Source organism: Phyllobates terribilis, unplaced genomic scaffold (assembly GCF_046119375.1).
Source record: "Phyllobates terribilis strain yellow unplaced genomic scaffold, ASM4611937v1 Scaffold_27__1_contigs__length_16484149, whole genome shotgun sequence".
Lineage (NCBI taxonomy): Eukaryota > Metazoa > Chordata > Amphibia > Anura > Dendrobatidae > Phyllobates > Phyllobates terribilis.
In genome coordinates, this window is record NW_027362787.1 from 15,420,832 (window position 1) to 15,492,920 (window position 72,089).

General features: G+C 47.2%; 1 long non-coding RNA gene across 1 annotated transcript; it reads left to right on the forward strand.

Annotated features, from left to right (window-relative positions):
* Positions 1 to 15,635: 15,635 nt before the first annotated feature.
* LOC141176494 (uncharacterized) lies at positions 15,636 to 56,983 on the forward strand. The gene is made up of 5 exons (XR_012253175.1): positions 15,636 to 15,970; positions 18,362 to 18,448; positions 48,106 to 48,181; positions 52,139 to 52,211; positions 56,494 to 56,983. It is a non-coding gene; the product is annotated as an uncharacterized lncRNA (long non-coding RNA).
* The last annotated feature ends 15,106 nt before the right edge of the window (positions 56,984 to 72,089 follow it).

The following is a 72,089-nucleotide window of genomic DNA, read 5'->3' on the forward strand; positions in this document are numbered from 1 at the left end:
ATACTGTATGGAGGACTATGAGATGGCACATTATATTGTATGGAGGACTATGTGGGGCCATTATTCTGCATGGAGGACTATGTGGGGCCCATTATATTGAATAGAGGACTATTTGGTGCCATTATTATGTATGGAGGACTATGAGGGGCCCATTATTCTGAGTGGATGACTATCTGGGGCCCATTATTCTTTACAGAGGACTATGTGGGGCCCATTATTCTGTATGGAGGACTATGTGGGGCCTATTATTCTGTATGGAGGAAGATGCGGGGCCAATTATTCTGTATGGAGGACTATGTGGGGCCCATTATACTGTATGGATGACTATGTGAGGCCCATTATACTGTGTAGAGGACTATGTGGGGCCCATTATACTGTATGGGTGACTATGTGAGGACCATTATACTGCATGGCGGATTATGAGGGGCCCATTATACTGTATGGAGGATTATGAGGGGCTCATTATACTGTATGGAGCACTATGTGGGCCCATTATTCAGTATGGAGGACTATGTGGGGCCTATTATTCTGTATGGAGGGCTATGTGGGGTCCATTATACTGTATGGAGGAAGTTGTGGGATCCATTATTCTGTATGGAGGACTATGTGAGGCGCATTATACTGTATGAAGGACTATGAGGTGGCACATTATATTGTATGGAGTACTATGTGGGGCCATTATTCTCTATGGAGGACTATGTGGAGCCCATTATATTTTATCCATTATACTGTATGGAGGAAGTTGTGGGATCCATTATTCTGTATGGAGGACTATGTGAGGCGCATTATACTGTATGGAGGACTATGAGGTGGCACATTATATTGTATGGAGTACTATTTGGGGCCATTATTCTGTATGGAGGACTATGAGGGGCTCATTATTCTGGGTGGATGACTATGTTTGGCCCATTATACTGTATGAAGGACAATAAGTTGGCTTGTTATTCTGTATGGTGGACTATGTGGTGCCCATTATTCTGTACGGAGGACCATGTGGTGCCCATTATTCTGTACGGAGGACTATGTGAGGCCTATTATACTGTATGGAGGACTATGAGGTGGCACATTATATTGTATGGAGGATTATGAGGGGCCCATTATACTGTATGGAGCACTATGTGGGCCCATTATTCAGTATGAAGGACTATGTGGAGACTATTATTCTGTATCTAGGACTATGTGGGGCCCATTATACTGCATGGAGGACTATGAGGTGGCATATTATACTGTATGGAACACTATGTGGGCCCATTATTCTGTATGGAGGACTATGTGGTGCCCATTATTCTGGATGGAGGACTATGTGGGGCCCATTATTCTGTATGGATGACTGTGAGGCCCATTATACTGTATGGAGAACTATGAGGTGGCACATTACATTGTATGGATAACTATGTGGGGCCATTATTCTGTATGGAGGACGATGTGGGGCCATTATTCTGTATGGAGGACTATGTGGGGCCCATTATTCTGTATGGAAGAGTATGTGGGGCCATTATTCTGTATGGAGGACTATCTAGTGCCCATTATTCTGTATGGAGGAATATGTGGTGCCCATTATTCTGTATGGAGGACTATGTGGGGCCCATTATTCTGTATGGATGACTGTGAGGCCCATTATACTGTATGGATGACTATGAGGTGGCACATTACATTGTATGGATAACTATGTGGGGCCATTATTCTGTATGGAGGATGATGTGGGGCCATTATTCTGTATGGAGGACTATGTGGGACCCATTATTCTGTATGGAGGACTTTGTGGGGCCATTATTCTGTATGGAAGAATATGTGGTGCCCATTATTCTGTATCTAGGACTATGTGGGGCCTATTATACTGTATAGAGGACTATGAGGTGACACATTACATTGTATGGATAACTATGTGGGGCCATTATTCTGTATGGAGGAATATGTGGGGCCCATTATTCTGTATGGAGGACTATCTAGGGCCCATTATTCTGTATGGAGGAAGATGTGGGGGCCATTATTCTGTATGGAGGACAATGAGTTGGCCCATTATTCTGTATGGAGGACTATGTGGGGCACATTATACTGTATGGAGCACTATGTGGGCCCATTATTCAGTAGGGAGGACTATGTGGGGCCTATTATTCTGTGTGGAGGAAGATGTGGGGCCCATTATTCTATATGGAGGACTATGTGGGGCCCGTTATACTGTATGGATGACTATGTGAGGCCCATTATACTGTTTGTTGGACTATGTGGGGCCCATTATACTGTATGGGTGACTATGTGAGGCCCATTATACTTTATGGAGGATTATGAGGGGCCCATTATACTGTATGGAGGATTATGAGGGGCTCATTATACTGTAGGGAGCACTATGTGGGCCCATTATTCAGTATGGGGGACTATGTGGGGCTTTATCGAGATCTATGGGTTGCATTATATTATATGTACTGTATGTTTGGCTGCATTATACTATAGGGAGGCTGCATTATACTCTATTAAGGACTGAGGAGAAAGCATTATACTATATGAAGGACTATGGGGAGTGCATTATACACTATGAAGGACTATGGAGAGTGCATTATACTATAGGGAGGGCTATGGGGAGTGTATTATACTATAGGGAGGATTATAGGGAGTATATTATACTATATGGAGGACTATGAGGTGCATTCCATTATATGGAGGACTATGGGGAGTATATTATACTATATGGAGGGCTATGGTGAGTGCATTATACTATATGGAGGACAATGAGGTGCATTATACTATATGGAGGACAATGAGGTGCATTATACTATATGGAGGGCTATGGGGAGTGTATTATACTATATGGAGGGCTATGGGGAGTATATTATACTATATGGTGGGCTATGGGGAGTGTATTATACTATATGGAGGACTATGAGGTGCATTATACTAATATGGAGGGCTATGGGGAGTGCATTACACTATATGGAGGGCTATGAGGTGCATTATACCATATGGAGGGCTATGGGGAGTGTATTATACTATATGGAGGAATATGCGGTGCATTATACTATATGGAGGACTCTGGGTAGTATATTATACTATGTGGAGGGCTATGGGGAGTGTGTTATACTATTTGGAGGAATATGGGCCACATTATACAATATTGAGCGCAGTGGGGCACATTATACAGTATGGAGGACTATGGGGAGTACATTATATTATAGGGAGGGCTATAGGGAGTGCATTATACTATATGGAGGGCTATGGGAAGTGTATTATACTATATGGAGGACTATGGGGAAAGTATTATTCTATATTGAGGAATATGGGTCACATTATACCATTTGGAGGGTTGTGGGGCACATTATACTATATGGAGGACTATTGGGAGTGCATTATACTATATGGAGGACTATGGGGAGTATATTATACTATATGGAGGACTTTGGGGAGTGCATTATACTATTTAGAGGGCTATGGGGAGTGTATTATACTATATGGAGGACTATGAAGTGGATTATACTATATGGAGGGCTATGGAGAGTGTATTATACTATATGGAGGGCTATGGGGAGTGTATTATACTATATGGAGGGCTATGGGTAGTGTACTATACTATATGGAGGACTATGAGGTGCATTATACTATATGGAGGGCTATGGGGAGTGTATTATAGTATATGGAGGACTATGAGGTGCATTATACTAATATGGAGTGCTATGGGGAGTGCATAACACTAAATGGAGGGCTATGAGGTGCATTATACTATATGGAGGACTATGGGGAGTGTATTATACTATATGGAGTAATATGAGGTGCATTATACTATATGGAGGACTATGGGTAGTATATTATACTATGTGGAGGGCTATGGGGAGTGTATTATACTATTTGGAGGAATATGGGCCACATTATACAATATTGAGCGTTGTGGGGCACATTATACAATATGGAGGACTATGGGGAGTACATTATATTATAGGGAGGGCTATAGGGAGTGCATTATACTATATGGAGGGCTATGGGAAGTGTATTATACTATATGGAGGACTATGGGGAATGTATTATACTATATTGAGGAATATGGGTCACATTATACAATATGGAGGGCTGTGGGGCACATTATACTATATGGAGGACTATTGGGAGTGCATTATACTATTTAGAAGGCTATGGGGAGAGTATTATACTATATGGAGGACTATGAAGTGCATTATACTATATGGAGGGCTATGGGGAGTGTATTATACTATGTGGAGGGCTACGGGGAGTGTATTATACTATTTGGAGGAATATGGGTCACATTATACAATATGGAGCTCTGTGGGGCACATTATACAATATTGAAGATTTTGGGGAGTGCATTATACTATAGGGAGTGTATTATACTATATGGAGGGCTATGGGGAGTGCATTATACTATATGGAGGGCTATTGGGAGTGTATTATACTATATGGAGGACTATGGGGTGCATTATACTATATGGAGGACTATGAGGAGCTTTATACTATATGGAGAACTATGAGATGCATTATACTATATAGAGAGCTATGGGGAGTGTATTATACTATTTGGAGGAATATGGGCCACATTATACAATATGGAGGGCTGTGGGGCACATTATACAATATGAAAGCCTATGGGGAGTGCATTATACTATATGAAGGACTATGGAGAGTATATTATACTATATGGAGGGCTATGAGGTGACTTATACTATATAGAGGTCTATGAGGTGCATTATACTATATGGAGAACTATGAGGTGCATTATACTATATAGAGAGCTATGGGGAGTGTATTATACTATTTGGAGGAATATGGGCCACATTATACAATATGGAGGGCTGTGGGGCACATTATACAATATGGAGGACTATGGGGAGTATATTATACTATATAGAGGGTTATGGGGAATGCATTATACTATATGGAGGGCTATGAGGTGCATTATACTATATGGAGAACTATGAGGTGCATTATACTATATGGAGGGCTATGAGGTGCGTTATACTATATGGAGGACTATGAGGTGCATTATACTATATGGAGAACTATGAGGTGCATTATACTATATAGAGAGCTATGGGGAGTGCATTATACTATTTGGAGGAATATGGGCCACATTATACAATATGGAGGGCTGTATGGAGGACTATGGGGAGTATATTATACTATATAGAGGGTTATGGGGAGTGCATTATACTATATGGAGGGCTATCGGGAGTGTATTATACTATATGGAGGACTATGGGCCTCATTATACAATATGGGGGGCTGTGGGGCACATTATAAAATATGGAGGACTATGGCATGTATTATACTAAACAAGCAAAATGCTGCCTATTCATCGAGTAATTGGATTGTTTATGCCAGAACAAAAATCCTTGTTCTCAGCAGCACATCGGCCGGTGTAACCTGCAGATGTGCTGCTGATAACATGATGCTGTATGGGGACAGATTGATCTATTAGTGATTGTTCTGTATCCATCATTCTTCCTCAGCTGGTGTAAAGAGGTCGGGAAACAAGCGTCGAACGGCTTCAGTATTGTGGATTGCGCTCGTTTAGCGGCCTGATCTCAGCGCATGTACATACAAGCTAAATGTTTGTGTGGTGCTGTATGTCAGCATTTGGGACCCCACTTTAAACTTTTCCCCAGGGCCCCACTTTATCTAAAATCGGCCCTGCACCCATTTAAATGGTTCCCGTCCGCTGCACAGACTGGGAGAGAGAGGGGAGACTATTTGTGGCTTATGTAGTGGCGCTCAGTTTTGTGGACATCGGAGGGAAAGTTTTCTTTTAATTTATGAAATTCAATTCATGTGATAAATTTAAAAAAATATTAGGAACAATTCAACTTTATTTTAATCCTTAGGTTATGGCTGAGGATCTTTTGGCAGAAAGAACAGAGGAAGGACAAATGGACACAAAAACCACTCAGACATTGGCCTCTTACATAATGGCGTCTGACGCCGAGTTCAGAGTCAAATGGTTTCAGAAAGCGACCACTTTCCTAATGAGCAGCGAGTAAAGATGGTCAGCTCTCCGCCATCACTGACTGTCTGCAGACTGGAGCTCGTCCATCTCTAATCATTCCTGCTCAATGGGGGCCACAATATTTTGACTTCACAGTAATCACTGACATCTTTTCGGAGTATATTGTATACATAGTGATCTTTATACGGCTGGAGCACTTACAGTAGCCAATCAGATGGCATGCAGGTAGCGTTGTGCGAGATCCAGTATGCCGTCCTGCTTCTATCATTAGAGGGTCCTGCTAGAGAACAGCGGCCACACTATTATACTGTGTCCAGAGTTACAGGAGTCGGTCAGATGTGGACTGCTACGTTCCAAAAAATGCTTAATAAGTTATTTTTTTTCAAACTGGATTGATATGGAAAATATTTTTAATAAAATCATTTTCTTATACTTGCAGGGTTTCTGTTTATTCAGTAATGTTGTAGCTGTTTTCTCTCACGCTGTGGATGATTGTAAATGAATACAGTTTCCTACATAATCATTGCAGCGGATCAGTTAAAAACGGGTGCCGTATGTGTTGTACCCAGGGCCGGCATCACCACCCGGGCAAGTGCCTGGGCCCTGAGCGAGCAGGGGGCCCACTCACCCTCTGGGACACCAGCGCGCTATGGGGCCCATGAGTCAGCGGGGCCTGATGCCAGCGAATGGGCACGTGCACTGGGCCTTCCCCAGTGCTTTAAACTGTTTGCAATACTTACCTCTCCCTGTTCCTCTTCTGCTCCTCTGTCTTCTGCGTCTTCTTACTCTGTGACATCTCAGGGCAGAGGGCGTGATGACGTCACTACAGAGCACCCTCTGCTAAGCAGTCCCAGTGCAGAGAGTCGGAAGACCCTGATGAGACAGGCCTGCTTCCAGCAAGGAGCGGTGAGTATTTGATTTTTTTTTTTTAATGTAATGAGTATTATATGGGGCTCATTATCTATTGAACAATATATGGGGCTCATTATCTATTGAACAATATATGGGGCCCGTTATGTATGGAGTATTATATAGGGCTCATTATCTATTGAACAATATATGGGGCTCATTATGTATGGAGTAATATATGGGGATCATTATCTATTGGACAATATATGGGGCTCATGTATGGAGTATTATATGGGGCTCATTATCTATGGAACATTATATGGGGCTCATTATGTATGGAGTATTATATGGGGCTCATTATCTATTGAACAATATATGGGGCCCATTATGCATGGAGTATTATATGGGGCTTATTATCTATTGAACAATATATGGGGCTCATTATGTATGGAGTATTATATGGGGCTTATTATCTATTAAACAATATATGGGGCTCATTATGTATGGAGTATTATATGGGGCTCATTATCTATTGAACAATATATGGGGCCCATTATGTATGGAGTAATATATGGGGATCATTATCTATTGAACAATATATGGGGCTCATTATGTATGGAGTATTACAGTCATATGAAAAAGTTTGGGCACCCCTATTAATCTTAAGCTTAATGTTTTATAAAAATTGGTGTTTTTGCAACAGCTATTTCAGTTTGATATATGTAATAACTGTTGGACACAGTAATGTTTCTGCCTTGAAATGAGGTTTATTGTACTAACAGAAAATGTGCAATCTGCATTCAAACAAAATTTGACAGGTGCATAAGTATGGGCACCTCACCAGAAAAGTGACATTATTTAGTAGATCCTCCTTTTACAAAAATAACAGCCTCTAGTCGATTCCTGTAGCTTTTAATGAGTTCCTGGATCCTGGATGAAGGTATTTTTGACCATTCCTCTTTACAAAACAATTCCAGTTCAGTTAAGTTTGATGGTCGCCGAGCATGGACAGCCCTCTTCAAATGATCCCACAGATGTTCAATGATATTCAGGTCTGGGGACTGGGATGGCCATTCCAGAACATTGTAATTGTTCCTCTGCATGAATGCCTGAGTAGATTTGGAGCGGTGTTTTGGATCATTGTCTTGCTGAAAGATCCATCCCCTGCGTAACTTCAACTTTATCACTGATTCTTGAACATTATTGTCAAGAATCTGCTGATACTGAGTGGAATCCATGCGTCCCTCAACTTTAACAAGATTCCCAGTGCCGTCATTGGCCACACAGCCCCAAAGCATGATGGAACCTCCACCAAATTTTACTGTGGGTAGCAAGTGTTTTTCTTGGAATGCTGTGTTTTTTTGCCACCATGCATAACGCCTTTTTGTATGACCAAACAACTCAATCTTGGTTTCATCAGTCCACAGGACCTTCTTCCAAAGAGAAATTGGCTTCTCCAAATGTGCTTTTGCATACCTCAGCCAACTCTGTTTGTGGCGTGCTTGCAGAAACAGCTTCTTTCGCATCACTCTCCCATACAGCTTCTCCTTGTGCAAAGTGCGTTGTATAGTTGACCGATGCACAGTGACACCATCTGCAGCAAATTGATGCTGCAGCTGTCTGGAGGTGGTCTGAGGATTGTCCTTGACTGATCTCACCATTCTTCTTCTCTGCCTTTCTGATGTTTTTCTTGGCCTGACACTTCTGGCCTTAACAAGAACTGTCCATGTGTTCTTCCATTTCCTTACTATGTTCCTCACAGTGGAAACTGACAGGTTAAATCTCTGAGACAGCTTTTTGTATCCTTCCCCTGAACAACTATGTTGAATAATCTTTGTTTTCAGATCATTTGACAGTTGTTTTGTGGAGCCCATGATGCCACTCTTCAGAGGAGATTCAAACAGGAGAACAACTTGCAAGTGGCCACTTTAAGTAGCTTTTCTCATGATTGCATACACCTGGCTATGAAGTTCAAAGCTCAATGAGGTTACAAAACCAAAAAAAGTGCTTTAGTAAGTCAGTAAAAAGTAGGTAGGAGTATTTAAAACAGGAAAATGATAAGGGTGCCCATACTTATGCACCTGTCAAATTTTGTTTGAATGCAGATTGCACATTTTCTATTAGTACAATAAGCCTCATTTCAAGGCAGAAACATTACTGTGTCCAACAGTTATTACATATATCAAACTGAAATAGCTGTTGCAAAAGCACAAATTTTTATAAAACATTAAGCTTAAGATTAATAGGGGTGCCCAAACTTTTTCATATGACTGTATATGGGGCTTATTATCTACTGAACAATATATGGGGCTCATTATGTATGGAGTATTATATGGGGCTCATTATCTATTGAACAATATATGGGACTCATTATGTATGGAGTATTATATGGGGCTCATTATCTATTGAACAATATATGGGGCCCATTATGTATGGAGTATTATATAGGGCCCATTATCTATGGAGCATTATATGGGGCCTATTCTTTATGGAGCAATATATTGGGCCCACTATTTATGGAGCAATATATAGGGCCCATACTGTATGGAGCAATATATGGGGCCCATACTGTATGGAGCAATATTTGGGCTCCATTATTCTGTATGGAGCATTATATGGTACCCATTATGTATGGAGCAATATATAGGGCTCATTTTACTTTATGGAGTAATATATGGGGTCCATTATACTGAATGGAGCAATATATGGGGATCATACTGTATGGAGCATTATATGCGGTCCATTATTCTGTATGGAGCAATATATGGTGCCCATAGTACTGGATGCAGGACCATGTGCTGCCCATAATACTGTATTGAGGACCATGTGGTGTCCATAATACTGTATGGAGGACCATGTGGTGTCCATAATACTGTATGGAGGACCATGTGGTGTCCATAATACTGTATGGAGGACCATGTGGTGCCCATAATACTGTATGGAGGACCATGTGGTGTCCATAATACTGTATGGAGGACCATGTGGTGCCCATAATACTGTATAGAGGACCATGTGGTGCCCATAATACTGTGTGGAGGACCATGTGATGCCCATAATACTGTATATGGAGGACCATGTGGTGCCCATAATACTGTATATGGAGGACCACGTGGTGCCCATAATACTGTATATGGAGGACCACGTGGTGCCCATAATACTGTATATGGAGGACCACGTGGTGCCCATAATACTGTATGGAGGACCACGTGGTGCCCATAATACTGTATAGAGGACCACGTGGTGCCCATAATACTGTATAGAGGACCATGTGGTGCCCATAATACTGTATGGAGGACCATGTGGTGCCCATAATACTGTATATGGAGGACCATGTGGTGCCCATAATACTGTATATGGAGGACCACGTGGTGCCCATAATACTGTATATGGAGGACTATGTGGGGCCCATAATACTGTATATGGAGGACCACGTGGGGCCCATAATACTGTATATGGAGGACCACGTGGTGCCCATAATACTGTATATGGAGGACCACGTGGGGCCCATAATACTGTATATGGAGGACCACGTGGGGCCCATAATACTGTATATGGAGGACTACGTGGTGCCCATAATACTGTATATGGAGGACCACGTGGGGCCCATAATACTGTATATGGAGGACCACGTGGGGCCCATAATACTGTATATGGAGGACCACGTGGTGCCCATAATACTGTATATGGAGGACCACGTGGGGCCCATAATACTGTATATGGAGGACCACGTGGGGCCCATAATACTGTATATGGAGGACTACGTGGGGCCCATAATACTGTATAGAGGACTATATTGTCTGGTCTGAACTGTGCGCTGGGAGGATTCGCCGGTTTCTGAGCTGTTGTAGACTTTACAATAGATATCACTCATGTAATGTGAGAAGTAAGTGAGATCTTTAGCATTGTACTATATCTATATTTCTGTGCATCATGAATCGTGGTAGGTGTGAAAGGAGCCCACTGAGACTTTTGCCCGGGGCCCATGAAATCCTGGAGCCGGCCCTGGTTGTGGCATCTATTTCTTTTTGTACTGGATGCATGAGTTTTAATGGCGAATTTCTTTCAAAAAACAGTGGGATAAACAGTGATCTGAACTTGTCCCTTAACTTACATTGGTCTGTGAGGTGATCTGAAAGCAGAAAATCCAATGCTGACTTCTAGAACATTTGGGGTAACTTTCCCGCATTGGTCTCTACATGATCTGTGAATTCAGGGAACTGCTAGATCTGCAGCAGATAAAAGAGGGATTATATCAAAATGCCATCATGCAGACCAGCAAGTGACACATCGCTGGGATAAGGTCCTCTGCCCCGACTTGTTGCTTTTAGATTACATAGCAAAAACCTGATGACCGTTTTCCTGTAATAAAATCCCAGAGCTTCTCCCATGGGAGATACAGCGGGTGGCAGATACTGGCCTGGAATCCTGCAGATACACAGCACTGCCATCACCTATACACTGCATTGTGAAAGGATTTGGCCCCCTTGAACTTTTCTACCTTTTGCCACATTTCTGGCTTTAAACATAAAGATATAAAATTCTATTTTTTGGGGGAAGAATCAACAACAAGTGGGGCACAATCGTGACGTGGAATGAAATTTATTTGCTATTTTAAACTTTTTTAACAAATTAAAAACTGAAAAGTGGGGCGTGCAATATTATTCGGCCCCCTTGAGTTAATACTTTGTAGTGGTAGGGGTATGCCTCTATCAGTTTTGCACATCGAGTGGCTGAAATTCTTGCCCATACTTCCTTGCAAAACAGCTCGAGCTCATTGAGGTTGGATGGAGGGCGTTTGTGAACAGCAGTTTTCAGCTCTTTCCACAGATTCTCGTTTGGATTCAGGTCTGGACTTTGACTTGGCCATTCTAACACCTGGATATGTTTATTTTTGAACCATTCCATTGTAGATTTTGCTTTATGTTTGGGATCATTGTCTTGTTGGAAGATAAATCTCCGTCCCAGTCTCAGGTCTTTTGCAGACTCCAACAGGTTTTCTTCCAGAATGGTCCTGTATTTGGCTCCATCCATCTTCCCATCAATTTTAACCATCTTCTCTGTCCCTACTGAAGAAAAGCAGGCCCAAACCATGATGCTGCCACCACCATGTTCGACAGTGGGGATGGTGTTTTGAGGGTGATGAGCTGTGTTGCTTTTACGCCAAACATATCGTTTTGCATTGTGGCCAAAAAGTTTGATTTTGGTTTCATCTGACCAGAGCACCTTATTCCACATGTTTAGTGTGTCTCCCAGATGGCTTGTGGCAAACTTCAAACGAGACTTTTTATAGATATCTTTGAGAAATGGCTTTCTTCTTGCCATTCTTCCATAAAGCCCAGATTTGTGCAGTGTATAACTGATTTTTGTCCTATGGACAGACTAACCCACCTCAGCTCTAGATCTCTGCAGTTCATCCAGAGTGATCATGGGCCTTTTGGCGGCATCTCTGATCAGTCTTCTCCTTGTTCGAGATGAAAGTTTAGAGCAGTGTTTCCCATACTCCAGTCCTCACAGACCCCACAGGTCATGTTTTCAGGATTTCCATAGTATTGCACAGGTGAGAAAATTCCTGATGCCTTGATGATACTTCCATCACCTATGCAATACTAAGGAAATCCTGAAAACATGACCTGTGGTGGTCCGTGAGGACTGGAGTTTGGGAAACACTGGTTTAGAGGGACGGCCGGGTCTTGGTAGATTAGCATTGGTCTGATACTCCTTCCATTTCAATATGATCGCTTGCACAGTGCTCCTTGAGATGTTTAAAACTTGGGAAATCTTTTTGTATCCAAATCCGGCTTTGAACTTCGCCACAACAGTATCTCGGACCTGCCTGGTGTGTTCCTTGGTCTTCATGGTGCTCTCTGCACTTGAAACAGAACCCTGAGACTATCACAGAGCAGGTGCATTTATACAGAGACTTGATTACACACAGGTGGATTCTAGTTATCGTTACCAGTCATTTAGGACAACATTGGATCAGTGGATTCTAGTTATCGTTACCAGTCATTTAGGACAACATTGGATCATTCAGAGATCCTCACTGAACTTCTGGAGTGAGTTTGCTGCACTGAAAGTAAAGGGGCCGAATAATATTGCACGCCCCACTTTTCATTTTTTATTTTTAAGTTTAAAATATCCAATAAATTTCATTCCCACTTGTTGATTCTTCCCAAAAAAATTTGAATTTTATATCTTTATGTTTGAAGCCAGAAATGTGGCAAAAGGTGGAAAAGTTCAAGGGGGCCAAATCCTTTCACAATGCAGTGTATCTACCACTCGCTGACCTCCCTCTGTGAGAAGCTGATGGTTATTAATGATGGAATACAATGTTTTATTATAGCGGTGAGTGCTGCATTCACTTCTTACACTCATTAATGTGGATTTGTCTGATTAGTGACCTGCACCAGCTTATATCATGGGGCTGCTCAAAGTATAAAAATTTACCAAAAAGGTGTGGTCTGTTTATTTTCTTTTGGTTTCCATTTTGTTTTACTTTTTTTTTTTCTTTACGTGGATCTTTCTGTAAAAAATAAATAAATAAAATATAGTCAACCTCTGGTATGCTCTACTACCATGAGATCCCCATAATAAAGGCAGAATTTAATAAAGGGTTACACATTTATCCAAGACATTGAAAGTTATGGCTAAAAAGGTAAAAAGACTTTTCTTTTTTTGCAGCAAAATTGGCTACAATTGCCCAGACAGGTTATATTTGCCCACAGCGTCGGACTGGGGAGACTGGGGCCCACCCTACAGCTAGATGCAGATACCTGTTAGCCTTTATCCCCGTTATAGTGGGACCTCGACTGTAAAACACAGGCGGCTCCTGCACATCTACTGTGCGCACAGCACAACTGGGATGGACAATTACGGTAGTTTGCATTAAAGGGCTTCTTTGGTGAAAACAAGTTATCACCGATCCATGGGCTCCTCAGGATTGGTGATAACTTAATGATCGTTTGGGTCCGACCATAGGAAACCGCACTGATCAGAATTGGGAAGTTTTATCCCTGACAGGACACTTTTATCCCCATTTTAAAATGCAGCGGCAGGTGGGATGTCTGACCGCAGATCCATTCATTCTCTTTGGGGCTTCCAGAAAAAAACAAGAGCAGCGCTCGCAGCCATTGAGGGAATGAATGGATCAGTGGTGAAGTCACACATGCTGCTCCAGTCTAGTGGGGATAAAAGCTCCACATTCTACCAATCGGTGCGGGTCCCAGCAGTCAGACCCCCACCAATCAATACCTTATCACTTATCCTTTGGAAAGGTGATTACTTGTTTTCACAGTAGAATTCCTGTAAGTGCATCTTGTTCCAAGTATTTAATCACAAATCTAAATAAAGATTATTCTCCTAATATCAGAGAGAACAATTGACTGCTGTACACAACACACTCCACTTTTTCAAGACCAATAATACCACATTCAAGGGAGAACTAAAGTGACACTGTGACCAGACCACATATTACCAGCATAAAGCGACCGAATAATCCCACGTAGAAGGGAGAAATACAGCCACACCGTGACCAGACCACATATTACCACCACATAGTGACCGAATAATACCACATATTGTATAAGGGACAAATATTGCCACACCATGATCAGACCAGATTTTAGCAGCATATAGCGACCAAATTATTCCACATAGAAGGGAGAACTACCGTCACACCGTGAGCAGACCACATATGACCACCACATAGTGACCGAACAATACCACATATTGTATAAGGGACAAATATCGCCACACCATGACCAGACCAGATTTTAGCAGCATATAGCAACCAAATTATTCCACATAGAAGGGAGAACTACCGTCACACCGTGAGCAGACCACATATGACCACCACATAGTGACCGAACAATACCTCATACTGTAAAAGGGAGAAATATCGCCACACCATGACCAGACCAGATATTACCAACATATAGCGACCAAATAATTCCACATACAAAGGAGAAATACCACCACACCATGTCCACACCACATAGTGACCAAATAATAACACATACAGGGATAAATACCACACCATGACCGGACCAGATATTACAACATAGTGACCGAATATTACAATACTGATCATTAATGAAATGTCCTCGGATGCACATTCAGTTGAAACCAGTGGGCCCCCTCTACGTCCTGCTCAGGGTCCTGCCAAGGACCCTGGCCCACCGGATAATCGTCCAGTGTCCCGGTGCTCCAGTCAGACCCTGTTTGCCCACCAAACTCATCCATTTAAATGTCTGATTTTAGAGTTTGCATTGTGTTCCTTTTCTTAGCTTATAAAAACATAATAATTATAGTCTATGGACCTTTTCTGATGCTGATGGTTCACAAAAGAAATTTGAGACATGTTTGATTGTAATCTGATTTGCAGATAAAACTGGCCCATTCAAATGATTGGATTGCCAAAAAAAGATCCATTTGCATCCTTGTTCTGTATGTTTTTCACTGACTAATGTTAGAAGTTTGTAAATCTTCATCACTTTTTTTCTCTCATCAATAGGTGGCAGAAAATGTCATTTTACAACATGAGGAGAGAAAACTTCATTCCATCACTTTACCTGATGGGCCCATGCAGGTTCGGACTGGCCTGGTGTGATAAATTCCCGGTGGGCCCCGATGAGAGAGTGAGAGAATTGGTAACGGGGGCTCTTAAAAAGTGCGGGCCCTTTAAAAGCGCAGCCGAAGGAAATGTAGCGTCGCGTGCGGCGCTCCTACTATTCAGTGGTGACAGCGGGTGACGCGCATAGTCACATGACAGGAGGACGTGATCTTGGTGGGCGGTGACACGCACCGCGCTCTGCTTTCCCGCTGGTGGCTGGCAGTTGTGTGGTGTCAGGTGACACGCTGACGTCACGCTCTCCTCTCCCTGCTCCCCTGCCGGTTTTTGATACGCCGACGCCGCGCTCTGCTCTCCAGTCCCGGCTCCTGCTCCCTTGGAATTGGCCTTGTAACACCGGCTCCTGTCCGGGTATGTAACACCGCACCAGCACCGCGCACCGCCCTCTTCTCTCCTGCTCTCTTGGCCTTTTAAGCCGGCTCCTGGGCTGAGTATGCGGTGACCTGCACTCTGCTCTCTCACCATCACCCTGGAAACAAGGCTGCAGGCCTGGCTACAGCTCTCCCTGCTTCAACTTCAAGTCAAGTGCAATAGCCACATTTTTCTGGGTGAGTGTTCCCAGCATTGGTCATCATCCATATATGGAGGGGTCGCAGGCTGGTCACATGGGGACATGGATGGAGACATGGGGCTGAAGGGGGGGCTGGATGGACCCGTGGGGACATGTATGGAGACATGGGGCTAAAGGGGGGGGTCTGGCTGGACCCGTGGCGACATGGATGGAGACATGGGGCTGAAGGGGGGGCTGGTTGGACCCGTGGGGACATGGATGGAGACATGGGGCTGAAGGGGGGGCTGGTTGCACCCGTGGGGACATGGATGGAGACATGGGGCTGAAGGGGGGGCTGGCTGGACCCATGGGGACATGGGGCTGAAGGGGAGGCTGGCTGGACCCATGGGGACATGGGGCTGAAGGGGGGGCTGGCTGGACCCATGGGGACATGGGGCTGAAGGGGGGGCTGGCTGGACCCATGGGGACATGGGGCTGAAGGGGGGGCTGGCTGGACCCATGGGGACATGGGGCTGAAGGGGGGCTGGCTGGACCCATGGGGACATGGGGCTGAAGGGGAGGCTGGCTGGACCCATGGGGACATGGGGCTGAAGGGGGGGCTGGCTGGACCCATGGGGACATGGGGCTGAAGGGGGGGCTGGCTGGACCCATGGGGACATGGGGCTGAAGGGGGGGCTGGCTGGACCCATGGGGACAGACATGGGGCTGAAGGGGGGGCTGGCTGGACCCATGGGGACAGACATGGGGCTGAAGGGGGGGCTGGCTGGACCCATGGGGACATGGATGGAGACATGGGGCTGAAGGGGGGGCTGGCTGGACCCATGGGGACATGGATGGAGACATGGGGCTGAAGGGGGGGCTGGCTGGACCCATGGGGACATGGATGGAGACATGGGGCTGAAGGGGGGGCTGGCTGGACCCATGGGGACATGGATGGAGACATGGGGCTGAAGGGGGGGCTGGCTGGACCCATGGGGACATGGATGGAGACATGGGGCTGAAGGGGGGGCTGGCTGGACCCATGGGGACATGGATGGAGACATGGGGCTGAAGGGGGGGCTGGCTGGACCCATGGGGACATGGATGGAGACATGGGGCTGAAGGGGGGGCTGGCTGGACCCATGGGGACATGGATGGAGACATGGGGCTGAAGGGGGGGCTGGCTGGACCCATGGGGACATGGATGGAGACATGGGGCTGAAGGGGGGGCTGGCTGGACCCATGGGGACATGGATGGAGACATGGGGCTGAAGGGGGGGCTGGCTGGACCCATGGGGACATGGATGGAGACATGGGGCTGAAGGGGGGGCTGGCTGGACCCATGGGGCCATGGATGGAGACATGGGGCTGAAGGGGGGGCTGGCTGGACTCGTGGGGCCATGGATGGAGACATGGGGCTGAAGGGGGGGCTGGCTGGACCCGTGGGGCCATGGATGGAGACATGGGGCTGAAGGGGGGGCTGGCTGGACCCGTGGGGCCATGGATGGAGACATGGGGCTGAAGGGGGGGCTGGCTGGACCCGTGGGGCCATGGATGGAGACATGGGGCTGAAGGGGGGGCTGGCTGGACCCGTGGGGCCATGGATGGAGACACGGGGATGAAGGGGGGGCTGGCTGGACCCGTGGGGCCATGGATGGAGACACGGGGCTGAAGGGGGGGCTGGCTGGACCCGTGGGGACATGGATGGAGACACGGGGCTGAAGGGGGGGCTGGCTGGACGCGTGGGGACATGGATGGAGACACGGGGCTGAAGGGGGGGCTGGCTGGACGCGTGGGGACATGGATGGAGGCACGGGGCTGAAGGGGGGGGCTGGCTGGACGCATGGGGGGACTTATGGATGGAGGCACGGGGCTGAAGAGGGGGCTGGCTGGACGCATGGGGAGACACATGGAGGTGAAGGTGGCCAAGTTGGGGACCTGGATGGACACATGGAGGTGAAGGGCGGCAAGCTGGACACATGGGGACCTGGATAGATATATGGGGTGGGGTGGGATGCATATATGGGGGGGACAGGGTGGACACATGGAGGCCCGGATGGATATATGGGAGGGGCAGGCTGGACACATGGAGACCAGAATGGATATATGGGTGGGGGGGGGGTCAGGATGGATAGATGGGTGGCCTCGCTGGACAAGGGACTTTATTACTGTTTAGTGGCCAGATTGAGGAACTTTATTAGTTTATGATGGCGAATGGGGAACATTATTACTTTAGAGTCCAATTAGGGACATTATTACTTCTGTAATATAATTTACTTTTTAGGAAACTGTTTTCCATAAGAGGGGACAAAAGGGGGGTCCTGTTACTGTGCAGGGCGCCACTATGTCGCTTTATTTCTTCAACTGGTGTAGTGTAGAAGCCTGGGGAAAAGTGGGAATGTGCTCTAAAAGAGATCAGTTATTGATAACTGTGTGTTATTTTCTGCAGAGATGATTCCTCGCTGGAAGAAGTGATGGCGGACTGTGCCAAATGAAGAAAAGCGAAGATGAAGAACTTCACCTAGAGACATCACTGGTGAGTCAGTGTATTACTGTACACTTACACTATATAGTATATTCAGAGCTCCTGTGTATGTCACTGGTGACCAGTGTATTACCTATACACTATATACAGAGCTCCTGTGTATAATGTCATCGGTAATCACTGTATTACCTGTACACTATATACAGAGCTCCTGTGTATAATGTCACCGGTGATCACTGTATTACCTGTACACTATATACAGAGCTCCTGTGTATAATGTCACCGGTGATCACTGTATTACCTGTACACTGACACTATATACAGAGCTCATATGTATAGTGACAGTGTTGTTAGTATTGTGGTTTGTATTCCTGATCAGTATTGTAGTATTTGGTCACTATGTGGTGGTAATATGTGGTCTGGTCATGGTGTGGCGATATTTGTCCCTTTTGTATGTGGTATTATTGGTGTTATTATAGTGGATTATGTTGTGTATGGCGGTCATTTGTTCTCGCTGAGATTAACTAGGAAAAGATTTTTTTCCATGAGGCCACGGCTTCACTATCAGTATTTGGTCAGTATTGTTTCTCAGTAGTGAGAGGCAAAAGCAGGAGTGGGTGATAAATCCAGAATTGGTGACTTGTTTCTATTCTACCTTTTCTCTCATTGTTCCTCACCTGGTTTTGGCTCCCACTCCTGAGAATAATCCTGACTGAATACTGATAGTGGGGCTGTGGCCTTAGAGATGAAATACTTGGAGCAGAGCGTCAGAGATGCACTTACAGGGGTTCTCCGGTGAAAACAAGTCATCATCTCTCCACAGGATAAGTGATAACTTATTGATTGGTGGAGGTCTGACTACTGGGACCTGCACCGATCGGCAGAATGTGGAGCTTTTCTCCCCATTAGACTGGAGCTCATGTGCGACTCGACCACTGATCCATTCATTCCCTCAGAGGCTGCGAGCGCTGCTCTTTTTTGGAAGCCCCCAAGAGAACGAATGAGGCTGTGGTCAGACGTCCCACCTGTCGCTGCATTGTAAAATGGGGATAAGTGTCCTGTCAGGGATAAAACTTCCCCATTCTTCCAATCAATAAGTGATCACCTATCCTGTGCAGCCCATGAATCTGTGATCACTTGTTTTAACCACAGAAGCTCTTTCATGCAAACTCCAGAAATTGTCCATCCCTGTTCTAGTCTGTGCACAGTAGATGTGAGGAGCCGCCGGTCACTGCTCCACTATAACAGGGAGAGCAGAGAAAAGAGATCTGCATATTGCTGTAGGTGGCCCCTAGAGTCAGTGTCCCCTGTGGCCCCAGACGCCCCAGTCCGACCCTGCTGACATCTGATTAAGGCCTAAGGCCCTGTTCACATGTCAGGTTTTAATCAGTGTTTTTTTCTCATTTTCATCTGATTTTGGTCAGTGTGGCAGTTTTTCTCCTCAGTGGGGCATATTTTTTATATGTAAAGTAAAAAGCTAAAGGTTTCCTAGCCTCGCTTGCCCGGCCTATAGAGCCTGGAAAACAGGCAGTACAGGCAACATGGTTGGTTCTGGCCATTTTTCTGACAGACTCATTGACTTCAATAGATGATCTTTATCTACAAATCGGATGAAAATCGGACCGGTCTCAGTTCTGATTTACAGATCAATCGTCCACAAAAAATAGAGCTGTAAACCTGTCCCCGGTCTATAACGGAGCATATTCTACCTGTTAGAGAAATAACCAGACGTGAAAAGAGCCATGTGCTATTCTTACAGGGAAGGGGCCACCATTTTATGTTTTGTATTAATAATTATTGATTATGTAATCAATTATTTTTAATACAAAATTAAATGTCCGACTTTATTAGTTTTTTAGTTATTTATGCTGACATTGGCCACTGGGGGCTGCCATTTTTATTTGGGGGGGGGTGTAAAAAGTGCTCTTACACACCTCATTTACAGCAGCCCTGGCCATAAGAGACAGTAGTCTGTCACCGACCCCATCTCTAACATTAGAGGCCGCTCCTCCTGCCTCTAGCTGTGACCTGGGCACGCCCCCTTGGCTGTTCAGGTCGCAGCCGTGGGAGGAGATTGCAGCCATCTTTGTGGAGCCTGCAGTGTAAGCTGCACATTCCCCCTGTCGTCGCACGCACTGCTCAGTCAGAGCGTGCCATGACAGGAGCTGCCGGGGAGGAAATGCCTGGGAGTGGACGTCCCGAGTGAGTATCTGCGGCGGCGCCGTGCGGTGATCTCAGCTTCTCTGCTGTTATCACCGCCGACATCTTCAGGCAACACAGACACAGCGCTGCGTGGGAACGTGGAAGGTGAGTAGAAGCGTTTATTGTTTTGTTTTTTTCTCCTTTGCATTGAATATATGGGGGCATAAACCCACCAGGATGGAGGAGGAGTCATAAACCCACCAGGATGGAGGAGGAGTCATAAACCCACCAGGATGGAGGAGGAATCATATACCCACCAGGATGGAGGGGGGGCATATATCCACCAGGATGGATGGAGGGGGGGCATATACCCACCATGATGGATGTAGGGGGGGGCACATACCCACTAGGATGGATGGAGGGGGGGCATATACCCACCAGTATGGAGGGGGGGATATACTCACCAGGATGGATGGATGGATGGAGGGGGGCATATACTGACCGGGATGGATGGAGGGGCATATACACTTACCCAGGATGGATGGATGGAGGGGTATATACACCTACCCAGGATGGATGGATGGAGGGGCATATACACCTACCCAGGATGGATGGATGGAAGGGTATATACACCTACCCAGGATGGATGGATGGAGGGGCATTTACACCTACCCAGGATGGATGGATGGGTATTTACACCTACCCAGGATGGATGGAGGGGCATATACACTTACCCAGGATGGATGGAGGGGCATATACACCTATCCAGGATGGATGGATGGAGGGGCATTTACACCTACCCTGGATGGATGGATGGAGGGGCATGTACACCTACCCAGGATGGATGGAAGGAGGGGCATTTACACCTACCCAGGATGGATGGATGGAGGGGCATTTACACCTACCATGGATGGAAGGATGGAGGGGCATTTACACCTACCCAGGATGGATAGATGGATGGAGGGGCATTTACACCTACCCAGGAGGGATGGATGGATGGAGGGGCATTTACACCTAGCCAGGATGGATGGATGGAGGGGCATATACAGTATAGACCAAAAGTTTGGACACACCTTCTCATTTAAAGATTTTTCTGTATTTTCATGACTATGAAAATTGTACATTCACACTGAAGGCATCAAAACTATGAATTAACACATGTGGAATTATATACTTTACAAAAAAGTGTGAAACAACTGAAAATATGTCTTATATTCTAGGTTCTTCAAAGTAGCCACCTTTTGCTTTGATGACTGCTTTGCACACTCTTGGCATTCTCTTGATGAACTTCAAGAGGTAGTCACCAGAAATGGTCTTCACTTCACAGGTGTGCCCTGTCAGGTTTAATAAGTGGGATTTCCTGCCTTATAAATGGGGTTGGGACCATCAGTTGTGTTGTGCAGAAGTCAGGTGGATACACAGCTGACAGTCCTACTGAATAGACTGTTAGAATTTGTATTATGGCAAGAAAAAAGCTGCTATGTAAAGAAAAACGAGTGGCCATCATTACTTTAAGAACTGAAGGTCAGTCAGTCCAAAAAATTGGGCAAACTTTAAAAGTGTCCCCAAGTGCAGTTGCAAAAACCATCAAGCGCTACAAAGAAACTGGCTCACATGAGGACCGCCCAAGGAAAGGAAGACCAAGAGTCACCTCTGCTTCTGAGGATAAGTTTATCCCAGTCACCAGCCTCAGAAATCGCAGTTTAACAGCAGCTCAGATTAGAGACCAGGTCAATGCCACACAGAGTTCTAGCAGCAGACACATCTCTTCAACAACTGTTAAAAGGATACTTTGTGCAGCAGGCCTTCATGGTAAAATAGCTGCTAGGAAACCACTGCTAAGGACAGGAAACAAGCAGAAGAGACTTGTTTGGGCTAAAGAACACAAGGAATGGACATTAGACCAGTGGAAATCTGTGCTTTGGTCTGATGAGTCCAAATTTGAGATCTTTGGTTCCAACCACCGTGTCTTTGTGCGTCGCAGAAAAGGTGAACGGATGGACTCTACATGCCTGGTTCCCACCGTGAAGCATGGAAGAGGAGGTGTGATGGTGTGGGGGTGCTTTGCTGGTGAGACTGTTGGGCATTTATTCAAAATTGAAGGCATACTGAACCAGCATGGCTACCACAGCATCTGGCAGTGGCATGCTATTCCATCCGGTTTGCGTTTAGTTGGACCATCATTTATTTTTCAACAGGACAACAGGCTGTGTTAGGGCTATTTGACCAAGAAGGAGAGTGATGGGGTGCTACGCCAGATGACCTGGCCTCCACAGTCATCAGACCTGAACCCAATCCAGATTGTTTGGGGTGAGCTGGACCGCAGAGTGAAGGCAAAAGGGCCAACAAGTGCTAAGCATCTCTGGGAACTCCTTCAAGATTGTTGGAAGACCATTTCCGGTGACTACCTCTTGAAGCTCATCAATAGAATGCCAAGAGTGTGCAAAGCAGTCATCAAAGCAAAAGGTGGCTACTTTGAAGAACCTAGAATATAAGACATATTTTCAGTTGTTTCACACTTTTTTGTAAAGTATATAATTCCACATGTGTTAATTCATAGTTTTGATGCCTTCAGTATGAATGTACAATTTTCATAGTCATGAAAATACAGAAAAATCTTTAAATGAGAAGGTGTGTCCAAACTTTTGGTCTGTACTGTACACCTACCCAGGATTGATGGAGGGGCATCTACACCTGCCCAGGATGGATGGATGGAGAGGCATCTACGCCTACTCAGAATGGATGGATGGATGTAGGGGCATATACATCTACCCAGGATGGATGGATGGAGGGGCATATACATCTACCCAGGATGGATGGATGGAGGGGCATTTACACCTACCCAGGATGGATGGATGGAGGGGCATTTACACCTACCCAGGATGGATGGATGGAGGGGCATTTACACCTACCCAGGATGGATGGATGGAGGGGCATTTACACCTACCCAGGATGGATGGATGGAGGGGCATTTACACCTACCCAGGATGGATGGATGGAGGGGCATTTACAACTACCCAGGATGGATGGATGGGCATTTACACCTAGCCAGGATGGATGGATGAAGGGGCATATACATTTACCCAGGATGGATGGATGGAGGGGCATATACACCTACCCAGGATTGATGGAGGGGCATCTACACCTGCCCAGGATGGATGGATGGAGGGGCATCTACGCCTACTCAGAATGGATGGAGGGGCATATACATCTACCCAGGATGGATGGATGGGGGGGCATATAAACCTACCCAGCATGGATGGATGGAGGGGCATTTACACCTACCCAGGATGGATGGATGGAGGTGCATACACACCTACCCAGGAAAGATGGAGGGGCAGATACTCCTACCCAGGATGGATGGATGGAGGGGCATATACACCTACCCAGGATGGATGGCGGGGCACATACACCTACCCAGGATGAATGGAGGGGCATATACACCTACCCAGGATGGATGGATGGAGGGGCATATACTTCTGCCCGGCATGGATGGAGGGGCATCAACACCTACCCAGGATAAATGGAGGGGCATATACACCTACCCACAATGGATGGAGAGGCATCTACACCTACCCAGGATGGATGGAGGGGCATCTACACCTGCCCAGGATGGATGGAGGGGCATCTACGCCTACCTAGAATGGATGGATCGATGGAGGGGCTTATACATCTACCCAGGATGGATGGATTGGGGGGCATATAAACCTACCCAGCATGCATGGATGGATGGAGGGGCATATACACCTACCCAGGATGGATGGAGGGGCATATACACCTACCCAGGATGGATGGATGGAGGGGCATACACACCTACCCAGGAAAGATGGAGGGGCAGATACTCCTACCCAGGATGGATGGATGGAGGGGCATATACACCTACCCATGATGGATGACGGGGCACATACACCTATCCAGGATGAATGGAGGGGCATATACACCTACCCAGGATAGATGGAGGGGCATATACTTCTGCCCTGGATGGATGGAGGGGCATTAACAGTTACCCAGGATGAATGGAGGGGCATATACACCTACCCAGAATGGATGGAGAGGCATCTACACCTACCTAGGATGGATGAATGGAGGGGCATCTACACCTGCCCAGGATGGATGGATGGAGGGGCATCTACGCCTACCCAGAATGGATGGATCGATGGAGGGGCATATACATCTAGCCTGGATGGGTGGGCATATAAACCTACCCAGCATGGATGGATGGATGGAGGGGCATATACACCTACCCAGGATGGATGGATGGAAGGGCATATATACCTACCCAGAATGGATGGATGGAGGGGCATATACACCTAACCAGGATGGGGACCATATACCATATACGAAGATGTGGCCATATACAAGTATGGGGAGGGCATATACTGTGGGGCATATATGGGACCATTACGCTGTAGAGCACTATATGGGGCCATTACGCCTTTGGCTCACCATATGCGGCCATTACGCCTTTGGCTCACCATATGTGGCCATTACGCCTTTGGCTCACCATATGTGGCCATTACGCCTTTGGCTCACCATATGTGGCCATTACGCTGTGGCTCACCATATGGGGCCATTACGCTGTGGCTCACCATATAGGTCCATTACGCTGTGGGGCACCATATGGGGCCACTGAAGTTCTCCACCGAGGGGGTTAGAAACTCCTATTACAGTTACTGATGATTACTGCACGGCTCCTGTCACACAATTATGTTATAGCCTACTGACTTTGTACTTATATATAAAGATGATAATCATAGTGTCTTTTCAGCAGGGACAGATGTTACAGACTTTGCAGTAACTAATAAAAATGATGCCTTAAAACATTCTCTCATTATTCTGGCATTTAGCAAATATTAAAAATTATGGTAATCCTAATTGACCTAAAACGGGAAAGATTTATTCTGATTTCATGTCAGATATTGAGAAAAACATGCAGATGTGTCTATTTATACAGTGTATGGAAACTTCTGATTTCAACTCTGTGTGTGTGTATATATATATATATATATATATATATATATATATATACATACATACTAGCTATTGAACCCGTTCTACGCCCGGGTGGTGAGCATTTTTATTGGTATATCGTCTCCCATGCTGGTATGTGCTGCCCCCATCCTGTACCCACCATCCAATCCCGGTATGCGTGGCACCCCTCACCCCCAATCCTGGTATGCATGGCACCCCTCACCCCCAATCCTGGTATGCGTGGCACCCCTCACCCCCAATCCTGGTATGTGTGGCACCCCTCATCCCTATCCTGGTGTGTATGATATCCCTCATCCTGGTATGCATGGCACCCTATCCCTCACTCCCAATCCCGGTATGCGTGGCACCCCTCACCCCCAATCCCGGTATGCATGGCACCCCTCATCCCGGTATGCGTGGCACCCCTCACCCCCAATCCCGGTATGCGTGGCACCCTCACCCCCAATCCCGGTATGCGTGGCACCCCTCATCCTTATCCTGGTGTGTGTGGTATCCCTCATCCTGGTATGCATGGTACCCCATCCCTCATCCCTATCCCGGTGTGTATGGTATCCCTCATCCTGGTATGCATGGCACCCCATCCCTCATCCCCAATCCCGGTATGCGTGGCACCCCTCATCCCCAATCCCGGTATGCCTGGCACCCCTCACCCCCAGTCCCGGTATGCCTGGCACCCCTCACCCCCAGTCCCGGTATGCGTGGCACCCCTCACCCCCAGTCCCGGTATGCGTGGCACCCCTCACCCCCAGTCCCGGTATGCGTGGCACTCCTCACCCCCAGTCCCGGTATGCGTGGCACCCCTCATCCCCAATCCCATTAAGCTTGGCACCCCTCATCCCGGTATGCATGGCACCCCTCATCCCTATCCTGGTATGTTTGGCACCCCTCATCACTATCCTGGTGTGTATGGTATCCCTCATCCTGGTATGCATGGTGCCCCATCCCTCATCCCGGTATGCATGGCACTCCATCCCTCATCCCCAATCCCGGTATGCGTGGCACCCCTCATCCCCAATCCCGGTATGTGTGGTACCCCTCACCCCCAATCCCGGCATGCGTGGCACCCCTCACCCCCAATCCCGGTATGCGTGGCACTCCTCACCCCCAATCACGGTATGCTTGGCACCCCTCACCATCAATCCTGGTATGCGTGTTACCCCTAACCCCCCAATCCTGGTATGCGTGTTACCCCTAACCCCCCAATCCTGGTATGCGTGTTACCCCTAACCCCCCAATCCTGTTATGCGTGGTACCCCTCACCCCCAATCCCGGTATGCGTGGCACTCCTCACCCCCAATCCCGGTATGCGTGACACTCCTCACCCCCAATCCCGGTATGCGTGGCACTCCTCACCCCCAATCCCGGTATGCGTGACACTCCTCACCCCCAATCCCGGTATGCGTGGCACCCCTCACCCCCAATCCCGGTATGCGTGGCACCCCTCACCCCCAATCCCGTTATGCTTGGCACCCCTCATCCCGGTATGTGTGGCACCCCTCATCCCTATCCTGGTATGTATGGCACCCATCATCACTATCCTGGTGTGTATGGTATCCCTCATCCTGGTATGCATGGTACCCCATCCCTCATCCCGGTATGCATGGCATTCCATCCCTCATCCCCAATCCCGGTATGCGTGGCACCCCTCATCCCCAATCCCGGTATGCGTGGCACCCCTCATCCCCAATCCCGGTATGCGTGGCACCCCTCATCCCCAATCCCGGCATGCGTGGCACCCCTCACCCCCAATACCGGCATGCGTGGCACCCCTCATCCCCAATCCTTGTATGCGTGGCAACCCTCATCCCCAATCCCGGTATGCGTGGCACCCCTCATCCCCAATCCCGGTATGCATGGCACCCCTCAATCCCGGTATGGGTGGCACCCCTCACCCTCAATCCTGGTATGCATGGTCCCCTCACCCCCCAATCCTGGTATGCGTGTTACCCCTCACCCCCCCCAATCCTGGTATGCGTGGTACCCCTCACCCCCCAATCCTGGTATGCGTGGTACCCCTCACCCCCCAATCCTGGTATGCGTGGTACCCCTCACCCCCCAATCCTGGTATGCGTGGTACCCCTCACCCCCCAATCCTGGTATGCGTGGTACCCCTCACCCCCCAATCCTGGTATGCGTGGTACCCCTCACCCCCCAATCCTGCTATGTGTGGCACCCCTCACCCCCCAATCCTGCTATGTGTGGCACCCCTCACCCCCCAATCCTGCTATGTGTGGCACCCCTCACCCCCCAATCCTGCTATGTGTGGCACCCCTCACTCCCCAATCCTGCTATGTGTGGCACCCCTCACCCCCCAATCCTGCTATGTGTGGCACCCCTCACCCCCCAATCCTGCTATGTGTGGCACCCCTCACCCCCCAATCCTGCTATGTGTGGCACCCCTCACCCCCCAATCCTGCTATGTGTGGCACCCCTCACCCCCCAATCCTGCTATGTGTGGCACCCCTCACCCCCCAATCCTGGTATGTGTGGCACCCCTCACCCCCCAATCCTGGTATGTGTGGCACGCCTCACCCCCCAATCCTGGTATGTGTGGCACCCCTCACCCCCCAATCCTGGTATGCGTGGCACCCCTCACCGCTCAATCCTGGTATGCGTGATACCCCTCACCGCTCAATCCTGGTATGCGTGATACCCCTCACCGCCCAGTCCTGGTATGCGTGGTACCCCTCACCCCCCAATCCTGGTTTGTGTGGTACCCCTCACCCCCCAATCCTGGTATGCGAGGGAACCCCTCACCCCCCCAATCCTGGTATGTGTGGTACCCCTCACCCCCCAATCCTGGTATGTGTGGTACCCCTTACCCCCAATCCTGGTATGTGTGGTACCCCTTACCCCCAATCCTGGTATGTGTGGTACCCCTCACCCCCCAATCCTGGTATGTGTGGTACCCCTCACCCCCCAATCCTGGTATGTGTGGTACCCCTCACTCCCAATCCTGGTATGCGTGGTACCCCTCACTCCCAATCCTGGTATGTGTGGTACCCCTCACCCCCAATCCTGGTATGCGTGGTACCCCTCACTCCCAATCCTGGTATGTGTGGTACCCCTCACCCCCCAATCCTGATATATACATGGTCCCCTCACCCCACAATCCTTTTATGTGTGGCCCCCTCATCCCTTTCACACTGTACACAAAAAAAAAACAAAAAAAAAAAAGTTACACTCACCTTTGTAATAAAGGTAACCAAAAAATTAGAGAAATATTACAAAAATACTGGTACATACTGAGACAAGATCCCCTTCTACGGGATGTACTACCAGAGAGACCAGGCATCACCTTTAGAAGGGGTAAAACACTCAGAAACATTATAGCACCTAGTCGCTTGAAAAAATCTGTAGTGAAAAGCTCTGGAAAAAAACAAACGTCTCTCCAATCTAAAACTACTAATCCTATAATAAAAAAGACAACCAATACACTCAATGGCACTTTTAAATGCAACCAGAAAAAGTGCCAATGCTGCCAAACAATAACCCATGGCCATCAATCTATCACCTCCAATAGTACAGGAGAAACCTTTCCCATAAAACATCACCTGACTTGCACTAGGAGCTATGTTATATATGTAATTACATGTAGTTGCGGAATGCAATATGGTGGCCGGACGACACAGATGGTCAGATCACGTTTAAACGCACACCGACATAATGCAAAAATTGGGCTACTATCACATAGCCTATCGAGACATCTCTTACTAAATCATAATAAGAGCTTTGAGATAAGTTTGACTCCTGTCGAAGAAATTCCGCAGAATATATCAAACAGAATCCATCTACTGAACAAGAAAGAGGCTTTCTGGATGTACAGATTGCGCTCTCTACATCCGGACGGCCTCAATGATAGACTGGAGAACATATAGAACATCGAATTAGATCAGGGCAGCGTTGCTGACCAATAGAAATATATAGAAAGAATGGAATATATGGTAACCCAGGCTAGATATTTTTTATGATATATTCTTGGGTTTGCCCATAAACCCCTGACTAGTGAAGCCAGCATCATGAGGACATCCACAGCATAGAAGTAAATACCAATGAGAGAAACACAATAGACCCTGGAGTGTGGACTACACGAGTTCAATCCCAATAGAAAAAACTAACTTATCTAAAAAGTTCCCACAGCAATTAAAGATATAGAACTCACAATATGATTAGATTAATGTAATATGATTATTCTTTTTATTTTTTAATTATTTTTTTTTTGTGTTGTGTTTTCTCTCATAAGAAAAGTTTTTCTAGTAAAAGAAGTATAATATAATAGTCCTAATATGATCATTGAATATATGCTGTATGTGTGGATAATGCTATAGATTTACATTTTTTTATACATCCACTCATGCTGTACACTAGTGTTGAGCCACCCCCGTAGTGTTCGAGTTCGGTTCGGTTCGTCGAACACCCGTGTGTTCGTCGAACTGTTCGTCGAACACCTTCGAACACCGTTAAAACCAATGGCAGGCAAACAAAAACACATAGAAACACATAGAAAACACCTTCAAAGGTGTCCAAAAGCTGACAAACTGCTCAGAAGACACAACTAACACATGGAAAAGTGACAAGTACATATAGTCATGTGAAAAGAAAAGAGGTGGAGGAGTAAAAGGAGGGGGAGACACAGATATAGGCATGTCATGCCCTTCTAAAATCCAAAAAGTGAGAAGCCGACACGGCCAGTCCGTTCCTGCCTGTGCCACCTCCGTGTCGCCGGGTTTGTGCCAGAGCCGCGGTGGACCCTGACGGCCAGCCCCCCTATCCCAATACTGGTGCCTGTCCGCCGGTGGGTCGAGGCCCCCCACGGTGGGGGGGGAGTAACATCTGCAGAAGAAAGACCATCTTCCAGCCAAACTAAGATGTCGACTTCTTTTCGTGGACAATGTGATACGATCCCATTCTTACGGACACGCCCATCGCTACAAATTCTAGATGAGGCACAAAAACAGCAGGTGCTTCAACGGATATCAAGTGCTCCTTCAAGTGGGCTCTCCATCACCTCAATTTCAACATCACAAATACTCCAGTCCTCAGAGGTGTCACCCCAATCGCACTTGCTTCCTCACAGCTCCCAAGTCTCCAGCTGCCCGTCTGAGTATGGGATAACACAGATGGCTGAGTCTGCCCAGCTGTTTACTCATACTATAGCCTGGGAAACGGAGGTCTGCTCCAGAGCTTCTGTTAATCCAGATGAGGAAATGATCTGATCCGATGCCCAGAATCTTTATAAGTTGGATCCAGGACCAGATGAAGAAGGTTCTGAGCATAATGTAGACCCTTGTTCCCAAACTGTAACTCCTGTTGGTGGAGACAATGATGAAGACGATGATGAGACTCAAATACCTGATTGGAGCGACAACTTGACTTTTCGGTCAGGGCAGGAAGAGGTTGGCTCTGAGGGCGACGGGTGTGATAACACACAGGGTGATGATGACGAGGTTGGAGATCCCACTTACTGTCAACCCACAGTCAGACAGTCGATGAGGTCAGCAGAGGAGGTGGAGGAGGATGTGACTAGCCCTGGGGATGGGGATGACTCGGTACCCGGACATTTGCCTGGCCTTGGGGATGTCGCGGTGGTCGGCTCCCTGGCCCGTACCCTGGGGTCTCTCTTTAAAAGGGTGGATAATTGTTAATTTTATAAGAGTTCATGACGCCACCTGTGGTATCTGGTGACAAGCACCAGCGCTGCAGCAGTCCACTGAGGCCGGTGATAAGGCAGCTCGATGGTATAGCTCCCCACAGGTGGAGCTAGGTCTCAGGGCAGCGTATGCAGGGGGAATGCAGGACAGGCGAGACCCAGCTGGATCAGAGCAAGAACGGGAACGGACACGGTAGTCACTTCAGTACCTTTTACTGGTGGAAATTCAGGCACATCCCGGAGCACTGTAGGGTGAAGGGTGCATATCAGGATCCTCCCCAATGAGCGGGTGTAGGGCCTCCTGTTTCTTGCCTCTGCGCAGTAAGTTTCTGACCTGCCTGGAGCTAGGCCTAACTTTGTCTCTGTCCTGCGCTGGCTGACCTTGTGGTAGGGCCTTCTCTTGGAGTTCACGCTCCCAGTATGCGGGGCCTAAGCGTCTCCTGGCTCTGTTACATATCAGCACCTTAGCGATCCTGGGACTTGTAGTTCTCCAGGGATTCCGGTTATGCCTTACTGGGTCATAGAGATACCGGTAAGCTCGGATCCTGTGTCCGGTAAATGCTTCGGGGTGAGCTGGTTAAGCTCCTCTGCCCCTTATGTACTAACTCGCCACTCGCCTTCGGCCTACTCGGGCCCTCACTAGGCTATACACACTAACGGCAGCTTGCCGCGCTTCATTGATCTTACGGCACCGGCACACCTTAAGCTCTATCTGGGCTCGCTGAATCTAGCAAGCAGGAGCTTCGTGCTCCACTGCTGAACTATTAACTGCGTTCTCTAGACTAGACTGAGCTCCACTGCAGACTGACCTCTCTTAGGCTTCTCTACTGCAGGAACTCTTCAGAGGAACTGAACTGCCTAGCTCCACCTTCCCTATTTATATCCCTAACGGGCTCCCTCTGCTGGACTGAGGTGGAAGGTGGAGATGTGTGAATGTGACTCGCCCCCTGGGCCGTGGGGCACGCGGATCCGGGCGATAGGGAGATGCTGGGAGTAGTAGTGGCGGCCCGGTCCCGCGGCTCAGGGTGGTCAGACCAATGGTAGTCTGCTACTGTACTTTAGATAATGTCCGACTACGCCACCCGTGGATTGCGGTTATTAGGAACCGCCGCTGCAAGGCAGTCCGCTGGGGCTGATGATGGGTGCAGCTGAGGTGATGTGACTCCCCACGGGAAGAGTGCAGCCCCAGGGCAGTGTAGTGGATGGTGGGAGTGATGGTAGTGCGAGTCCCGGTGCTGATAGTGCTGGAGGCGCGAAGGAGCACACAGACAACAAGTTAAAGTCCAGGGTCTTTACTCACAGTTCGTTTGTTCCGGGTCACTTCTGTCAGCAGTGACCGCCCGAGCCGTGCTGCGTCCACCAGGTGAGGGGCTCGGTCAACTCCCAGGCAGCTCAGGAGCATGGCACAGGACCCCCTTTAATCCTTTCTCTGGCCTGCCTTACCAGTGACCCACTTTTGTCCAGCTGCCGCGGACTTGTGCGGTTAAACGTGGGCCCCGTCCTCCGCTGTCCTATATGGTGCCTTCCTAGCAGGTTTGATGAGGTGTCGCACCAATAGATGATCACGACGACCGGTCTTTGGCTGAGGGTTGTTTCTCCTCCACCAACTTGGGATCCGGTACCCTTAATCTGCCTGACCCTGCACCCTGGATTCTCGTGGGTTCTTAGGGTCCCTTCCACCTTCTTGTTCCTGAGCCCTTCTGTTTCTCTGTCTCTCCTTCTTTGCAGTTCCTGTTCTGTTCCTTTCTGTTCCTTTCTCTTGGAGCTGAGATGAGCCAGAATCTCAGCTCCCCTTCACCTCCTCCTCGGCCTCTCACTAGGCCCTCCTGGAGTAGAGCTCCTACAGAGCCTCTACTCCCTGTCTTCTCCTCTGGCTGAACTGACCCAGAACTAAGATGGTGCCCACCTTTTATACCTCCCTCTAGCCATGAGCCCAGGTGACCAGCAACCAATGGGCTCCTTCCTACACTCAGGAACCGCCCCCTATCTGCCCCTACAGTACTGGGTGTTCCACCCCTCCCTCCCCACTCCAGCAGGGACATGGTCGGTCGTGCCTGCACTTATGTCTAGTGGGAGCACCGTTGAGCTGTCCCTCGGAAATGGGGTGTGTGTGCTGCATGCAGCTAACTGAGCCCTGGTCCACACTCCATCCTTACCCGGGAGTGGAATACCACACCTCTGGCAGAGGTGCAATACCCCTGTAGCGGCCGAGCCCTCGGGGCGCTACATTCCCCCCCGGTAAACCACAGCACGTCCTCGGGCTGGAAAAGAGCAAAAACAGATAATTACAGGACATGCAAAAACTTTTTCAATAACTTTTCACATCAGAAAACAGGTAACATGGTTCAATTCCCTTTATGGGAAACACTCCTCTTCTCTTGCCACTACCACAAAACACTTTGCTAATGCCTCTGGAACTCTTTTGTCACTTATCATATAAAACGGTCTCAAAATTATGTAAAACATTTTCTAGCAGCATATAAAACTTTCTCATGTAACACATTTTTAAGTAAAGCACATTCTTGGATTCTTGGCTGCGGTGCAACTTGCAACCAGGTAAAGGTGCAACAGTCCAGTAAATCTTGAGGTAGACGTTGCGGTTTTTGTATAAAACCAGTAGGGGGCGCTTTAGGAAGCGCAACTATATACAAAGGGTTGACCGCTCTCAGTCCTCGGCCAGTTTTGGGAAGGGAATGGCTGCTCACAGTCCTCAGCCTGATAGGGGATGAGGGGCACACAGGTAGCAGTTCAATATTTGTCCCAACGGGGACCACACTTTCAAGACGGGAACAGTCCCAAAAACAGTTCTGATACCCTGACAGGTAACTATGTACACGGGTACTTTGCTACTTACTAGTAGCGGTGTCCTCCATATGCTCCTTCTTCCTCCTCATATGGTTCTTCAGACCCGTCCGGGTCCTCTTGGCTCTCCTCATAGCCGCGGTATTGTAGCTCCTCCTCGGTGAGCCGATGAACATGTAGGGCGTATGGTCCTTTTGCACCCACGTGGCGGGTAAAGGCGACCACATCACCAGGGTACAGGTCACGGCCACGATGCCCCTCAGGTAGATGACTCTCCACGTCCCTGCGGGTCACAAAGACCATCGCCTGCGGTTTCTGGGCCCCTGATGAAGCCCCAGCCGTTCTCCATGTGGAACTTGACTACGGTCCCGGTGATTCGGGGACCACGGGCTGCTTGGGGGTCTTGGCGGGCCTTGCGCTTTTGTTCAGCACTCTGGACTTGGAGCCGTTCCTCCCTGACGCGCCTCTCTCGTTGCTCCCGCTCAAAGGTCGCCAGTTGCTGGTGACAGGCCTCCAGACGACGGACCGCGTCTGTCCGGGTCTCTTGAGAGAACCCCATCAAGTTCTCGCCGGTGGAGTCCCACGCAAATTGGACGTCTTCTAGTGGGGGTAGGGTGACCTCGACGGGTTCAGGAGCCGGTATCAGAGGCTCGCGCGGGGGCTGGGCCTTCCATGGATGATTGCCGGTCACTTCAGCCGGCCACTCCAGCGGCAGTCCATCCGGACCGGTGTGATGGGCAAACAGGTCCACGCCCAGCGATGGTATAGTGGGGGGACCTGATCTGGGAGCAGCGCCCGGGGGCACTCGGCCTTGCGACCAGGCCGGGGGTCTTGTGGCTGCGCTAGGTGGCAGTCCCATCCGGGACAGGGGCGCAGGCTTGGTGATGGCGCCCGGGTCATAAAATGTGGGCACCACATTTTAAAAAAGACATAGACAAACTGGAGCAAGTTCAGAGAAGAGCGACCAGAATGGTGACTGGTCTGCAAACCATGTCCTATGAGGAACGGTTGCAGGATTTGGGAATGTTTAGCTTGCAAAAAAGAAGACTGAGAGGAGACTTAATAGCTGTCTACAAATATGTCAAGGGCTGTCACATTGTAGAAGGATCATCTTTATTCTCATTTGCACAAGGAAAGACTAGAAGCAATGGGATGAAACTAAATGGGAGGAGACACAGATTAGATATTAGAAAAAACTTTTTGACAGTGAGGGTGATCAATGAGTGGAACAGGCTGCCACGAGAGGTGGTGAGTTCCCCTTCAATGGACGTCTTCAAACAGAGGCTGGACAGACATCTGTTTGAGATGATTTAGTGAATCCTGCTTTGAGCAGGGGGTTGGACCAGATGACCCAGGAGGTCCCTTCCAACTCTACATTCTATGATTCTATGATCCAGGCCTTGCGACCGGGCCGATGATGCTTCCTGCTTTACGGCACCCGGGGTCAAGGGGCATGGCGCTGGGCGGGGCGTGGCCGCGGCGCTCGCCGCTTGAGGCCTAGCCGGGAGCAGTGGCGGCGCGGCAACAGGTGCGGTGAGTGGGGCCTCTGGTGCTGCGACGGGAGGCTGGGGCAGGCTTGCGGGTGCTGGGCTTGGGGTGGTGACGTCCCCTTCACTTGCCTCAGTCCTCGTGGCTCCCTCTGCGGCGTCGCCTCCGGTCCTCTCTCCTCCTGCGCCGTCCTCCGAGGCAGGCAAACCGCGGGGTGCGGCTGAAGCCTGTCGCTGGTGGGTCTCGGCCTGCCGGGCCAGTTCCTCTCTCCACTCGGTGAGTGCACTCCGCTGCGCCCGGACCATCCTCCGCTCTAGGTCCTCCAGTGCAGCTTGCGCACGCTCCGGATCTCTGGGGAGCTGCGCCAGGACTTCTGCTAGGCTGCAGAACGGTTCGGCCTGCAGCAGGCTTCGGGCCAGGAGGCTGGTGCTGCTCAGGGCGTCCATTCCCGGGTGCGGTCTGTCTGGACTGATCCAGACCACTCCCTGCCCCGCAGTTTTCTTTCCTATCCGCCCCCATGGGGGGTGGTCCTGGGGCATTCTGCTGACAATCACTCTCAGGGGCAGCCCCCCCACGTTGACGGACATTTCCACAGCAGTGCTCATGGTTGTTGGGGGCGGGCTTCCTCTTTGGCGCCATTCTGGGACCCGGCCCACGATGGGAGGCGGCCTCCTGTGGTCTTTTGGCGCGCACATTATGGCGCTCGTTCTTCTGGGGCGGGCGCCATCTTTAGTACCGTGAAACAGTCTCTTTTCAGGCGCGCAGTACCCGTGGTTAGCGGGCACGAAATCCTGCCGACTACGCCAAAGCTGACTCGCCCCCTGGGCCGTGGGGCACGCGGATCCGGGCGATAGGGAGATGCTGGGAGTAGTAGTGGCGGCCCGGTCCCGCGGCTCAGGGTGGTCAGACCAATGGTAGTCTGCTACTGTACTTTAGATAATGTCCGACTACGCCACCCGTGGATTGCGGTTATTAGGAACCGCCACTGCAAGGCAGTCCGCTGGGGCTGATGATGGGTGCAGCTGAGGTGATGTGACTCCCCACGGGAAGAGTGCAGCCCCAGGGCAGTGTAGTGGATGGTGGGAGTGATGGTAGTGCGAGTCCCGGTGCTGATAGTGCTGGAGGCGCGAAGGAGCACACAGACAACAAGTTACAGTCCAGGGTCTTTACTCACAGTTCGTTTGTTCCGGGTCACTTCTGTCAGCAGTGACCGCCCGAGCCGTGCTGCGTCCACCAGGTGAGGGGCTTGGTCAACTCCCAGGCAGCTCAGGAGCATGGCACAGGACCCCCTTTAATCCTTTCTCTGGCCTGCCTCACCAGTGACCCACTTTTGTCCAGCTGCCGCGGACTTGTGCGGTTAAACGTGGGCCCCGTCCTCCGCTGTCCTATATGGTGCCTTCCTAGCAGGTTTGATGAGGTGTCGCACCAATAGATGATCACGACGACCGGTCTTTGGCTGAGGGTTGTTTCTCCTCCACCAACTTGGGATCCGGTACCCTTAATCTGCCTGACCCTGCACCCTGGATTCTCGTGGGTTCTTAGGGTCCCTTCCACCTTCTTGTTCCTGAGCCCTTCTGTTTCTCTGTCTCTCCTTCTTTGCAGTTCCTGTTCTGTTCCTTTCTGTTCCTTTCTCTTGGAGCTGAGATGAGCCAGAATCTCAGCTCCCCTTCACCTCCTCCTCGGCCTCTCACTAGGCCCTCCTGGAGTAGAGCTCCTACAGAGCCTCTACTCCCTGTCTTCTCCTCTGGCTGAACTGACCCAGAACTAAGATGGTGCCCACCTTTTATACCTCCCTCTAGCCATGAGCCCAGGTGACCAGCAACCAATGGGCTCCTTCCTACACTCAGGAACCGCCTACTATCTGCCCCTACAGCACTGGGTGTTCCACCCCTCCCTCCCCACTCCAGCAGGGACATGGTCGGTCGTGCCTGCACTTATGTCTAGTGGGAGCACCGTTGAGCTGTCCCTCGGAAATGGGGTGTGTGTGCTGCATGCAGCTAACTGAGCCCTGGTCCACACTCCATCCTTACCCGGGAGTGGAATACCACACCTCTGGCAGAGGTGCAATACCCCTGTAGCGGCCGAGCCCTCGGGGCTCTACAAATGTTTATGGGGGCCTCATGTGGAGGATTCCATCAATGCACTCTTGTAGGATCTGTGATACCAAGCGCAGCGGGGCATCACAGATGCTATTGACGACGAGGTTAGGTTGCGCCTTCCTGAACAGAGACGGAGTACTGGAAGCACGTCAACAACTGCATCCTCAACCACAACTCTGCCTCTGACCACAAGTCGTAGTGGCTCTTCAGGTCACATGGGCTCTAAGCCTTGCATAGCCTGGGCATTTATTCAGATCGATAAGGATGACCCAACTCGTGTTATCTGTAATATTTGTCAGCAAAAGCTAAGTAGAGGCCAAAAAATCCATAGTTTGAGTACTTCATGCATGTACCGTCACATGGATATGAAGCATAAGTTGCAGTGGGAAGCTCACTGTGCTACAATGCGGCCTAGCCGGCTGGGCCAACCACCGTCTGCCCCATCTTGTGCATCCGCAGCCTCTTCATCCTCTGTGACTGGGGGGACAGCAGTCACACATGTTTTTGGACGCAGACCTGCCACCTCTTTACCCGCAACAGCCAGTGTGATTGGCAGGTCGTCAGTTCATTGGGAAGTGGAAACACCTGCTAGTGTTGAGCGCTCTCCGACATCGAGAGCACCACCTTTGGATCAAGGCAACCTAACATGTCCGCCTGCATCTTCCTCACAGATCGGCAGTTGCCGGGGACACCCTACTCAACACCGTCTAAGCACAACAGCCAGCCCTCGGTCCCTCAGATGTGGAAAAGTAAAAGACCATTTCCTCCTAGCCATGAGAAAGCTAAGAGGTTGAATTTCACCATCTGCAAGCTGTTGGCTACAGAAATGCTGCCTTTCCACCTGGAGGACACAGAGGATTTTCAAGACCTTATGTCCGTCACAGTGCCCCAGTACCAGATGCCCAGTCGGCACTACTTCTCAAAGAAAGGTGTGCCTGCACTCCACTAGCATGTCGCACACAACATCACCGCTTCTTTGAGAAACTCTGTGTGTGACAGGGTGCACTTCACCACAGACACTTGGACGAGAAGGCATGGACAGGGGCGTTACATGTCGCTGACTGGGCACTGGGTAACTATGGTGACAGCAGGACAAGGGGCTGCTGTCCAAGTCTTACCGTCCCCACGAGTTGTGTGTTAATCCTCTTTATCTCGAACTTCCTCCACTGCTTCTGCCTCCTCAACCTCCTCTCGGTCCTCCACCTGCACCCAAAGCCTGTCTGGTAATGCCGCCTGCTTTCTAACTGCGCAGAAGGAATCCTGCACACCTCCTTACTATGCTGGCAGCTGGGCTCAACGCATCAGTGTTTACTTTGAAATGTCTGGGAAATGTGAGTCACACAGCTGAGGAGTTTTGGTCAGCTCTGGAGACCCAGTTTCATGAAAGGTTGTCTCCACTGGACCTGCAACCAGGGAAGGCCATGTGCGACAATGCTGCAAACCTGGGTGCGGCCCTTCGCAGGGGCAATGTCACACACGTGCCTTGTATGGCTCACGTGTTGAACTTGGTTGTCCAGCAATTTTTAGCCCATTATCCCGGACTAGATGGCCTTCTGCAGAGTGCACGGTCGCTGTGTGCTCACTTCCGCCGTTCGCATCCCGCAGTTCAACGACTTACATCTCTACAGAAGTCGTTGGGCCTGCCAGTTCACCGGCTGAAATGCGATGTGCCGACACGGTGGAATTCAACTCTGCACATGTTGCAGCGACTGTGGCAGCACCGACAAGCCCTGGTGCAATACGTTCTGACGTATAGCCTGGGCCAACGAGATCCAGAGGTGGGGCAAATCACGCTGGAGGAGTGGTCTCAGATCAGGGACCTATGCACCCTTCTGCACAGTCTTGAAATGGCGACGAAGATGTTTAGTGCTGACGATGCCATTATCAGCATGACTATTACGGTGATTTACATGCTGGAGCACTTGTTAAACAGAATTCGGAGTCAGGTGGTGGGACAAGAGGAGGTGGAGGAAGTAGAGGAGGAGTCGTATGCGGAAGGGATAACATCTCCAAGGTCCAGACGGTTGGCAGCACCAAGGCGGCAGGCATGGGAGGGTGGGGGAGAGGGATTAACCAGGGCGCATGGTAGCAGCCAAACTGTTGAGGAAGGTGCAGGAGCCGAGGAAGAAGTGGAGGACGAACTGGCAATGGGCATGGAAGACTCATCAGATGAGGGAGACCTTGATCACATTTCTGTTGTGCGAGGTTGGAGGGAGAGGGCAGAGGAAGGAAGCATGATTCTTACCTCGCTACCAACACAACAAGGACTTGGTCCTTCTGGATGCGCAAGACACATGAGTGCCTTCTTGCTGCACTACCTGCAACATGACCCCCGGATTGTCAGAATTCGAAGTAATCCCGACTACTGGGTTGCCACACTCTTAGATCCCCGGTACAAAAGTATATTTGCCGAAATAATTCCTGCCATAAAAAGGTATTGACGAATGCAGGAGTATCTGTTGCAGAATCTTACATGTGCTTTTCCACAAAACACCAGTGGTGCACGTAGTGAATCTCACAGTTCTAACTTGCCAACGGTGGGACTGTCGAGTCTTCATCACTCAAACAGTAACAGTAACACAGTATCTGCTGGTAACAGCAATTTTGTGGAATCGTTTCACCACTTTTTTAGACCATCCTTTGCAAGGCCACAGGAGACAAGAAGTCTGACACATAGTCAATGCCTAGAGAGGATGGTACAGGAGAATCTCCAAGTGAACATCGAAGCCATGACTGTGTCACTGGACCCTTGCTCATTTTGGTATTCCAATCTTGAAAAATCGCCGGAGCTCGCCACTCACGCCTTGGAGATCTTGTCATGCCATGCAGCCAGCGTTCTCTCTGAACGTGTGTTCAGCGCTGCTGGTGGTGTGCTGACAGATAAGCGCACGCGGCTGTCCACTGAGAATGTAGACAGACTCACGTTCATAAAGATGATCAAATCATGGATTCGCAAGGACATTTCTACCCCTGTGTCATCCTTGGGAGACTAAAAGCTTGGGGATTTGGTAAAATCACCTCACCAACCGTTTTAAGCAACAGTGGGGCAATTGATGCCACTTAACCCTAGAACGCATGACCATAAAAATCTACACTTTCACATACCTGGGGCCCTTTAGGCCCGTGTGCAAATAACATGGAATAACTCAAACTCAAATGACAAACAACTATATACATGAAGAATACCTAGAGTTTCAAAATTCTAACTAAAGCAATCTTGCAGAAAATAGAAAACAATTAACTGGGCGGGCCTGCAAGGCCACAGGTATGCGTTCTAGGGTTAAGTGGTGTCTGTGCCACAATTTTGGGAGTCCCCTTGCTGTGTCTTACGTGACGTTGGCATCGTCAATTCCAGGTGGGTTGGGTCGCACCCCCCCTTTTAACTGTAAGAAACTACATACACTATGGCTTGGGGTAACACAGATGGTTGAGTCTGAAGAGCTGTTTACTCAGAGGTCTGCTCCAAATCTTCAGTGTCTGCTAGTCAGCGTAGAATTTTTAACTGTATCTAGCCTAGGCAATACTTTGGGCATAGTAGCCCAGCTGCGAAGCAAGCTGCACCGCCTGTGTATCTAATAAGAATTTTTAAATTAATCTAGCCTAGGCAGACTGTGGGGACCCCCAACCAAACCCAGATGCTCAGCCCCCCTACCGCCCCCCTTTTATGGACAACCCAATAATGTAACTCTTACAACTGGATAGGTGAGGATCGGTCACAGCTTTATTAACTCTTTATACTCATTCCATTAGAAAGGCATTTTATTTCTAAAATAATTCAGCTTGTTGCAGCATGCCCTGGGTCCCCACTCCGGCAAGTTGGCCAACAAGTGTAACTCTCCAACATGTCCTTTCTATTTCCAGGCCACGGAGGATCCAGCGTACTCGTATGCAGGACTCTGACCCCCACCCATCACTCTTAACGCTTGTTCCACTCTGTCCTGGAGTCCTGACAGGAATATGTCCAGTCCAATATCTATTAAGTGAACACCGTCGGGCCGTATGAGGCCTGCTTTATCTCCTTCCAGTTGTCGGTGTCGTATCACTACACCGCCTCTGTCTCTTCTAAATTTTGCCATCCGAATATTTATTACCCGCCTTGTCCATTCGATGGCCGTGATGTCTCGCGCACCTTGCCATACCGCTATCGGCACAATCTCTGACCATACTATAGCTAATTTTGTGAAAAATTCTCTGAAGCGCTCAGTGTCTAGTTTCATTATTGCCATTAGTTATGCGCTCTTGTGATGACCTAGGTTGTTTCCCCCGGCCTGTATAACTAAGATGACCGGACCTCTTGCCTCTCTCCCTACCTTGATTACCTCCATTAGTACCTGTGGCCATAGCAGGCCTCTAATACCTCTCCAGTTGAAATATGTGTTATGAAACTCTAATTTCCTCCCGCCTGGGCGGACTTTCGCCCTTTTTTGTGCCCAATATATATACGAGTGGCCTATCACTCACACTGTTGGCTTATCGTCACCTGTAAAAGAAACAAACCACGTTAGGATAACAAGTCCGGTCTTATGTATCTCGCCAAACACGTGGATCGCCATCTCCCTATCCTCTGAACTTCCGTTTCTGACAGTCCTGCTCTTGCTGCTTCCGTGGCCGCACCTATGCGGAATGAGTGTGTCCCGTAATCTTTGGGGTGGTTCCCTGCCGATGTTATGCATTTATTAAATATAGCTTGGAACAGGTATCTTGATAATGGCGTTCCATCAATGTGTGATACGAAGAAATTACTTTGTGATCTGATGGTTAGATATGTTTTTACTATTGTTACCCGACTCAGTGTACCGTTTGTGGGTTGTAGAAGTACCCAAGTACCCCTGCCCGCTGGAACCGTTTTCGATTGGTGTATGCGTACACGTATTGCATTATTGGCTATGACTACTTCCTGGTGTAATAAGCGTCCACTGGTGGTAATTTTGGATTGAGGGACTAATTCGCTTATACATAGCGCCCCGAAGAAGGCGATCACAAATGCAGTAGACATTAGTGTTGCTTCAAATTGTGAGTGTCATGTTAATGGTGTTAGGGATAAGATGTGAGAAATCAGTTTTAGTGACACGGGACGGGACGTCTACATTCCTGACTTGGCTGACCCCTTTTCCACCCTTTTATGGATTGTCTGATGATGAATCTTTGTCACATCTCCCCAATTCAGTAGTTGGAAGTGAAATGCTACTCCGGTCCGCCACCGCTGCGCTGACGCCCCTGATATGCCCCTCATCATTAGCTGGTGGAGAAATTCTATGGTGACTTGTGATCTGGCTTGTTCACATTGGTCAACCCGTCTGCCTGCTACTAGTCGTGTCCACTCTTCCCATGCCTTACCGTATGCTTGCCACGTTGACGGGGCAACTGACGCTCTGATTAATGGCATCAACTATTCGCCACTAGATCCCATAGGGAGGGTGGGCAACTGTTGCCCGATGGGTGGGCGTTGTGGAAGAGCTCTGTGAAAATCTGCCAATTGAATTGTTATAAAGCGTTAGCAGCAGCTTTATACCCCTCAACATAGTGGCTAGCGCGGACCCATACATTGTGTTTTAGGCACAGGAATACTAGCCTGCGTAGTAGGCCTAGCACTGGGAGAGACGATGATGCCATCTTATTAATGCAGTGCGCTAGGCTGGTGTTTTGTGTTATTAAGCGTATATTTTTGTTAGCCAGGCGCGCGCCCCATATTTCTATTGCTACCACTATTGGGAAAAATTATTTTCAGGGCTAGATGCAGCTAAAAATTATTATTAATTTCAAAGCTGGTGGAGCTTGGTATAGATGGCCTAATACAATGAGACCCACACACTGCTAGAAGGCCAAATATTTTTTCAGAGGTAGATGCAGATAAAAATTATTTTTAATTTGCAACCTGATGGAGGTCAGTATAGATGGACTAATAGAACAAGTCCCACACACTGCTAGAAGGCCAAATATTTTTTCAGAGCTAGATGCAGATAAAAATTATATTCAATTTGCAACCTGATGGAGGTCAGTATAGATGGACTAATAGAACAAGTCCCACACACAGCTAGAAGCCCAAATATTTTTTCAGAGGTAGATGCAGATAAAAATTATTTTTAATTTGCAACCTGATGGAGGTCAGTATAGATGGACTAATAGAATGATGCTATGCCCAAAAGATTTTACTTCACTAGGTGCAGTAAAAAAATTGGTATTCTATACACAGGTGGTATATCTTGCAACACAGATAGGCTACTCCACTGACTAACACACTCTGCAATAGGCCAAAAAGGATTAGCTTTGCTAGATTCAGCCAAATGCTGTGAAAAAAACTTGCACAGCACTGGCACAGACCTGCCTGGCAAAAACTGATAGGAACTGATGTAACCTAGTCCTGAAAAGGACTCCAATTACAATTAGTCTTTACTCCCACAATCTATCTATTTAAGAGCACAGACCTGCCTGATAAAAGTCGTAGGAAATGCTGTAACCTAGTCCTTAAAAGGACTGCAATCACAACTATTCCCTACTCCCAAGCTATCTGTAGATTTGTGCGAAAATTGGCTTGAAATTAACAAGGTATAGCGCACACAGCAACAGCGGTGCCGTCTAACACGCAGCTGCAGCAGTGAGAAAATGGTGGCGACGGGGAAAATGGCTTGGTCTTATAGGGCAAGGACATGTGACATACACTGCCAATCACACATGCCCTTGCTTGTGTGAAAAAAAGCACTTCGCTCCGTGTGTGCGCTACTGATAGGCTGACAGATTGCACCTCCCCACTGCAAATGCGGGAAAGAGAAAAAAAAATGGAGATCTTCATTATTCCTGCAGAGATCCATCCCCTGCCCCTCCCCCCCCCCCGCTGTACACTCAAACTGCGTATTAACATTAATTTTCATCATTACTGAGAAAAAATCCAGTTATGATTTTGGTGCACGAACAGTTATCGAACATAACCTCGAACAGCCGAATTTTTCTCAAATTGTTCGTGTTCGCCGAACGGCTCGAACACCGCCCAAAACAGCTCGAATTTGAGATTGGCGAACAGTTCGAGTAGAACAACGCTCATCTCTACTGTACACACGCAAATCAATGTTTGTAATGTTTTTCATGTGTGTGTGTTTTTCACCATATATTTTATCATGTACTGCAAATATACCTGTAACAACAAAAGAAACAAGCATACTGAAAACCACCAAGCAGCAATTAAGCTAATGAAGAACCACCAGGTCTTGACCATTTAACCTAATTAATTTATTCAAGTGAACCTATATAGACTATATAACTCTAACAGACTGTAAAGCAATATCTTACCTGAGGAAGGCTATTCTGTACCAATATATAGCCGAAACGCGTTGTTCTATGTATCGTTTTTTTATGATGATTTTTATCTAAGTAAATTTCTGAAGACTTTTAATACCTCCGCCTGGTGCCTGTCTCCTGGGAGCGCTGAACAGACTAGATGAATCCTTTCATTTTCTCCTGACCTTCTCAAGAACAGAGGAATTTTAATTTCATATTTTTTTTAATCAAATCATTCTGAACTTCAATTCCCATAACCCACCCTAAACCCAAATCCCAACACTCCAGAGAACCATTTTCAGAGCAGTTCTAGAATAACGGACTATAGCATTCGTAGAAGGGGAAGAAGATAAAAAAGTGACTAACAAAGGGGTAGCAGCGTTTTAATGTTATCATTTACTGCTTGATGCCTGAGCCGGGGAGTGCACACTGAAAACTGTTGCAGGCTGCTGTAATCACAGGACACAAGCAAACAGCATGGCATTTCCTATCAGCAGGGAGGAAGTAAAGGGCGACAGCAATGAAAGTCTCCTCCTACTCCGCTCCATATTGAAATGAATAGTGTGCATCCTACAAATGAGATGCATACAGCAAACAATTGATTTTCCATACATAGGTTTTGAGTTGACCACTGGATATACACATGTGTATCACTAATTACCAGAACTGGAAATCGAAAAAAAAGACGAGCAAGTTTGGGGTGAATCCTGCCTTCATTACTGCACAGCCGCTCATAGAGGGATCGGTGCTAGGAACAGCAGGAGTGCCGGCGATGTTCACAGATTTACCTGCTGCGGGACTGAAGGAGTCTGATCACGCTCGGCTCGAAGCTTTTTACCTGGTTTACGATAGGAATAATTGAAAGCTGTGCTTCAAAGGCGAGGAAGAAGTTTGCCACAGTCTGCGCTTGAATACCCTTAAGGGGGGAAAAAAAAGATATATACAAATACTGAAACATCTAAATGCATTAGAACATCAAACCTGGTGAAGCGGTAAATGACTTGTCCTCCAGGGATACAGGCTACTGTCATTCAGTAATTATTTAATAGGAATTTTACATTTTATGTGATCACCACGCTAGAATGTAAATGGAGAAAAACACAACACAACTCCTCATCATATGAAGATATTTTGTGTTATAGAACAGGATTTCTGTGGCACAACAAGACTGATTTACTATGTATGTGTGTCACCCTGGCCTGGATGCCACAAGTGTAATTAAAGCTGTGTCTGAGAGCAAGGGGGAGGTTCTCTAGTCAGGGGAACATTAGCATGCAATGCCTCCTGTCTCAGGCCAGTAGGGGGAGCTGGCTGCCCCTATAAAAGCTGGTACTGGGGGCAGGGTTAGAGAGAATGGATGGCCTGTCTCAGCACTGAGACGTGTCCCAGAGTGGAGCAGGGACAGAAAGTTGATTGCACCTAAGAGGAAGTGTGGCAGTAGGAGAGCCACCAGCCAGAGACGAGAGGCGAAGAGAGCCTGTCTTGGCAAATCAGAGACTGACCTTACCAGACTTTGGTGTCTGAGGCTGGAAGGATTCCACATCCCCCAGCAGAGAACCAGTCCGCAAGGGACTGTATATTCCTTGGCCTAAGAAGCCTGGAGGCCCTGCCACAACCGAAGGGACCAGTAAAGCCGTACAAGGCTGGGAGCAGAAAGGAACCCACGTCGCAGGCCATACAGGCGAGAATACACGGAAAGCTCGGAAACGTGGGCTGTTACCCTATCAGGAGGAGATAGCCAGAAGGAGCGCAGAAAGCACGGTAGGCCTACACCCTCACCCTGACCAGGGCCAATTTCCCCGTTACTCTCAGACATCCAGGTCCCCCTCCTAGCCGGGACTGTTTATGGGTCAATTTACCTGTTCTAGTAAAGACCCTGGACTGCAACCTGTTGTCTGTGTGCTCCTTGCTTCTCCAGCACTATCAGCACTGGGACCCTCACTACCATCACTCCCACCATCCACTATACTGCCCTGGGGCCGCACTCTTCCCGTGGGGAGTCACACTACCCTAGCTGCACACCTCATCAGCCCCAGCGGTCTGCATGCAGCGGCGGTTCCTAATAACCGCAAATCCACGGGTGGCGTAGTCGGACATAAACATCAGCACATAACGGACTACCACTGGCCTGACCACCCTGAGCCACGGAACCGAGTTGCCACTACTACTCCCATCGTTCCCCTACTGCCCGGATCCGAGTGCCCCACGGCCCAGGGGGCGAGTCATATGCACCATAGCCTTCATTTGATGTCACTTACTTAGCACCAACACCTTGCCCCAACTCTGCAATCCCCAATATCAGTCCATGACCTCAATGGGGTCACTATAAAATTCTAAAGAGGACTGGTCATGTCTTTATTAGAAAATAGACAAACTTAGGATAGAAACAATATGAACATATACCCTGCTATAAGTAAGTAAAAAGCAATAGGAAATATATATAATATAGGGTACTTAGTAAACATGTTGTTTGATTAAAAAAAAAGCCATCCCACCAGCACCAAGGTGTACCCAGTCAGTTATGTGAAGTATATAATAAAATACACTTTAGTACAATATTAGTATCTTGTCCCTTTAAATCTGCAGCTACTTCTGTCACCATGGTAACTGCATTCATACTCAGCCAATAGGATTGCTCGGTTTGAATTTGAAGAAAAAAAAAAAGTCCTATATCGTCAGTTTGTTCCATCTCATCTGAGTGTGAAGACAGACACCTGCGATCAGCGAGATTATAGGTATAAGACGTGATATAATATAACGGACGGAGCCACATCCCATCACACGCACTCAGCGACCACAACTGACAGGAATCAGCACATTTATCAGAGGAGAAGTCATTATTCCCCAACACATGATAAGTGACAACTTCTAGATCTGCTGGGAACCCAACTAATCCCTGCTAGTACCTCCCCGGAGCACCGCTCCATTCATTCTCTATGCAGGAGAAAGCGGAGTACAGCGCCCCCCATAGAGAATGAACGGACCGGCGGCTGAACATTTGCACTTCGCTCACTTCTATCTATAAGTGCTGTTCTGCTGATTGGGTCATAGCGGCCAAACCCACCGATCTAAGAGTCATCACCTATCCAGAGATCAGTGAGAACTTGTTCCAACTAGACATCCCCTTTAATGGAAGAGATCACATATCTAACAGCCAATCCTATTCATTCCCAATCTTCCCTGTGCCCAGTAATGCCCCTGGGTATATCGCCAATATGAGCCAATCACCAAACCCTCTGCTGACTGTTCCCCATGTTTTATAGATTTTGGATCCGTTTCTACAAGAGAAGATCTCAGCGGCCACCATGGGGATGGGTTACTCTGCCAGCGATGGAGCAGGTAGTATCCACCAGCCGGTGATATCTCACCTTCCTCCATATTCTGCTGTTACATGTGTTTCTTCAGCTTTACCTCTTCCCAACAGAACCAATTGATGTTTTTTTCTGTTTTTTCCTTGGCTTTTTCCAAGGGCTATAACTTTTAATGTCTGTCCACATAGTGTGAGGTCTTGTTATTTTGTAGGATGAGCGGTACTTATAAATCCCACCATTCATTTACCACATAGTACTAGAAAACGGGAAAAAAAGTCCAAGTGCAGTAAAAGTGCGAGGAAAAAAAAAGCCTGACCTTGTTTTTCTGGGAAGGATTTTAACGGCGCACATAGTGTGGTAAAAATGACCTGGTAATAGGATCCTACTCCTCAGTGTGATTACAGCAACACCAAACTTCTCCAAGAGTTTTTCTGAGACCCGTAACATTTTTGTTTTTCGGGTTGATGGAGCTGTGTGGGGCTTATTTTTTGAAGGGCAAGAGGACTTTATTGATAACATTTTGGGACACATATGACATGGTCATCACTTCTTACAGGATTTTCTGTAGTATTGTGGCGAACGAAAAAAATGCAATTTTGTCTTTTTGAATTTTTTTCTGTGTTCTCTGATCGTTTGTTTTTTATATTTGGATAGATTGTATTTCTCTGAAAGAGACCATACCACAAATGTGTATATTTTTATTATCTTTATTTTTAGTGGGAGGTGAGTTGAACGTGTGGGGTTTTAATATTTTACACTTTTTTTTTTTTTTTTTAATTTTCACTGCATTTGTATACATTATCTGATTGCTTGTGCTATATACAGCGATACCACAGTAATGCTCCATATAGCAAAATCACTTTCTTCTTTACAGCCCAAATGAAGCTTTATGATGACAGGCACGGAGGCTTCAGCAGACCCCCGGATGTCATAGCAGTCCGTGTGTGCCCTGTGATCGCGTCACAGGAGCGCCGGTGGGCGCATGGAACGATGCGTCCCAATGCCGGCGCGCTGTTAATGCTGCTGTTAGAGATTGACAGCAGCACTGAACAGGTTAACAGTGGTGGGCAGATCTTCACTCCACTCGCAGCTCTTAGAGGCAGGTCCTGGTTGTTTGTCACAGCCATTATCTGCCATGTACGGGGCGAGCTGACTCTGCTCCATGCACCCGCTACTGACTTATACCATACATGTACGGCAGATGTTGGTAAGGAGTTAAAGCGGTTGTCCTGCTTTGCGGCCATTTGTTTTTTTTACTTTAATGCAAGTATTTGGGGCTAAAATTGATTTCCGTTATTGAGTTTCATTAAAAATGTTGCGTTCTGTAGCATCTGTGCTGCACTGTCTATTCCTGGCTGCAAAATTAGCTAACTGAGAATCTATCAGTGAGCTCCTTCTGACAGTCTTAAGGGAGAGTTTGTAGATCTTTCATCTGTTTTTTTTTCCTGAGTGCCTTTTAGCTGATCTATGCCCAAAGAAAACATGAAACTTGAATGTGCAGGGAAGCAATAAGTCTGTAATAACCAGTGAAAAATGAAATCTAAATGTAAAAAATTACTTTTAGTAGTAAATACATGGACATAAGAAAATACACACTGCAATGTCCTGCATTAGGAGGAACTCAGGGCCCACTGCACCAGCATATTGTCTCACAAGGGGCCTGAGGATCTCATCTCGGTACCTAATGGCAGTCAGGCTACCTCTGGCGAGCACATGGAGGACTGTGCGGCCCTTCAAAGAAATGCCACCCCACACCATTACTGACCCACTGCCAAACCGGTCGTGCTGAAGGATGTTGCAGGCAGCAGATCGCTCTCCACGGCGTCTCCAGACTCTGTCACGTCTGTCACATGTGCTCAGTGTGAACCTGCTTTCATCTGTGAAGAGCACAGGGAGCCAGTGGCGAGTTTGCCAATCCTGGTGTTCTGTGGCAAATGCCAAGCGTCCTGCACAGTGTTGGGCTGTGAGCACAACCCCCATGTGTGGACGTCGGGCCCTCATACCACCCTCATGGAGTCAGTTCTAACAGTTTGTGCAGACACATGCACATTTGTGGCCTGCTGGAGGTCATTTTGCAGGGCTCTGGAAGTGCTCCTCCTGTTGCTTCTTGCACAAAGGCGGAGGTAGCGGTCCTGCTGCTGGGTTGTTTACCTCCTACGGCCCCCTCCACGTCTCCTGGTGTACTGGCCTGTCTCCTGGTAGTGTCTCCAGCCTCTGGACACTACGCTGACAGATGCAGCAAACCTTCTTGCCACAGCTCTCACTGATGTGCCATCCTGGATGAGCTGCACTACCTGAGCAACTTCTGTGGGTTGTAGAGTCCGTCTCATGCTACCACGTGTGTGAAAGCACAACCAACATTGAAAAGTGACCAAAACATCAGCCAGAAAGCACTGGTACTGAGATGTGGTCTGTGGTCCCCACCTGCAGAACCACTCCTTTATTGAGGGTGTCTTGATAATTGCCAATAATTTCCATCTATTGTCTATTCCATTTGCACAACAGCATGTGAATCATAGAATCATAGAATAGTAGAGTTGGAAGGGACCTCCTGGGTCATCTGGTCCAACCCCCTGCTCAAAGCAGGATTCACTAGATCATCTCAGACAGATGTCTGTCCAGCCTCTGTTTGAAGACGTCCATTGAAGGGGAACTCACCACCTCTCGTGGCAGCCTGTTCCACTCATTGATCATCCTCACTGTCAAAAAGTTTTTTCTAATATCTAATCTGTGTCTCCTCCCATTTAGTTTCATCCCATTGCTTCTAGTCTTTCCTTGTGCAAATGAGAATAAAGATGATCCTTCTACAATGTGACAGCCCTTGACATATTTGTAGACAGCTATTAAGTCTCCTCTCAGTCTTCTTTTTTGCAAGCTAAACATTCCCAAATCCTGCAACCGTTCCTCATAGGACATGGTTTGCAGACCAGTCACCATTCTGGTCGCTCTTCTCTGAACTTGCTCCAGTTTGTCGATGTCTTTTTTAAAATGTGGTGCCCAAAACTGTACACAGTATTCCAGATGAGGTCTGACCAAAGAGGAGTAAAGACCGATAATGACTTCACGTGATCTAGACTGTATGCTTCTGTTAAGAACACCAGAATTGGCACCGAAGAGGAGACCCCACCGAAGAGGAGACCCACCGAAGAGGAGACCCAAGAGGAGACCCACCAAAGAGGAGACCCCACCGAAGAGGAGACCCCACCGAAGAGGAGACCCAAGAGGAGACCCCACCGAAGAGGAGACCCCACCGAAGAGGAGACCCCACCGAAGAGGAGACCCCACCGAAGAGGAGACCCCACCGAAGAGGAGACCCACCGAAGAGGAGACCCAAGAGGAGACCCACCGAAGAGGAGACCCACCAAAGAGGAGACCCCACCAAAGAGGAGACCCCACCGAAGAGGAGACCCAAGAGGAGGCCCACCAAAGAGGAGACCCAAGAGGAGACCCCACCGAAGAGGAGACCCCACCGAAGAGGAGACCCCACCGAAGAGGGGTCTTATTAAACATTGACCTGTCTTTAGATGAAAAGGGAGCTTTTTTTTTTCTTTCTTTCTTTTATTGTATTCCTACTTCTTCCCTGAACATGATTTTTTATTTTTTTTTAAATCTGCCATACTGTTCCAGAGATATGGGCCTTTTTACTTACTGCTAAATTTTATGATCTATATCAAAGGGGGCGTGGCTCACAGGATCCTCAGGGGCGTGTCTTTAGGCTGCTCTGCATAATTATCCTGTGGGCCACGCCCCCTTATAAAGATTACACACAATCAACACTAAATAAAAAGGCCCATATCTCTGCAACCGTATGGTGGATTTAAAAAAATGAAAAAGTGTAATACTCGGGGGAGCAGCGGGAATAAAGTAAGGGCAAACACTGGTCACTTCTGACTTGGTGACATGTCCTCTTTAAAGTAGAATTTTTGTTCTTCTTCAATTCTGGTTATTGTATGTGATAAATTGGGAACATGTCATTTACTTACAGGATTGTGCTGGCGTTATCCTTTACTCTGCTGAATCTGCTACCCAAGTGGCCCTCGATGGTATTCAGTGTCTAGGTAAGGAGAGTCTAACCTGTGCCTTTTGGCCAACACCTAAATCCACCAGCACTACTGATACATATTTATTCTTCAGTTTTGCCCTCGATGTTTCCAGCAGTCCACAACACAAAGCGATCACCATTACGGCTGTGGGGGTTTTTTTTGGTTTTTTTTTGCCTAATGTTTTCAGCCGATTCATCAATTGAGCAAACTCTGTGCCCGAAAAATATAACCTCCATAATTGATTTTATATGATACATTTCTCGCACAAAATTTTGCGCTGTGTTAGAGGAGCATCCAATTTTTTTTTCATTAAAGTCACAAAAAAAAAAAGATTAAAGACGAAAATAAAGAATTCATTGTACTGTGTGCGCCATTTTGAAGAATTATTTTGGTGCAAAAAAAACCCCATCAAGTAATGATCCAAGATGTAAAAAAAAAAAAAAAATGAGAAAATGACTTTAAATTTTAACTGCAAATGAAACTTGCCCTATGTGTCTTCACCTGTATGAAAAGACTGGGATGGCTCTGGGAGCAAGCGCACCACCACCGCTGTGTTTTCATATATAGGCATCTCCAATGTTTAGGAATTCAGTGTTGACAAGCGTTGCGATTTGTGCAAGTAAAGGTGTCAGGTTTAGATTGTTGCCTGTATTCACTTTAAGGGAATCTTTAAGTAGGTTTTTGTTATATAATCGGAGAGCAGCATGGTGGAGGGGCAGAGACCCTGATTCCAGCGATGTGTCATTTTTGATACAAAAACAGTTTTCTCTGCTGCAGAGCTCTAAATGCTTAGCCCTGTATAACCCCTCCCACAACACTGATTGGCAGCTGTGTATAACACCCGCCCACACTACTGATTGGCAGCTGTGTATAACCCCCGCCCACACTACTGATTGGCAGCTGTGTATAACCCCCGCCCACACTACTGATTGGCAGCTGTGTATAACCCCCGCCCACACTACTGATTGGCAGCTGTGTATAACCCCCGCCCACACTACTGATTGGCAGCTGTGTATAACCCCCGCCCACACCACTGATTGGCAGCTGTGTATAACACCCGCCCACACTACTGATTGGCAGCTGTGTATAACCCCCGCCCACACTACTGATTGGCAGCTGTGTATAACCCCCGCCCACACCACTGATTGGCAGCTGTGTATAATCCCCGCCCACACCACTGATTGGCAGCTGTGTATAACCCCCGCCCACACCACTGATTGGCAGCTGTGTATAACCCCCGCCCACACCACTGATTGGCAGCTGTGTATAACCCCCGCCCACACCACTGATTGGCAGCTGTGTATAACCCCACCCACACTACTGATTGGCAGCTGTGTATAACCCCCGCCCACACCACTGATTGGCAGCTGTGTATAACCCCTGCCCACACCACTGATTGGCAGCTGTGTATAACCCCTGCCCACACCACTGATTGGCAGCTGTGTATAACCCCCGCCCACACCACTGATTGGCAGCTGTGTATAACCCCCGCCCACACCACTGATTGGCAGCTGTGTATAACCCCCGCCCACACCACTGATTGGCAGCTGTGTATAACCCCTGCCCACACCACTGATTGGCAGCTGTGTATAACCCCCGCCCACACCACTGATTGGCAGCTGTGTATAACCCCCGCCCACACTACTGATTGGCAGCTGTGTATAACCCCTGCCCACACCACTGATTGGCAGCTGTGTATAACCCCCGCCCACACTACTGATTGGCAGCTGTGTATAACCCCCGCCCACACCACTGATCGGCAGCTGTGTATAACCCCCGCCCACACCACTGATTGGCAGCTGTGTATAACCCCCGCCCACAACACTGATTGGCAGCTGTGTATAACCCCTGCCCACACCACTGATTGGCAGCTGTGTATAACCCCTGCCCACACCACTGATTGGCAGCTGTGTATAACCCCCGCCCACACCACTGATTGGCAGCTGTGTATAACCCCCGCCCACACCACTGATTGGCAGCTGTGTATAACCCCCGCCCACACCACTGATTGGCAGCTGTGTATAACCCCCGCCCACACCACTGATTGGCAGCTGTGTATAACCCCCGCCCACACCACTGATTGGCAGCTGTGTATAACCCCCGCCCACACCACTGATTGGCAGCTGTGTATAACCCCCGCCCACAGCACTGATTGGCAGCTGTGTATAACCCCCGCCCACACCACTGATTGGCAGCTGTGTATAACCCCCGCCCACACTACTGATTGGCAGCTGTGTATAACCCCCGCCCACACCACTGATTGGCAGCTGTGTATAACCCCCGCCCACACTACTGATTGGCAGCTGTGTATAACCCCTGCCCACACCACTGATTGGCAGCTGTGTATAACCCCCGCCCACACTACTGATTGGCAGCTGTGTATAACCCCTGCCCACACCACTGATTGGCAGCTGTGTATAACCCCTGCCCACACCACTGATTGGCAGCTGTGTATAACCCCCGCCCACACCACTGATTGGCAGCTGTGTATAACCCCCGCCCACACCACTGATTGGCAGCTGTGTATAACCCCCGCCCACACCACTGATTGGCAGCTGTGTATAACCCCTGCCCACACCACTGATTGGCAGCTGTGTATAACCCCCGCCCACACCACTGATTGGCAGCTGTGTATAACCCCCGCCCACACCACTGATTGGCAGCTGTGTATAACCCCCGCCCACACCACTGATTGGCAGCTGTGTATAACCCCCGCCCACACCACTGATTGGCAGCTGTGTATAACCCCCGCCCACACCACTGATTGGCAGCTGTGTATAACCCCTGCCCACACCACTGATTGGCAGCTGTGTATAACCCCCGCCCACACCACTGATTGGCAGCTGTGTATAACCCCCGCCCACACCACTGATTGGCAGCTGTGTATAACCCCCGCCCACACCACTGATTGGCAGCTGTGTATAACCCCTGCCCACACCACTGATTGGCAGCTGTGTATAACCCCCGCCCACACCACTGATTGGCAGCTGTGTATAACCCCTGCCCACACCACTGATTGGCAGCTGTGTATAACCCCCGCCCACACCACTGATTGGCAGCTGTGTATAACCCCCGCCCACACCACTGATTGGCAGCTGTGTATAACCCCTGCCCACACCACTGATTGGCAGCTGTGTATAACCCCCGCCCACACCACTGATTGGCAGCTGTGTATAACCCCTGCCCACACCACTGATTGGCAGCTGTGTATAACCCCTGCCCACACCACTGATTGGCAGCTGTGTATAACCCCCGCCCACACCACTGATTGGCAGCTGTGTATAACCCCCGCCCACACTACTGATTGGCACCTTCCTGTGTATAACCCCTGCCCACACCACTGATTGGCAGCTGTGTATAACCCCCGCCCACACCACTGATTGGCAGCTGTGTATAACCCCCGCCCACAGCACTGATTGGCAGCTGTGTATAACCCCACCCACACTACTGATTGGCACCTTCCTGTGTATAACCCCCGCCCACACCACTGATTGGCAGCTGTGTATAACCCCCGCCCACAGCACTGATTGGCAGCTGTGTATAACCCCTGCCCACACCACTGATTGGCAGCTGTGTATAACCCCCGCCCACAGCACTGATTGGCAGCTGTGTATAACCCCCGCCCACAGCACTGATTGGCAGCTGTGTATAACCCCTGCCCACACCACTGATTGGCAGCTGTGTATAACCCCACCCACACTACTGATTGGCACCTTCCTGTGTACACTATATATTGATAGAAAGCTGCTGATCAGACACCTAGTGCTGTAATGATAATATCCTGCTGATTTAAGACTGATTTTATTGATACAGCAGCACACAGCCCTGTAGTAACACATTGCTGGAATCTGGCCGGACATTATTCTGATCTCAGATTACATAGACAATCCTGCTGACAGATTCCCATTAAAAGGTTCTTCCCGTCCTCTGCTCCCCATCCTCTGGCTTCCTGCTTGCTCCTGATGATTGACAGTTCGGACCAGAGGTGCCACCCGTCCTGTGCGCTCTCCAGTGCTGCAATCAGAAGCAGCCTTCCCTCCTGGAGAATCAGAGGACAGAGGCATAATGAAGCCGGCCGGATCCAGAGCGGACAGCACTCCTTCCCTAGGAGACCGACCACCTCTGACAGACTGGCAGAGGTGGCTGGTGACCTAAAAATATCTCTCTTCTCTAGGTCTGAGAGGATTTTTAATAAGAAGTAAATTGAAAAGTTTTTACCGTATTTTGCAATTTTACCCATGAAGACTGAGACCACCCCATGTTCACTGTTCTTTTATAAATGTTTATTTCTCCACAGGGGGCAATGGCTATATAAACGACTACCCGATGGGCTGCTTCCTTCGTGATGCCAAGCTTTATGAAATAGGGGCTGGTACTACCGAGGTTCGGAGACTGGTCATAGGAAGAGCCTTCAATGCTCTGTACAAGTAACCTGCCGACCTTGGAGATCACCGATCATGGCTCTAACTCCGAACTCAATCCGCAAAAATCTCTCTGCACCCGGGTGGATGAGGAGCGATGGGCACTCACTGCCTAAAACACTTACCTCGTAGCTGCGAGCCTCGTGGCCGCACAGACTGGACTGTTAGGAGACCGGACCGGTCCAGTGCTCTGTCTACCGACTCTTTATCAAGTGAATGTGAAGATTCTTATACCGGGGACATGAAACCATGAACCGTATAGTTATATCCAAGAGATGGGGGGCTCTGATCACCCCCACTGATCACTGTTTATGGAGTCTGTGTATTGCTCCAGGAACAAATAAAGCATACGTCAATCATCTGTCATTATTTTCCCCAGTGCTGTCTATAGTGATATCTACAGCCTGTTAAAGGAGTTGTCTGGGACTTAAACATTTAACATTGATGACTTATCCTTAGTATAGGTCATCAATGTCTGATCGGTGGGGGTGCGACACTCTGCACCCCCGCCAATCTGCTGTTCCTGGTGTCAGCGGCCAGGACTGATCAGTTACAGAGCTGCACAGTGGGTGCGACCGGGCACTGCACTCCACCGGGCACTGCACTCCACCTGCTATTGATTTGAATAGGGGGCGGATGTGCAGTACCGGCCGCGGCCACTATACAGGCGCTGTGCAGATCCATAACTGAGCAGTTTTGTGACGCCGCCGACATCAGGAACAGCTGACTGGTGGGAGTCCCGGGTGTCTCACCCCCACCAATCATACATTAGTGACCTGTCACCAATGTAAGTCTTAAAGGGGTTGTCTAAGTGTAACCCACCCTGTAAGAGCAGAGATGCATTACAGAAAGTGGATGCTTCATCTCTTCATTCCTGTCCTGTCTGTCATCCTGCATAGTCCAGTGAAGGCAATGGCAGGAGAAATGCATGCTGGGAGGTGAAAGGAAGTCAGTTCCAGCTCCTATAGTGCTGATGAAATACTGCACATTCAGAGTATGAGAGTTTTTGGACATATTAGACTATATCAGCACCAGTGGCGGTTTTAGCTTATTGTGGTGTATGTGGTCGGCTTCACTCTGCTTTTCTACAGGATTTATGTGAAGGGCTTTAAGAAAATATAAGCTCTTAAGAAAAATTATAGAAAATTTCAGTTAAATTACTTGTAAAAATCACTGATTCTTCTGTGGCAGAATCAGGGGGAGATCTGGAATTTTTACAAAGAATATAACTCAATTTTTTGTTTTTAAGCAAGCGACAGGTTCTCTTTAGCAGTAGTCCTAAATAAAATACACATGGAATAAATGGGGAAAGAGTTGATACGAGGAGTAAAATAATAGAAATATATCCCCCCGGTGGAGGTTTAGTAGATTGCAGGCAGGTGTCACAATGTACTTTAGTGACCCCTGCTGGTAGTGGTGGGGATTTGTTTTCAATTGTATTTTAATTCTATTCTTGCTGCATCTCACAATAAATACTAAGGAGGGAAATTTCCTAAGACAGGCGAGTCACAGTCCAGTCTGATTTGTGCTGGATTTATGAAGAGGGGAACACCATGTAATAAATAAGGTAAAGATTTAGCCGTTCTTGAAGCAAATTGAAATCTCCATCTGCTGTGAGCAGCCATAGAGCTGCTTTATGTGCTGAATTCTGGTATATTATAGAAAGTCTATCAGATGTATAGGCCGCCCCTCAGGCCTAATCACAGACACTTTATAAAAAGAAACAATTGCAAGTTTTAGCACAAGACAGATTTCTAAATAAAACATTTAATAGATCGCCCCTATGGGCATATTATTAAAATCTAAAAGAAAGTTATTCTATCCATTAGCACATATGCTCCTAACATGGGAAATAATCACCACAGAATTGTTTAATATGCAGTAAATGAATAACCTGCCAGACACCCGACGGACTGACCGCGGCAGGGGCAGAAATCACACTTAGGCCACGGCCCCACTATCAGTATTCGGTTAGTATCTTTCCTCTGGAGTGGGAGCCAAAACCAGATGAGGAACAATCAGAGAAAAGGTATAATAGAAACAAGTCACCAATTCTGGATTTATCACCCACTCCTGGTTTTGTCTCCCACTCCTGAGAAAAAATACTGACTGAATACTGATAGTGGGGTCGTGGCCTTAAAAGGGTTATTCCCAAATGGGTATTGTTGGATAGTTCTTGTAAATACAAGTGATTTTTGCAATTTACTGCTTATTAAAATTGTCAGTCGTTCTTGAAATATTAACACTTTATTCTTTTAGTTACAGCTCATTGCTTTGGAGACCGACCACTGCTGCTGGACAGCAGAACATAAGCAGTGCTTACATGCTCTTTTCCATTGAGCTTGTAAGCGCTGTATTGAACCTGTCCCGAAACGCTGAAGCGCACCACAACTTCCTAACCAGTTTCAGCACAAGGTAGACCACAGCGGTGGTCGGTCTCCAAGGCAACAAGCTGTAAACAAAAGAAAAGCGTTAACTCAAGAACGACTGAAAAGTTTAATAAGCAATGAAATGCAAAAGTGCTTGTTTTTACCAACACTATCTGACAGTGCCCATCTATGAAGATGAGGAAAAACCCTTTTAAAGGCCACTGACAAAGGAACAATATTTGCAGCCTGTTTTAATATTTCTCATCTGGAGCCTCCCTCACAGCAGTATATGCCGAATTTGGGGGTCTGTACGTCCATTTCACTGTTGCCTTCACTAGCTCGCAGGTATCTGCACCGAGGTCTCTTCTATAGCGGCCATGTAGTGGTAGATACCAGTTATTTTTCCCTATTACTGTACGTGCTCCTCTCCGTGAGTCACATAGTATTCATGTCCCCGTTGTGCCCTATAGTTGGTAAAATTGCCTTCTAGAAACATGAATGCTACCTGTGGATTCATTGGAAAGTTATCATACCCTGAGTGTCCCTATAGTGTAATAATGCCCTTTAGGTGTCCACTGAACTGCTAATAATGCCCCCCTGAGGATTCCTTTTACAGTTATATTGACACTGTCGCCCACAAAAAATAGGGCCCAAAAATGTAAAATAATTATATATTCACCATAAACCGGATCCTGAGTGATCTGCGTCCTACAACGCAGGCTGCCGTGAGCACTTCTGCCTATCAATGGGTACTGATTGTACAGAAACTCCTCCGTACTCCAGTAGATGTATGTAACATCAAAATCAGATTTAGGCTATGTGCCCACGATGCAGAATAGATGCAGATTTTTCCTGAGCGTTTCTGCCTCTCCCTGGCAGAAAAAAAAACACATGCAGATTTTACATGCGTTTTTTTCTGCCAGGGAGAAGCGTTTTTTAAGCATTTTTGCATGCATTTCCGCATGTAAAAAACGGGTCATGCAACCGCCGACATCAGCGGTCGTGTGACCATCACATGACTAAATGACGTCAGCGCAGGTCCTTTTAGAACACGGCAGGACGCCAATTACAGAGGACACCGCGGAAGAGGTAAGTATAATGTTTTTTTTTTTTTTTACGTTTTAATTCTTTTTTTTTTTACTAATGGTACCCGGGTCGGATGAGAGTCTCCTCTGCTCCAGACCCGGGTACCATCCACGCATTGAACCGCATAACATTCGCATGCATACATGCGGATGTTATGTAGTTCAATGCAAGTCAATGGCGGCAATTACGCACAAGAAATGGACGTGCTGTCGATTTTTCCGCAATGATAATACGCAGCGGAAATTTCTGCAGCATGTGCACAGCACATGCAGATTACCAAGCGTTTTTAATGCACTTTCGTGGTGGAAATGCATTAAATCCGCATCGTGGGCACGCAGCCTAAAACACTTTATGCAATAAAATGAAATTGAATTAAAAAAATAGTTTACTACCTGTTTGCAAATGACAAACTGCACTTTTACTATTTCTAGACGATTTATGAAAAAAATCACGGCCAGACGATATTTATTACGGACACATTGGAAAACCATAATAAATGCTTGTGATTATAAGTGATAAATGTCCACAGCCCATAATCCTGATGTGTAACGTCAGCTGCAGTCACTGTAATCTGTAACATGATGAGAATTACTCACAATAATCTGCAGAAGTTTCTTCAGCTTCAGAAAATGTAATTGTTTCTCCAGAGCGGGCGATAAAGTGCCGTATTGTTCTGTGCTGGAGTTTGTGGTGGGCCGGCGACCCTGGTGCTGGTTATAAGCCCGGTCTATGGACCTCAGCGTTACAGGTCACCTAAACACCTCTACATGGAGCCTGTAACCTGTATTCTCAGGCCGTGTAAGGGACGCCATAATGATAAGGCGCCTGCCTGGTAACAAGTGCAGATTAATGGCCGCTACAGTGAAGAGAATGGCCTGTGGTGAAAGGGTTAATACTGGGGCCCTGCATCAGTAATAGCCCCTGTAGTCACCATGACAACTGTTATGAGGTCATAAACACATGTCATAAAGAAGATTCCGTGAGAGAAGGCCGCGCTGCCACGATCAGCGCCATTACTGATGGACCGAGGACCTGGAGCGCGGCCCCCCACGTAATGTACCCACCTGGGTGTAATATGGAGGTTCTAGCAGGGGGAGGGGTTGTCCGCTTTAGACGCCCCCAGGGTGTATGAAGATAATAGATGGGGGTCCGCAGCAGAGGATAGAGAGACCCTCTACATACAGCCCCTCTCCTCAGGGTGAACATGGATAGACCTATGAATTTCATGGGTGCTGTGGGGAGATGGGTAGAGGGGAGGGGGGATTTATCCTATTAGGGGTCATCCATAACCAACAACCCCTGTAACCGAGTGTCCAACTTCTTGTGACTTGGACCTGGATCTGTAAGGGAGAGTTATAATAATTTCTGTAATGAGTATATCATGTCATCCATGTTGTATATATATATTCACTGTGTCCATTAGTGGAGATTTGAATCCTTAGTTATGTTCTCTATAGTCAGCAGCAAGAATTAATTGTAACTGACTATTATCTGATTCTGCATTGTCTGTATAACCTTGATCACAATGTATTAGGGTCAGACAGCCGCTCAGCTTGTTTGTCTCCTTGTTAACAGGTAAACAGAGTTTTACTTCAGAATTCAGGTGTCGTCTTATCCTCTTGGTAAAAGGTGAAATTCTCCTGTCATCTTGGTCCTTCGAGCCGGAATTCATCATCTCCTCCAACATGAGGTAAGTGCTGATACCGCGCACGAGGAGGGATGGAAATACCCTCTGTGGAACAAGTCCTCCGCCTGAATTGGCGTCAAAAGAGGCCAAGGAGAATTGAGAGTCGACCACATCTGAATTTGGGTAAGAAAAATGGTATTATTATTATTAATTAGGTAATATTATTAGTCCAGTATTAATGGTATTTATAAGTTGCTGCAATTGGGGTTCGTGTGACCCCTGGAAATTGCTGCAATTGGGGTTTGTTTGACCCCTGTAATTGTTGCTATTGGGGTTGTGTGACCCCTGTAAGTTGCTGCAATTGGGGTTTGTGTGACCCCTGGAAGTTTGACCCCTGGAAGTTGCTGCAATTGGGGTTTGTGTGACCCATGTAAGTTGCTGCAATTGGGGTTTCTGTGACCCCTGTAAGTTGCTGCAATTGGGGTTTCTGTGACCCCTGTAAATTGCTGCAATTGGGGTTTGTTTGACCCCCTGGAAGTTGCAAATAGTCCATAGTCTATGTGAGAAGACTACAGGAATAAATAACTCTGTGTGCCCATTAAACGATCTACATGGTGAGGGTCTAGGACCAGGGGGCATTGTTAATAATCCGCTGGGCTAACTTGCAATAATACTGATGGTTGTGTGTGTGTATGTATGTATGTATGTATATATATATATATATATATATATATATATATATATATATATATATATATACACATATATACATATATATATATATATATATACATATACACATATATATATATACACACATATACATATATATATATATATATATATATATATATATATATATATATATATATATAATATAGAAAAAAAGAAAAGAAAAAGAGCAGCACAAGCAAACAACCAACTTGTAAATGGGTGGGTGCCCATCCTCCAGGTAAATAGCAAACCTCCTTACATATAAAAAAAAAAAAATAGCTCCACAGTCACCATCAGGGCGGCGTCAGCACCCGACGCACCCGGGCAAATGCCGGGGCCCTGAGCAGGTAGAGGGGCCCACTGGCGGTCGCGCACCCCGCCGGGCTATGGGCGGAGGAGAGCTGTGCCAGCGCCCGCCCTTCTCCGCCGCTTGCTCAGCGCCCCGGCAGCCGGATACTTACCTCTCCCCGTGCCTCCGCAGATCTGCTGTCTTCCTGCTCTATGCTCTCTGTGACGTCTCAGGTCAGAGGGTGCGGTGACGTCTTTACACCGTGCCCTCCCCTGAGCCGTCACAGGCCGCGCAGAGCGGGAATATACCGGCGAGTCGGCGACGCTGGAGTCCGGAGCTGAGGCATGGGACATTATATGGGGGGGGGGTGACATCCTGCATGGGGCATTATAAAGAGAGGGGGGGGGTGACATCCTGCATGGGGCATTATAAAGAGTGGGGGGTGACATCTTGCATGGGGCATTATACAGAGGGGGGGTGACATCCTGCATGGGGCATTATACAGAGGGGGGGTGACATCCTGCATGGGGCATTATACAGAGGGGGGGTGACATCCTGCATGGGGCATTATAAAGAGGGGAGTGACATCCTGCATGGGACATTATAAAGAGGGGGGTGACATCCTGCATGGGGCATTATAAAGAGAGGGGGGTGACATCCGGCATGGAACATTATAAAGAGAGGGGGGTGACATCTTGTATGGGGCATTATACAGAGGGGGGGTGACATCCTGCATGGGGCATTATACAGAGGGGGGGGTGACATCCTGCATGGGGCATTATACAGAGGGGGGGGTGACATCCTGCATGGGGCATTATAAAGAGGGGGTGACATCCTGCATGGGGCATTATAAAGAGGGGGGTGACATCCTGCATGGGGCATTATAAAGAGAGGGGGGGACAGCCTGCATGGGGCATTATACAGAGGGGGGGGGTGACATCCTGCATGGGGCATTATAAAGAGAGGGGGTGACATCCTGCATGGGGCCTTATACAGAGGGGGGGTGACATCCTGCATGGGGCCTTATAAAGAGGGGGGTACATCCTGCATGGGGCATTATAAAGAGGAGGGGTGACAGCCTGCATGGGGCATTATAAGGGGGGGGGGAACAGCCTGCATGGGGCATTATAGGGGGGGGGGACAGCCTGCATAGTGCATTATGTGGGGGGAACTGCCTGCATGGAGCATTATAAGGGGGGGGACAGCCTGCATGGAGCATTATTTGGGGGTCAGTATCTTGTATGGAGCGTTATAAGGGGACCAGTATCCTGTATGGAGCGTTTTATGGGGGCCAGTATCCTGTATGGAGCGTTATATGGGGGCCCGTATCCTGTATGGAGCTTTATAAGGGGACCAGTATCCTGTATGGAGCGTTATAAGGGGACCAGTATCCTGTATGGAGCGTTATATGGGGGCCAGTATTCCGTATGAAGCGTTATATGGGGGCCAGTATTCCGTATGGAGCGTTATATGGGGGCCAGTATTCCGTATGGAGCGTTATATGGGGGCCAGTATTCTGTATGGAGCCTTATATGGGGGCCAGTATTCCGTATGGAGCCTTATATGGGGGCCAGTATTCCGTATGGAGCCTTATATGGGGGCCAGTATTCCGTATGGAGCCTTATATGGGGGCCAGTATTCCGTATGGAGCCTTATATGGGGGCCAGTATTCCGTATGGAGCCTTATATGGGGGCCAGTATTCCGTATGGAGCCTTATATGGGGGCCAGTATTCTGTATGGAGCCTTATATGGGGGCCAGTATTCCGTATGGAGCCTTATATGGGGGTCAGTATTCCGTATGGAGCCTTATATGGGGGCCAGTATCCCGTATGGAGCGTTATATGGGCGCCAGTATTCTGTATGGAGCGTTATATGGGGGCCAGTATCCTGTATGGGGCATTTTATGGCGGCCAGTATTCTGTATGGAGCGTTATATGGGGGCCAGTATTCCGTATGGAGCGTTATATGGGGGCCAGTATTCCATATGGGGCCTTATATGGGGGCCAGTATTCCGTATGGAGCCTTATATGGGGGCCAGTATTCCATATGGAGCCTTATATGGGGGCCAGTATTCCGTATGAAGCGTTATATGGGGGCCAGTATTCCGTATGGAGCCTTATATGGGGGCCAGTATTCCGTATGGAGCCTTATATGGGGGCCAGTATTCCGTATGGAGCCTTATATGGGGGCCAGTATTCCGTATGGGGCCTTATATGGGGGCCAGTATTCCGTATGGGGCCTTATATGGGGGCCAGTATTCTGTATGGAGCGTTATATGGGGGCCAGTATTCCGTATGGGGCCTTATATGGGGGCCAGTATTCTGTGTGGAGCGTTATATGGGGGCCAGTATTCCGTATGGGGCCTTATATGGGGGCCAGTATTCTGTATGGAGCGTTATATGGGGGCCAGTATTCCGTATGGGGCCTTATATGGGGGCCAGTATTCCGTATGGGGCCTTATATGGGGGCCAGTATTCTGTATGGAGCGTTATATGGGGGCCAGTATTCCGTATGGGGCCTTATATGGGGGACAGTATTCTGTGTGGAGCGATTCGCCGGTTTCTGAGCTATTGTGGAATTTACAATAGATATCGCTCATGTAATGTAAGAAGTGAAATCTTTGCATTGTACTATATATATATATTTCTCTGCTGTATCTCTGCATCATGAATCGTGGTATGTGTTAAAGGGGCCACTGAGACTCTTTCGCCCGGGGCCCAGAAAAACATATGTATACGCCGGTATTTTGTTGTTATATATTTATGTATATATGTATACGCCGGTATTTTGTTGTTATATATTTATGTATACATGTATACGCCGGTATTTTGTTGTTATATATTTATGTATATATGTATACGCTGGTATTTTGTTGTTATATATTTATGTATATATGTATACGCCGGTATTTTGTTGTTATATATTTATGTATATATGTATACGCCGGTATTTTGTTGTTATATATTTATGTATATATGTATACGCCGGTATTTTGTTGTTATATATTTATGTATTTATGTATACGCCGGTATTTTGCTGTTATATATTTATGTATATATGTATACGCCGGTATTTTGTTGTTATATATTTATGTATATATGCATACGCCGGTATTTTGTTGTTATATATTTATGTATATATGCATACGCCGGTATTTTGTTGTTATATATTTATGTATACGCCGGTATTTTGTTGTTATATATTTATGTATATATGTATATGCCGGTATTTTGTTGTTATATATTTATGTATATATGCATACGCCGGTATTTTGTTGTTATATATTTATGTATACGCCGGTATTTTGTTGTTATATATTTATGTATATATGTATATGCCGGTATTTTGTTGTTATATATTTATGTATATATGTATATGCCGGTATTTTGTTGTTATATATTTATGTATACGCCGGTATTTTGTTGTTATATATTTATGTATATATGTATACGCCGGTATTTTGTTGTTATATATATATGTTTATATGATATGCCAGTATGTTGTTGTTATATATTTATGTATATATGTATACGCCGGTATTTTGTTGTTATATATTTATGTATATATGTATACGCCGGTATTTTGTTGTTATATATTTATGTATATATGTATACGCCGGTATTTTGTTGTTATATATTTATGTATATATGTATACGCCGGTATTTTGTTGTTATATATTTATGTATATATGTATACGCCGGTATTTTGTTGTTATATATTTATGTATATATGTATACGCCGGTATTTTGTTGTTATATATTTATGTATATATGTATACGCCGGTATTTTGTTGTTATATATTTATGTACATATGTATACGCCGGTATTTTGTTGTTATATATTTATGTATATATGTATACGCCGGTATTTTGTTGTTATATATTTATGTATATATGTATACGCCGGTATTTTGTTGTTATATATTTATGTATATATGTATACGCCGGTATTTTGTTGTTATATATTTATGTATATATGTATATGCCGGTATTTTGTTGTTATATATTTATGTATATGCCGGTATTTTGTTGTTATATATTTATGTATATGCCGGTATTTTGTTGAATTTTGTCTTTTGTCAATCGTGTCATTGTCATTTGTCTTTTAATATCGTAAAATCAAAGACATAAAATGTATGTTTTCTGTAGACACATGAGGCTCCTTGAATGATCTCTAGAGTGAATGTATGAGGATTAGATATAAAATCCTGAGTGTATAAGGGAGTCCAGTTAGGTGCGGTTGACGGTCATTTGTGGACTGAAGACAATTGATAGGTTATTATAACTGTGTAAACACCAAGGTACACGGCACCTGATCCCATGGATGATATTTCTTGTCGTCTTACAGAATACAATCTGTATTGTTCTATGTATACTTCTTATAATAACACAGAGTGACTGAAACCTCCACGTTTCAAAAGTGAACGCAGGGTTAAACCTGTGGCGGTTGAGCGAGACCTCGTCACGATCACTGTGGAGTTAGTAGAGTCCGCGACGGTGGTGTTCTGAATACCTGATTTTAAGAACGGGAACGTCTCTGGATATAAAGAGACGGTGTCGATAGACTTTATCTCAGCACTTCAGGTCTAGGAATACGAGGGAACTTTTGTCTATTGTCTTATCGTTTCTCTTGTCTTAATTCTGTGGGTCACATGTCTTCATGTGCGTGGTTGTCCAAACGCTGATTGTGAAAGTTGTTGTGAATTGTGTGTTTGTATTGTTATCCTCGTCAATTACACTGTGCTGCCATATTCCTCCTTTACAGGCCTTCATTGGACAAAGGTGGGAACACATAGAATATCCAGTAAATAAGCAGAGATCTCCTTCCTGGATTCAGGTGTTGTCCGATCTCACTTGTAGGTGAAATTCTCCTGTCAGAGAGATGGTCGATCCACCTGCGCAATCAGATCAACCAAATTCGTTCTAGCAATCAATATGGTGGAAGATATCGCAGCTGGATCTCTCCAACATCCACTTTATCACATTTATCATCTACATTTGTTATGTCGTTCTCTGTAAATCTGGATAAATGTACAAATTGTAAAACTCTGCAGTTCCACCTGTTATATATCGGCACTAACTCTCTAAGCCCAAGGGAAGGGCAGCCCTCCAGCCATGGTTCCCTAGAGGTTTCCTCCACAGGGGGTTTTCCTCTCCTGAGTGCTGGAGGGTGACTCTTCGTGAGTCGGGGGTTGTGCCATTTTCGGTGTCATGTAAATTTAAATAAAATTCTGACTATTTGACACCTAATTGCAATGCTTTGTGTATTTATTTTGTGTGCTTCTGTCTGATTCATTTTATTTGGGGGTTGGGGTCCATCACATACGGCTGGACATCTGCCGGCCGCACAGGACGTAGTAAGCATATTATGCCCCGGGGGTCGCCCCTGCTCTGATGATGATGATGGAGAAGAGGAGACAAGCATTACAGCACAACTCCTGAACGTGTGCTCTCATCATTGGAATAAAGAATTGTATTACAACATTATTAAAAAGCAGATTACTTGTCTATTCCTGTAGCTCACATTGTTTTCAAAGGAGAAAGCTGCATGCAAGATGGTCTGTGGGAACAGGGGCTACACAAAATCTTCTTTATCCTGATGGGTCATCCCTGCCACCAGATGGGAGCTGCACCCCCGACCTAAGGGGCAGCCTCAAAATAATGCTTCCTTAAAGGGAAACTTTTATGTCTGATAACGCTATAAACCTGAACATATAGGGTTAATCTGCAGGTTAATAGCTTTAGGAAGGTGCCCAACCGCTGGACAGTAAGTGTGGCACCCGAGAGAAAATTAACTTTATTTATCCTAGGAGACGCCATCTTTCAGTCATTCAGACATGGCCCAGAGCAATTATTGTCACCGCTCACAGGACTGAGAGCAGCAGCTGTAAGCATGCCCCGGCACTGACTGACAGCCGGCTATGCAGTGCAGTCAGTGCCAGGCGGTGCTCACAACCGCCACTCTCAGCAATGTGAGTGATGGCTGTAATGTTGTTTTAGTACCAAATTTGTAATTTTCACAGGGGATAATAGGAGAACACGGACCCCATAATTTGTTACACAATTTCTCCCGAACGTAATGATGACCCCTGTGCGGTCAAAAACTGCAGTGGGAGCAGACGGCCGGGCTGGGAGAGGAAAGAGCGCTATTGGATTTTGGACTGGAATAGATTGTGAATGCTGTCTCACATGTGAAGACCCCCTGACATGCCAAAACAGCAGAAACAACCCACAAGTGACGCCATTTTGGAAACTAGACCCCGGAAGGAATTCTTCTAGCTGTGCGCTGAGTATTTTTAACCCACAGATGATTCACAAAACTTTATAACAATTAGATGTGAAAACAAAAAATAAATATTTTCCACTGAAATACTGTGTTAGCCCAAGTTTGCAATTTCCACAAGGGATAATAGGATGAAATGGATCCATATATTGTTATGTAATTCCTCCGAATGCAGTGATCCCCAGGGCCGTATTCACAGGTCATGCTGCCCCAGGCACTGGTCATAAATGCCCCCTGATTACAGGCCATTTATAACAATTATCCGTATGGGAAGGTCATGTCTAGTCAGGCGCAATGCTAATCAGTCAGTAATAACAAAGGAGAACCTGAATAATAAAACTATTGTCTATAACTGATCACTAGTTATAATAATGTAATAATAATTGGCACCAGTTGTACAATTTCCAGAAGTCTGATCCCCCCAGCGAGCAGCCTGGTCCTGGTGGTCAGTGGTGGGGATTGTGTCCTAATCATCTGGTCTTCTGGAGCACATAGTAATAAATGCTGAGACTAAATATTATTCCTATACAGAGACAGAATAATACCGCTATATCACTTCCTAATAACAGCACCACACACCCATACAATGAGTATATAGTCCCATCATATCACCGCCACCTTGCTGGGATTGGAGAACCATCATACATAGACTGAATAATACCACTATGCTGTGACTGAATAACAAGACCAAAGACTGAATAATACCGCCATATTGTTACCAAATAAAAACAATCCTATGGGAATCCATACAATGCAGAAAATGTAACTGAGGGCTCTGTGCACACAACATCTTCTCAGGCGGATTCCTCTGCAGAAACTGCCTGGAAAACCTCCCAACCAATGTCCAAAAGAAAGAACATCTTCATCTCCATGTAAAGCCACTTGCTTTGCTCATGTTCCGACTTCTGAACGTCTTTTAACCACTTCAAATTCCTAAAAACGCCAAGAGACTAAAAGAAGCGACCTGAGCGCTGTCTGGAGTTTGCTGCTGGGAAGACGCTGTTACGTTACAATACAAGTCAGTGTTAGAGCTGAGATTGTGGACTTTCCTCTCTTCCTCCAGACTCTGGATCTTGATTTCCAAATGAAATGCAAAATTTACTTTCATCTGAAAACAACACCTTGGACCAGCGCTGCCATCGGGGCTTTAGTACCCTTACTAGATTCCTCTTTCATTGCCCCATGCCCCCTTAAAGTATGATGCCAACAAAAGTGCCCCCCAAACACAGTATGATACCCCCATGGTGAATTCCTCCACATACACAGTATAATGATCCCTACTGGACCCCTACCGTACCCCACCAACTCCCAAGTCAAAGTATGGTGACCCCCAACACAGCATGATCCCCCAACTGTGACCACCACACAGCCCCCCATGCTGTATAATGGGCCTATATACATTATAATGACCCCACACCTCTCCACACTCCACATAGTATAATGCACTTGTCATGGTCCTCCACACAGTATAACGCACTCGCCATGGTCCTCCACACAGTATAATGCACTCGCCATGGTCCTCCACACAGTATAATGCACTCGCCATGGTCCTCCACACAGTATAATGCACTCACCATGGTCCTCCACAAAGTATAAGACACTCGTTATGGTCCTGTACACAGTATAATGCAGCCCCCCATAGGGTAAAATGCAGCCCCCAGTCCTCCAGTATTATCAGTACACACTGATTTATAAATAAATACATACTTACCGCTCCTCGCTCCCCGCTGCTTCAGTCTCTGCAGCGCGTCTGTCATCACCTCCGCAGCTGCCAGCTCCACTGTCTGACAGAGCGTGGAGCGTCATCATGCCGCTGCGTCAGACGCAGAGGAGGAATGATGGGAGAGGGAGTGTCACATGACGCTCCATCATTGCTTTCCAACCAGGGCCGGCTCCAGGTTTTCGTGGGGCCCAGGAGAAAGAGTCTCAGTGGCCCTTTTAACACATACCACCATTCAGGATGCACAGATACGGCAGAGAAAAAAAATGTTATATATATATATATATATATATATATATATATATATATATATATATATATATATATATATATATATATATATATATATTAAAAAATAATGCAGCATGGCTCCATATGGCCAAGATACGTCTTAACAATGAAAATATTGGATCTAGACTGTTTTTTGCTCAGGAACAAGTACTTACAAAAAAACAAAGGTTTTTAGCGCATAAATTGGCTCATATTGTTATAAGGGGGTGTAACTGCCTCTTGCTGATTCTGCACTCCTCCCAGTAACCAGCTGGTGATGTATAAACAGTTCTACTTGCCCTCTAAATGTAGATGTATTTAGCCCAGAAAAAGACGATTGTCCGTTTAGTTGTAGGCTTGTAGCCCGAAAGTGGCATGTAAGGCAGAGTAGTTACCCATCAGGGGGAGGTTACCTTGCCATGGTTGATGGGCACACATGAATTGGCCAATTTATGAGCTAAAAACCTTTATTTTTTGTAAGTACTTGTTAGTGAGCAAAAAAACAGTCTAGATCCAATATTTTCATTGTTAAGACATATCTTGGCCATATGGAGCGCTGCTGCATTATTTTTTAATATATTTTATAGTTAGAGGAGCTGGCACCAGTTCACACTAGGAGGTGCTGGTCAGGTTTATCTGGTTCATAAATATATATTTACACTACCGTTCAAAAGTTTGGGGTCATTTAGAAATTTCATTATTTTTGAAAGAAAAGCACATTTTTTTCAATGAAGCTAACATTAAATGAATCAGAAATACACTCTATACATTGTTAATGTGGTAAATGACTATTCTAGCTGCAAACGTCTTGTTTTTATTGCAAGATCTCCATAGGTGTATTGAGGCCCATTTCCAACAACCACCACTCCAGTGTTTTAATGGTACATTGTGTTTGCTAACTGTGTAAGAAGGCTAATGGATGTTTAGAAAACCCTAGAAAACCCTTGCAGAAGTATGTTAGCCCAGCTGAAAATGGTTTGGCTGATTTGAGAAGCTATAAAATTGACCTTCCTTTGAGCTAGTTGAGAATCTGGAGCATTACATTTGTTTGTTCTATGAAACTCTCAAAGTGGCCAGAAAAAGAGAACTTTCATGTGAAACTCAACAGTCTATT